Source organism: Limanda limanda, chromosome 5 (genome assembly GCF_963576545.1).
Source record: "Limanda limanda chromosome 5, fLimLim1.1, whole genome shotgun sequence".
In the NCBI taxonomy this organism is placed as follows: domain Eukaryota; kingdom Metazoa; phylum Chordata; class Actinopteri; order Pleuronectiformes; family Pleuronectidae; genus Limanda; species Limanda limanda.
The window spans coordinates 23,834,490-23,906,578 of record NC_083640.1 but is presented as its reverse complement, the minus strand read 5'-3'; the positions used below and the strand labels follow the sequence as shown (position 1 = coordinate 23,906,578).

General features: G+C 43.8%; 1 protein-coding gene across 1 annotated transcript; it reads left to right on the top strand.

Annotated features, from left to right (window-relative positions):
* Nucleotides 1–22,601: 22,601 nt before the first annotated feature.
* Nucleotides 22,602–65,406, top strand: rtn4r (reticulon 4 receptor). Its single transcript, XM_061072087.1, has 2 exons — nt 22,602–22,664; nt 63,628–65,406. The coding sequence occupies exons 1-2, from the start codon at nt 22,643–22,645 to the stop codon at nt 65,007–65,009; spliced, it is 1,404 nt and encodes a 467-aa protein (XP_060928070.1). The 5' UTR covers nt 22,602–22,642; the 3' UTR covers nt 65,010–65,406.
* Nucleotides 65,407–72,089: the final 6,683 nt, after the last annotated feature.

Here is a 72,089-nt window from a genome sequence, read left to right as displayed (position 1 = left end):
GAGGAGCGGGGGGGGGGGGGGGGGGAGGTGGTTGTTGGTTGATTACACATGTAGTCTGTGTACAACACAGTCCCTGAACACGTATGCAGCGTGTTCTCATGTGACCTCTGACTGACAGGCACACCCGGAGAGGCCGGTACAGAGACACATGCAGGGCCGGAGCGATATCGATTTCTTTCAACAGTCCACTAGGCCAATGATGCAGTGGTCCACGTTTGTCCTGGTTGGCCACAGCTACACTGGGTGTGCGACTCCATAAGAACAGCCACAGGCAGGGAAATGGCGTCCTCTGCAAAACAGATTTCCTTTTCTCTAGTAGTTCTTTGACAAAGTGGGTATATGGTGAACATCTGCGTATTCTCAGGCCTTGTCTACACTACTGCAGGTATTCTTTGGAATAGATATTATCCCCTTTTGTTTTAAAGAAAATCTCCATCCACACGACCTTCCTATTTCAAAATATGTCCAAACAACAAAGCAAACACGCACACGAACTCTCGTACAGACATACCCAGCCGATAGGTGGCGATACAGTTCGACATCACCGATCCAGCAAATACTAGAAAAGAACACAGACGCCTGTGACTTGACCAAGCAGCGCTACACAAATGTAAATAAACCAGCACCATTGTTGTTGTGGTTTTCAGCTTCACACACCAAAGTAAGTTTTTTGCAGATCTGCACTTGGGAAGGTTTTGTAAAATTCCGTTTCTTCAGGACACCTTCATGACAAGATGAAACAGGTTTTTGTTCCTGCGTCCTGAGAGGATCCTGTCTGTTCATTCTACCGTCTCTCTCACTCTATTGTTATTTCACGCCCTCCATCCCTCCTCGCCACCACTCCCCCCCCCCCCCCCCCCCCACACAAATCCCTGTGGATTCTCTCACAAACACTAGATAGGCTCTCACTCATCCCGGCGTTGCTGCTTCTTCAAAATGTCTTTGCGCCGTGGACTTTGAACTGTGGACGCCCCAGGCAGCCAGCAGAGACCTGAGAGGGCCTGCGGTTTGGCCTCCACTCCATCATATCTGGCCTGCAGCTATGGAGAGAGAGGCTCCCTCCGTCCAGTTGGATTCGCTGCACACTAACACACATCACATGTATCGATCCCTTCAAGGGGCCGGTGAAGCCCGGTGCTTCTCAGGTTGCTGTCACATGCTTCACCGTGGGGACAGAAAAGACGATGTGACACCGCTTCAGAAGAAATCGTTGTTTGGCCACATAGCAAATATGAAGCAGCATTTATCAATTATGGAAATTGATTATGGAGGCTGAATTGCCAAGGGTAGAATCTTAGCATTAATAAATAAAGCATGTAGGCTACCGTCAACATTAGGTGACATTTAACACATTAACTAGATCGTTTCATGAAGCCATACATGTGTTTTTTAGGTTGTTTCCAAGTTCATGAATAAATAAACCATAACCACACTCAAATATGTGTTTTTTTAAATACCAGATTCACACGATACAACCTCATATATGAACAAACCATTGAATTATTCCCTGGTTTGAGATGTTTGAGGCATATTTGCTAACACAGAGGTGGAACTCAACTTAACTTGTTTATCTCTTACAGCCTCCCACAATGACACAGCTCTCTTTCTGCACTGCAGGAAAACAAAGAGCCTTATCGAAACTGAATCCTTCCTGTTGTAAACTTTGCTCTTGGCAGAATCCCAGTTCTCCCTGAGCGATGCCAAGTCGACCAGTTTGCTCTCAATTGAATTAAAGTCTCTTTTCGGGGTCTGAAAACAAGTTTTCTCCTCCAGAACAGAACCCATTTTTATAAATGGTTTCTCAGACCTCCATTAGTATCTGCATGTGTGATTTATCGAGCTCGTCCAGACTTCCGCTGTAACAACTGGACAGTCGAGGCCGTATTTAGCTCCGATATAATGGATAACAGCAGTCAGGGATCTGCTGAGCACCCACAGATTAAAATGCTAAAGAAGAAGACGGCGTCCTTCAAGAGAAATAGCTTATTCATGTCAAGTTGTTTGTACGCTGTGCTGCAGGATGTACAACTCTTTTCATCTACCGGTCAATAATAGATAGCTATATCCAGGTGTAAAGTTTGTAGGTTTAAGTGTCACCTTGATATTTTGTGCCCCAATCTATCACATGCTAATGAACTTAATGCTCCAGATTTAAGCCTGAGTGACCGTCGGAGCTGCCTTTACCGCAAACTCCCACAACTCTGCACTCCTCCACTGATCATCCATTCCGGAGGCAGTGCTGGGCGTTTGAACATCAACTGCCCATAAACCTTCCTGACAGCAGAATGAAGACATATTTCCCTCGTCTGTCCGCGGATCCCCGGCGATTGTCTGGGAGGATGAGACCATCATCAATAACGTAACGTTAGAAAGCGGGTGGGAGGGTGGGTGGCTGTCGCAACGGCTACACGAGCCTCCCACTGACACCTCCGCTGGATGCAGTAAAATTAAATCGAATCAAAAGGAATAACTTTGCCTTGATGCTGATGCACAGTCTCTCTCCGTCTATCACACACACACAGACACACACAGATTGTAGAACGACAATGTTTACACACACACAATCTGCTCATTTCCACCTGCTCGTTTTCCGAAAAAAAAGACAGAAACTGAGAAGCCTCCTCCGATTTCTGAATTCATTAGCGCACAATCCATCTGTTTCCAGTCTCCGTACATGGCTAAGTGTACGTTTACCTTTTTCAAGGCATCCTCCGAGTCAATGCCGGCAAATTACAAAGAAAGAGAGCCACGGCAAGTGAAGGCTCCATTAATTTCCCAGGAGAAAGTGTGCACTCTGCTTTGAGGGCCGGACTGACCTTTCCCTGACAAGACGGCAGCGGCACAGACAGGAGCGGTGGACAAATTAGATATTAGAATACAGCAGCTAGAGGGGATGGGTGAGAGTACCGACAGCTGGGGATGGATACATCATCACTGTAAGCATGTTTTTAACGCCTCTTACATTTCCAAAAAGAATATTAATAAGCACTAATGTGTCGTGGTTTGGTGACGTTGGTTCTATTTCTCACTATTGATTTGTCATTTCATCAGATGCCGTATTTTGCTCGACGTCACGAACCCGGTGGTCTTGCGTAACCAGACTTCTCTGCACAGCGGTGGAGAACGGCGAGGAACAGTCTGGCTGTGCTCATTATCATTCTGCTATAGGGGGGGAAACACTCTGCATGGTTTGTGTTCCCTTAAACAAATCACAATCTTCCCGGGTGGCACAAAGTCCAGGATGCAGAGACAGGGCCCCTGCAGAATGATGTAAAGGGTTTAATAGTGTTGCCTGTACAGAAAATGCCACGTACATAGCAGAGGATGTTGACTGCTTTATACATTAATCAAACTAGTGTTGCATTCAGTGAGAATCCCCTTAAAACCAATCGAGCTGCACCAAATTACACATATAGATATCAGTCCCCTCAATATGCCAGATTGTTTTTTTATCAAGATCCATGAGTTACATCCTGGGAAATTGGTGAAAACGTCAAACATAATGCAATGTTAAAGAGAGTGATTTAAAAGTAAATGCATCCGTCTCATTGTCTGCATCTCTCCATGGACTTAGCTGTCAATCATGATGTTCCCATACCACTTGATGCATATTTTCTCCCATCAACTAACATGGAGGAAACATGACCTGTAGTGATTAAGATGCTCTGGCTTCGCTATTGGAAAGCCATCATGTCGTCCATCTTCTCGTTCAGTTTGTGTTTGTAAGCATGTGGGCGTTGTGTTGTTTCCAGAAGTGAAGGGAATTCAGGAAACAGTTACCAGGCAGGAAGTGGAAGAGGAAGGAGGAAACGACGTGAGACACACGAGCGACAGCAGGTTTATATCCAGAGTCGACATCTGGTGAGTCCACGACCCGTCCTCCTCCTCCTCCTGCTTGTTGCAGGTGTATTTTTCATTATTTTCTGTTGTCTGCATGTGTGAGGTTGTGTTTTGTGTGTCTGCTTGTTTCTCTTCCCTCTTTGCCCTCTGTCAATCTCTCTCTCTTTCGCTCTATACACCTGCCCATCACCAGGAATCAGCTGCCTGTCATCGAGCCATCACTGCACCTCCCAACCCGAGTTCTGCAGTGGCAGCACGTCTCCACCGGATGGTTGAGCTCACCACGGTTTGTCGATGTGCTTCCGGCTCTTACACCAGTAAATCTACCAGGCTTTTCCGTCTGGTAGTTTGTTTGCCCGCCTGCCGACTTTACCTTACACCGGTTCTCCTTGTCTTTGCCAAGCCCGCCAACCAGCTCCCATTCCCTGGACCCCTCCCCCTGGTTTTCTCCTGGTCACGTCCAGCCCTCGCCTCGTCATCCCTGACTGAGCTGTAATAAAGAACTCACCCCACCGGCGTCTGTCTGCATGTGGATTCAGCTTTGATTCACCACAGAGTAAATATTAGCGAGCAGAGAAATTGCCCTTGATGCTCGTCTTTCACTCATCAACATTTAATTGAGAATAGAGTACTTTTCTCTCCGTAAAAATCAAATAACAATCCAGCGCTATTTTTTGTTGTCTGCATCCCGGCTCATATCACATATCAATCATAGAGACTTTACTGTACCATTCAAATTAGCAGCACATTGAGTGTGTGTTTGCTTTTTTGTGAGTTATTTACACTTTCTGATTGGTGCTGAGATGGAAACTTGAAAATACATCTTCTACTGTCACGCAGCACGATTCAGATGATGTTGATAAAACTGTTATTTACGTAGATGAGGAATCTAAATCAAGGAATAAAGATCAAACCTTTATGAAATGAAATAAATTAAACCGAGGCTTGATATTTTGCGGCTTCACTATAAACCTAATAATAGATACCTATTAATTCAAATAAAAGACTAATGCAAACAAATACATAAACCTGAATTAGGCTCACAATACATGTTGCGTTACATGTCTCAATAGTTCTTCGTTACCTCGACATACTTTCTTCTTCCCATCATGCAACATCATCAATTCATTATGGGTGTGTAGTGCTCTGTGCAGTTCTCCTGAGTACAGTAACTGGTTTAAGTTTAGTTTCAGGAATTGTATAACCATCCGTACTGAGCAGTAGAGATGAGGACTCAATATCAGAGTGTGGATTCCTGACCCGGGCCCATCAGCAGCCAGGGCCAGGTTCGTATATATATATTGAAATTATGTTCTGTCCAAAATTTCCTTTGACTGTAGTATCTGCTCTTCAGAGGATGGAAAGTTATTCTCCAACTTCCAGAGTTTGTCCCATTGAAACTGAGACTGACTGTTGAGTTCTCCCCGAGAAATCGTGACTGGTTCGTCACCATCCCGGTCAACTCGGCTCCAATTTAGCTTTTTTACCCAGATCTCCAGCTATGTGGAGTATTGAACTTTTATTCATGTGCACAAAAACAAGGTAAAATAGAATATAAAAAAAAGTTCACATTATGCAGGGAAGATAAAAAAAACAACCTGAGGGGAGTTATAAAAATTCTACACCTCAAAATAAACAAATACACCCACAAGTGAAAAAAAAATGAAAAAAAGTATGATGATAAATAAAAAATATAGCGAGGGAGTGAAACGCCTGTATGGCTCAAGTTTGAAAAATCATCAAAGTCAAGGCAGTGGAGCTGCATGACTGGAATGTTTCTCAGACCATTAAGCAGTTTTATGACCGCGTGGCACACGTGTCACTTTGATGGACAAGGTCACCCTGAGCAGGATGTGAGTCTGTTGCCTTTTCAGCTCTCTCATGCCGAGCTCTCCTGTGAAATGTATTTGTATTGTTTGTTTTGAGACCGCACTTACCAGGCAGGGCTGCAGCTGAGGAAAAGTAATAAAGAGGTGGGAGCCATTGTGAAAGTTATAACCGAGAGGCAGCTGTAGCTCCAGAGTCGGGGCTCAGAGGTGGTTTCTAAGAAAGCCTGATAACATTTGGACATTTCTTGATCTCGATAGATTTTATAAAACAGGGTCCTGTGCTCACAGTAAAAAAAAGCAACTGCAGTTTTAATACGTTACAGGTCTGCGGTGAGGGATCACAAGTCAGACGTGGTGTTGTTTATAAGGGTCACAAGTCGAAAAGGTTGGTAACTCACAGAACGAGATGTTCTTCAACAGTCTGTCGGGGTGTTTGACACCTTCTGCTCACTGTCTGGTCTGGTTTTTATGTAAATCCATGTTCTCAAAACTCTGAAAACTTTGGTGAAAATATTTTCCTTCAAAAGATAAGTCCAACATAGTCATGATGTAGGATTGTGGTTGGTGACAGAGCAGCCGTCTTGGTCCTTCCAGCTAAATTCTTGGATTTCTTCGATTGGAAAACCAGGTTGAGTTAAATAATAATGAATAGGGAAATATTAGAATCTTTAAGTGAAGATTTTGGAGATTCTGGTTTCCTCAATCTCATTTGTTGCCCGGTCAACTCCAACGCCATTCTTGCATCACAACTTTATTAGTCGTCTGTAAACAGTGTCGAACAGAAGATGGACTCTCGGCCCGGATGTCCTCAGTGTACATTGAGAAACCAAGAAGCAAGTTGTGCTCCGAGATTGATGCCGCCCGGACCAGAGCATCTCTTCTGTTACACCGCATTAGACATCGAGGTCCACTATATTTCTTTTAAGACAGCCAATTACAAACCTTCAGGAGGCTAATCAAAAAAATCAACATGATAAAGAATCTTGTACATTAGAGAGATTTAATGGACTGAAAATCAGCAAACCTGCTCTCCTGTATTAATTTAACTGCGAGGATCGGCTCAGTAGTCTCATAATATACATCCCGACCCACACGGAGAGAAAATCAACAGCCGCCCCAGCAGTGACTAATGACTCACACCCACATGCTTGGTCTGAAGAACACAGGAGCCACTTCAGCTCAGTGAATAAGGTGCACTAATGCACATTGCGATGTAGTGCGTTGGGAATGTGCACTGGGAAATAATCCAGAGGGCACTTAGGCCAGAAAGTCTTTTAATAGAAAATACAGGCATCAATTGAAAAGCAAAAAATAACAAAACAGACAAAACCAGAGTGGGATTACCTTTTTTGGGCAAACAGGTGCAGGAGCTGGTTGTTAACTGGGACCTAACCACTCACTCTGTTTTTTTACCATTACATTGATTTTATTTGGCCGGTGTTTTGACCAAAGCACAAACACAAGCACTGGGAGCGTTCCGGTGTTCATTGCCAAGTGGACCCTTGAACATGTACACTGCCCTAAGCCAGGGAATCGAACCCCTGACCTCGTTGAATGATATAATCTGACCGGCTCCATCTGAGCCACAGTGTTTAAAACGCACATCATTTGTAGTTTTTAATAGTACAAAGTAAAAAATACCTCTTATAACTTCCATATGGGTAGTTTTTAGTAGATTGTTTATTGATAGTTTTGCTGACATTCATGGTCATGGCCATGTTGTTCCACATACATCATTACTGACATGATCTGTCTCATGGGAGGAGAATTAACAAAAGACCCAGTTATTGGACATTTAAACCTCAGGATGCCTCCTCCTGCAGAACCTCAATACTTCCCATGCATTCTTTGCCCATGTGAGGGAAGAAACACAATATGATGCCTCAGGAGTTATGAGTCTTTGTGGAATCCCATCGATGGAGAGCAATGAACTCTGAGCATTTCTGTGTTGATTTCTTCTGGAATGCGCATTGACAATAACAAGTCTCTCAGCTGAGATTCATTGTTTCCTGTGTCTGAAGTCAACCTTCCTCATGGAAAAGAACCTCCTCCACATTCCAAGAAATAACTCAGACCATCAGTGTTAGCGTTTCCTTTGTGAGGCTTGGTTTGAATCCTGGACCAGTCATTCCTTGTGATCTACCCTCCATTAATTTAGTCATTACCATCACCAAGGTCCACTGGATCCTGACCCTCGACCTCTGACTACTGCACTGTAGCACTGGGCACGGACCAGTAGCTCAGACTGGGTCTTCAGTATTGTGTTGTGTTTTGTTGTGTCCAGATGTGAACATGAGAAACTAATTGGGATCAAGACGTTTCTGCGGAACAAAGCCCAGCTGCCACTGAGGCTGCTCTGAATAAATACATGTTTTAAAGAAGAGGCCTCTACAAAGTGAAAATCGGCTTCATTCCCTCGACTTGCTTTTCATGGAACAAAAGAAAGATGAGAAAACATTTAAAGAGTACAGTGGCTGCCCTGAGAAACTGGAACCACATTATTCAAATATGAAAAAAGTTTGCTGTGTGCCTCGTGAATTCAAATGTTTAACATCAGCCCTGCAACTCTGAAGATCTAAGAATCTATAGCTCTCATGAATATTTTGTTAATTGGATTTATCGCGAGCAGCGCTGCGGATTCTCTTCGATGGAAACTAACCAACTGTTTCTGATGCTTTTTGAAAAGGTTTCCAAGGTTAGAGCAAAAATATTTTAATAGGTAACTGCCTATGGGGAAAGTCTGGAATGAAGCACCTGAAAACTCCCGATACCAGGTGAGCTTTCAGACTGAGGCTGGGGTCCAGACTCGCCCTTTGTTGCACGTCTTCCACTCTCTCTCCTTTCTTTATGCTTAGATTCTGTAAATAAAAGCCAAAGAGCCCAAAAATCTCTTCAAAGTAACAAACAAACATCAGAAACATGAGGAATAAACCAGAGTATATCAATATCATCATTAGCATCCATAATTTGACGAGATTTTTCAGTGAATTGTCCCCATTAATAACAGTGACTTAAATGAGATGATGTATTTTGTCATATATTCACCAGAATGCCCATTCAAATGACTTATAGATGCAAGAAACACTTCATTGCATCGTAGCTCCTGAGGCCAAAGAGTTTTTTTCCGTTACAATTTATGATTTAATAATTTCAGAGAATATTCCTTTTTCCGTTTTTAATTTACCACATTATTCTTACAAAATATAAAACCTTAATGTCGGAAATTCAGAGCTTTTTATGGATGTATCACCCCCCCTCCCTCCGGCTCTGTATTAATTTGGATTTATTGTTTCGTACCTACCATGGGCTTAATACCAGGTTGTAAATTACACTGTTCACTGTGTTCAGGAAGGAGCCTCTAATTGGGTCTGAGTGTATTGACCACTGCCTGCGTTGTGATCGCTCGATACACCGTGGGTGGTGGTCAAAAGGCGAGACGACCCGCCCCCCCCCCCCCGCCTTCATCCTCGGTTTCATGTTCCTGCTCTCGGGTCAGAGGTGAGTCCGTTCATCTCCAGCAGAGGAGTGGAGTGAGTTTCTTTGTGGAGTGAGACGTGTTCCAGGTGAGCAGGTGGTTTACCAGACGTTCGGTCACGTTAAGCTGTGACCCGGCGATCCACTTACATGTGAGGGTGAGAGAACAAGATGCATTTGCTCGTCTGACCCGGTGTTAAATGGCAAAAACCAGTTGGATCCAACATACGACTGGAAACCGAGTAAACCAATTTATTCTTTCATTTTGAATTTAACCGTTTCAGTACAACAGTATCTAGTAAAAGGTTAATCAATGAGAAAAGTAAAGTAACGTTATCCATCTGCTGTGTCTTTTGAGGCGGAGACAAGCGTTCCAATTAAAACTACTTAAACAAATGTGCATTCATTACTTACGATTGATTAATTACAAGATACAAACCTCTATTTCAAGAACAGAACTCAATTTAAATGAGGTGTGGGAGGGGTTTTGGATGTATCGGTAGTACGATGTAGCCCGATATTACCATCCCCTAGTTTCAATATGCCAGATTCATTACTGTTCCGTGGGGAAATTAGTGAAAATATCAACATGAAACATGAAAAGACGTGAAAAACCTGGATATGCCCCCTTATCTGGAACCAAACCAAAATGTAACAGGTTCTTTCTGGACTCATCCTACCAAGTTTTTGTGGAAATCAGTCGTGTAGTTTTTGCGTAATCCTGCAGACAAACGGAGGGGTGAAAACACGATGGCGGAGGTAATTCCCTGTTGATTTATGTTGCACAAATTAAACTCTATCACAGACGTGTGATTCTCAATGATTGTTATTTCCTGCGTGCAGACATTAAACATGCTTTAGACGTCCTGTAGGCTACCTGGGTTCATCTCAGCGTGTGTTAACATTCAATGCAAATAGATCACAAAGCAAAGCCTGCCGTTGACGAGCCATAACAACACGGAAATTATGTTCAAAGGTGGCGTGAGAAGCCAGTTTGCACAGTATTGCTTACACGAATATCAAGTAAACACTATAAAAGATCTATGCAGTTACAGGCTCTCCCGTATGACATCTGAAATGCACCAAACCATCAGGAAGATGACAGGACGACCGTGACGTGCAGTGAGTAGTTGCCATGTCAGTCTGTTTCGGTGCTTTCCACACAAGCATCGGTGTTATGTCATTTTTAAGTGTGGTCACATCTAAGTCGTATATTTCTTTTGTTAAGCCGGAGTGAATCACGGCTGAAATAACCCGTTCCCAGCTTAATTGCAGTCAGCAGCATAGCATGATTAATCAAAGTGTTTTTCCGAACCGGCTGGAATTGCCTCTCTCTCTCTCGCTCTCTCTCTCATTTAGAGGAGCACATCCAATCATGACATCACAGACACATCACAACAAATTAGACGGGGCGGTTTCCATCTAATGATGTTTATCGCCTGATGTGTAGATATAGGGACTTAATCACATTTCCTTCACTTGGTGTGAAGCTAAGTGTTTATCCTTGAGCCAGGCGAGCACATTTGTGTTTAGCGATGCTATAAGTGCATCATGACTGGAAAGTTATCTGCAGAGGACGTTCAATTACGTCCTGACAAGAAGGGAGGGTTTTCAAAATGCTTTTCCCCTTTAAGCTAATTAAGGGCTTTTGATGAAAACACTTCTTTCATTATTCATCATAAAGCGTGTCGGCCTTGTCAGGCAGGACTGCTCTCGCCCTGATCCAAGATCTGTTAAACACAACACCACTGTGAATAGTGAAACTTGTCAGAAACACAATAGCTCCATTCGCTCCGGGTGTTTGCCGGTCTACACCCGCCTCTGCCGAGGATTTAGTCCTGTGAAGAACGGCCGGCTGACGGTAATTAAACTCCACATTTCCATTGATCTCCCTCATCCCTTCCTACATCCTCCCTGCCTCTGCCCTCATTCCCGTTCCCGTCCTGGGGAGAAATCTTGAATAAATAATGCAGGTTTCCGAGTGTGGACGCGTTAATTGGCCTGTCTTTATAAGACTATCGGGCTCGCGCTGACCTTTTGCGGAGGTAGCCGGTAGCCTGGGGCCGAACACGTGCAGGAGGACAGAGTGAGAATCGTTCAGCGGCGATTTCTCTCTGAGGTCAATGAAGCCCGGCCTCATAATGGAGATGTTCTGATAAATGAAAAAACAAAATGTGTGACTCCTACAGCTGTGGTTTTTACTGAGAGTTGTCGTTTTTCCCTTCTTATCAAAACATTCCACTCTCATATTCTTCTTTTTAAGCTGGTGTGGCGAGTGAAGCCGTTCCCCTCTGTCAGTGTTTGCACGGAGCATTAGAATCTGTCACTGAACTGTTTGGTTCAGTAAAATACAACCACCGGTCACAGGAGGCCATCTTGGCTCAGCTTCACCCCCGAGTAGAAAAACAACTTCCAGCCAATCGTATTGAGGCCAAGCTTGACCGAGCTCAACATTGAACGGTCAATTCATCACTAAAAATAACACCAAGTGATGGCTGTTGGGTTCTGGCTTCTCACTAATCAAATCACGATCATGATCATGAGGAAAACCGCCTGCACTGATCTCCAACCAGCGAGCCAATGACACGCAGCAGCAGCCTGCCAGCTGGCGGTTAGCGAGTTATTCAAATGGAGGCAGATGGGGACCTCGAGTTTCTCATAAAATATGACTTTGCTGATTTTGCTTTTGAGCTGCAACCGAGGATCAGACAGAACAGCACAACCTGCACCGCAGCCGGACCCGAGTCAGAAGGGAGTCAGCTGAGAAACACAAAGCTAAACTGGCTTTTCACTCTTCTTTCTGGTTGGACTGGTCAAGCAGGTCCAGGGCAAACACATCCATACACTCTTTATTTTGGAGAGAAATGAGGCGCTGGATCAAACAGCTGCAATAACCCGACATATAGAACCAACAGTTGGGATTCTAGCAATTCTGAAGAGAATGATTGAACTTCATGGCTCTTGTGGAAGCCTTTGATGCTTACAAACATGAAGACTGGAGCATCAGCTGCTGCATGTTAGGGAAACGTCACAGCACGTTTGGGTTCTTCTATATCCACATTTGCTTTTTCCAGTGTACACACTGTTAAGTATATGGCAGAATGCAGATCCCCTCTAAGTATCTGCATGACGCACTAAACAAATGATGGACTCATCGTGGCTACGGATTTATGGAAGGGACCTCTGACACATTTTCAAATTCATGAAAATGGCTGCAGAGGAACGGACTTACAACAGAACATCAGGTGAACAAAGTAGAAAGCAGATGTGGGTGAAAGTCCCACGTTTGACATCACAATCCTTCCCTGCTGTGATTCACACACACTACACCAGTGAGTCTACTGTGAACATAGTGTTACATATTAGTCTAAATGGCTGAGTTTTTAATTAGAACCTGTATTTTTACAAGTAATTGCTTCTCAACAACCTCGAAACCACCGATGATTAATTAGATGACATCCATCCTATACATTCCCAACAGGGGGGGCTCTGCAGCTGAGCCTGTGGACCCCTGAGTAGCTTCATGGTTTTTTAAGGTCACAGCTATATACGAGTTGTAAGACAGATGCTTTACGGCCACTGGGAAAGACATTAACGCCGCCTGTTGTGAGATGCAAACTAAAGTCACCAACATTAGTAAGCTCCTACTTTAAACTGAAATCTGAAAAAAGAGAAAAGGACCATGGATTTGCCATCGTGCTGTTTCTTGGATATCTAAGTAGAGATTCCTTTGGCTAAGCCCCTTGTGATTTTCCATCAATTTCATAGTTAGAGTGAGCAGATGCACTCAGGCTCAGGGCGGTGCAGCATCCTCTCTCCTCCTCCTGCTCATGGCCACTTCCAAGCCCCTGATCACACGGGCAAGTTCCCTGAATCAGATGGACTGCCTTGTTTGGGCAGAGTACCTGTGAAATGGATTTGGAATATTTACACCGTTTTTCTAGGAAAAATTTAATTATTTATGAGTTCCACGAAGGGAGCTTTGGGGTTTTTTGGGCCGGCAGAGAATATTTCCAAAGGAAATGAGTATTGTGCAAGCGGGTCTAGCAGATTACCCACAATCTGAGAAATATATCTTGTTCTTTTTCCGTTGTTAATCGTGGTGCGAGGGTCATTCTTCTAGGGGCCAAGGGGCGGCAATCTTGATGCCGGCGTCTTATCGTCTTTTGTGAGCTTAGAGGAAATAGATTTAGATTGTATGTAAGATTGATAACACGTTCACACAATCGCAATATCTAACAGGAAGCCATGTTCATTCTGAAAGATTTAACACCAGACGTGTTTAAATTTGAACATGGCTGTGTCATCAGACCGTATGAATCTGGGTCTGGCGCTTTGTGTCCCGCACATTACTGATGTTCAGTATGATACCATCTATATATCGAGGGAGGACGAAGATCTCATTATATGATTTCACATCATAAACTCAGTCACTACGGCCAGGGTTTGCATTTGAATTTTAATATTGAACTCCAGCGGATTGAAAGATGAGCAAGCGATACGGCTCTGAAATAAGTTTGTGGCGTCTCCAGCAACATTCACTGTAAAGAAATTATTTTAAATGATAATTATCATGAGGATACAACAAATCTGGAAACAAGCATTGCATCATTCCACTGTTTATGATGCTTTTTCGCAAGAATAATACAATGGGAGAAAAATAGACTAAGCCCATAATCCAATCTGATTTAAAACGACAATGAGATCTGGCTTCACTCAGCTTGTGAACAACAGAAGTCCCCGAAACAGCCTGGATTCTGCTGGTAAAGCTTAGTTTACCCTGAACAAGTCGATGGGAGGAGCTCAGACAAAGGGTTGTGTTGTGTTTTAAACGTTTTGCATTTATAGTGACTTCTTTAAAAGAGAGAAGCTTCTCACACACGCAGCATTTCCCCAAACTGTCAGGTTTCAGGTTGAGAAACAGGAGAAACAGATCGAGTCAAGTGAGGCAGCAGGTGAAGTGAGGTTGGTGCTGGAGATTACACTGAATGAAGTGAGGCAAATTACCTAATTCCATTTAGAGATGGTGTGTAATCGGCTTTATCTACTGCGGCGATGGTATTAGACTCCTAAATAATCTGGAATGAGAGGGACTTAAGAAATAAGGAACCAGGAGAGCGGTGTCTCAGCCGGCGCTTCGACCCGCATCGACCTGGATTCAGAGCGAGTCCGATATGGCCTCTTTCTGTTAGACTCCATTGTTCTGAGTAGTTACTTTGTTCAGGGCAAATTAGGACAATTTTTCCTGAAGTATGGCTCCCACACATTACCGCAAAGTAGTCCACATGGAAGACGAGGGGATGAGTTGGCTCTTTTAAAAATTCAATACCCCTAAATAAAAAACAATAAATCTTTGTCCTTGATGAATAAATAAGGAGCCTTTCTAGTGACACAGTTCTCAGATGGAGGCAGACAGAGATACGTGCAAAGTAGAAGAGTCAGGAGCTGTGGCCCTTAGAAGACGGTGTCTGTCCTGAAACACAAGGGGACGGATGATTACTAAGAATGTATAACACGTCTCAGTCGGTTTAAGATCAAGACAACTCTGGTTTGGACACCATGGGATGTTCCTTCAAGGGATGTCATAGATCTACATTTCAAAACGTATGCTAGAGTAGGTGCTAAATGGTCCAGTCTTCATTATAGCACAAAAATAAAGTGGATATGTTTGTACAGACATTCATGGTCCTTATATGATCCTGACTTTTCATCGAGTGCCACCGTTGTTGAGACCTGTGGTTTTGACTCAAATTTTTCTGATGAATTGTTATGAAAATTAGTAGATATTTATAATCCCCAGAGGATGAACTTTGATCTCTTTAACTCCATTTAAAAATGGTATGTCAATATGTTTCCAATACTTCCAGATTGTATCTTGACAGGATTGTTTGTTACATCTCCCTCATGTATAAAGTCAACGAGAAACAACAACAGTAACTATAGTAGAAGAAGAAGACCAGATGTTGATGGGGCCATCCACATGTGTCTCAGCCTAACTTAATGTTAAGAGCCAATTAGCAAATGTTAACGCTAAACAAAGATGATTAACACGTTAAACATTATTTTAGCTACACATCATTAGCATGTTAGAGCTCCTCGAATGGCTATTGACTCGTATGGCTTGTCCCAGATTCCTTCTACGTATTAATAATGCAGTATATCGTACATACTGATAATCACAGTACATTCTTTAAGAAGATGTTATGTAAAAAAGTAAATAGAGAAAGATTCCATGGCCTCCTTTTATGTTTAAGTTCCTCTGATTCGTCTGGAGACGTCTCACCACAACACACAATTTAATAAAAGCTTTTACCAGTTTTGAGCATCTCTCCCGGTTCTTTTGTGCAATACATTGTGGGAGCATAATGCACATACAACAGATAAAAAAAAAGCTATCATCATTAGAATTCATACAGCTTATTCTGAGTACTCTTCATTTTGTCACTTTTCCAGTGTGAACACACTCAACACGTAGCTGGAACTCAGTTTGTCATGCAGCTCGCATCCAGGACACACCATTAGTCTTGTTCAATTACACGTCCAAGATCTTGTCATGCAACTTACCGAGCACGTCCGTGCCCCCGAGGGAACAAACTCGGGGGTCTTAATGACCCAAATGCCCCGCCCCCCTCCCTCTCCGCTGGAAACCTCCGGAAAGAAATACCATTTATGTAGCTCCAGGGCAAAGCAAGTAAGAATTGTTAAATTACGAGAGTGTTGCTCCGACCTCCCAGTGCTTTCTCGTGGGCTGTAAAGAATAATGCATCCTGTGGGAGCTGCTGTTTTTAATCTAATAAAAAATGTGAAGGTGTGGGTTTACTCAGCAACAAGTTCACATGAATACCAAAAAGTTATATTCAGGAACACAAATAGTCCTTATTTATCGTACTTATTAAAATGTTAAAGCCCCACCAGAGACAGAAACACATCAGAATATAATGGAGGGAGACAAAGGGGCAAATCAAGAATGCTTTTTATCACTTTCTTTGAATTATGCAATATTTTGGGACATTTTCACTATCTGTCAAGGGACAAATCCAGGGCCTTCACTTATATCTATGTGATTTATGTGGTTAAATGGCATTTGTGGTCTAGAGAGTGACATTTATGTCCATAACTGATTTATCGGAGATTTGATTTCAAATGTAAAGTTGGTGTCCTGTTACTTTCTTAAGATGTAGCTATGCTATATTTGGGTTCAAAAGATTGTCTCCCAGATGTTTGGGATTAAGAAATATGATTAAAAGTCCAAGTTTGTCCAAAGTTGTAATTTGTTGAACAATGTGTGTGTGTGTTTTTATCCGATTATTTGATTACCATTGGGAATTTTTGGTGTGGGTCATGAGTTGTCGTATCAGGTGAGGTTGAGATAATTTCCCCTAAATAAAATGATCACATGTTCATGAACTGAGTTGGGTGTTCCCTCTTGTTTCATTTTCGATAATTATAATAATTTTATGAGGGTAAATTATGTATAATTACACTGATTTGGACTGAAAAGGCTCGGCTGACACGTGCCCCCCCCCTATCGCACAGTAAATACGATTAAAATCAAACGCACATGAGACGGATGCACAAAGCCTGTGTTCATCCGAGCATCTCTGTCTCTCCATGTTTTCCCTCTCTGCCTCTCACTTGAAAAGAAAAGAGGAGAGAAAGAAAAATCAAGGTCAGGTCAAGCACATAAAGTTGCAGAGTAAATTTCCACATGCAGTGTGTCCTCTATGACCCCCCCGACAGTCTGAGGGAATGTACCCTTGTCAAGCCAGGTAATACATGTCTAGTGAAGACGTATGGCTTGTTTGCATGTGGAGCTCCATCACCATCAACCTTCCTTCCCCCCTCACCCCTCCCCAGCCCACCCTCCCTCTCACACACAATACTCATATCCATACAGGAAGTGATGGATGGGCCGTGGCTGAATTCATGAGTCAAAATCCAGTCCACGTCGTCAGCGTTTAGGAAAGAAAGGAATCTCATTAAAAGAGCAAATGGACAGAGAGGGAAGAGGGAGTGAATCAGCATAATTACATCTTAATGCAAACAACAGTGACTTTATTCCAATGAGTTAATGAGGTTACAGACTGGGGGGGGGGGGGGGGGCAATTCCATCACTGTTGTTGTCTTCCACAGGCCACCAAGGAAAATGAGCTGTCACCAGATCTTAATGGCAACAGGTTTTTCACCCGGGCCCGAATTAATATCTGACTCCCCGGCCTAATGAGGAGGAGCTGGGCGAGTGGAGCGGAGACTCCTTTGTCCTGCACCGTTTTTTTCCTGAAAAAGAAAGAGGGAAGCAAACAAAAGAGAGAGAAAAGAAATACAGCCTTGATAAATAAATGGAATGAAGGGAAGAATCGGATGGTGCAGAGAGTTGTGGCTCGCACGAGGGAATCCATCTCTCTGACGGGATTCTGCTCCTCAAGGGCGATTGGGATTGAAAGTCGATGTATCAGCGTGACAATCCTTCTTTCTTTTACTTAACACTGCGAAATTATACACACGGACATAATTAGGGAGTGTTAGTAATAAAGCTGAAGGTCCCCGGCGCCTACACCTGCTGTCCTACAGCCAGGGTGTGATATACTGAATCTCCTAATCTCATTTTCACTGTGAAGCTATCCATGCAGGCTGGTATGTGCGTGTATCAAAGCTGTGGATGGATGGGAAGCAATGGAAAAACGTTGTGTACTCACATGATCCATTGCATATGGGTTTTTAAGTGGTGTCGTTAGACAGCTGCTGAGTGCATAGAGCAGCTGGTAGTGTATATATATCTGTAAATATGTATGTACAAACTCGTCTCCTCCATTTCATGTGTTAACTGTATATATTTAACAACCACTATATTTTTATCAGGCTGGAGAAAATACAAACATCGCTGGTTTTCAATGCGTCTTAACGTTTGTTTTCTCTTTACTTTACATAGTTGTTTTCCACTCTGATAATTTAATGATAATTGCAAATAAAGACAGTTATCAAACTCGCTACATGTTTCACAAGCCAGATGCAGAAGTGATTATGGTTTATTATTCGTAATTATTTACCTGTGAGCCTGTGGTTTGTTGACAGTAGCTTTTACACAGCTCATTGGGAGATCTTTATTTTATCTTTTATTATTAGTTATAAAAGAAAAAGAAAACTCTCTAGGATCTAACTGACCCCCACAGATATGTAATGTCATTATATAAGATAACATACTGGACATCTTTTGACCTCTTAGCTTAAAAAACATATATACGGAGAAATGTTCATGCATAGCCTGAATAAAAATGTGTCACCTTCATTAAATGCAGGTGACACAGAGCTGGAAGAATCAATGAGTCCAAAAGGATAAAAGATCTCCACCCACTTAGATCAGTGCAGTGTTTCCACTGTTCACCGAGCAAAGACATCGCACAGATCCAAGAGTGCAGAGATCTCTTTTATCATTTTGGTCACCTTCATCCGCTGTGACAGGCCAGTTGGTGCCAAAACAAAACGATAATCACTCGACCATCTCGTTGCAATTAGCTTCTAATAAGGACATAATGAGAGGAAGAGGAAAAAGTGCTCACTCCTCTAGCAATGGGTTCTGTTTTTTATTTTATTTTTTATTATTTTATTATTTTGTGTGTGTGTGTTTAATGTTACCTATAGGAACAATTCACCAATTCCATTTTGCAGTTACAAAACCAATAAACCGACTCTTATTCCAGCGATTAGTGTCAAAAACATAAAATGTTTGCACTGAACTGGTTTTACGTTGATATCACTCAGCAGGGATCCACTTCCTCTCTCTTTCCATTACACTATTTGTTTATTCGTTTATTTATGTTTATCCTAACCACCCAATACTGCAATATTGGCATATTGTCCATGTGATAAATGTGCTACTCTGGCTCAGTAATAAACAATAAATACAGATGACAATGACTTCTCATGAGGACAAATTGATATCACACAGGTGTGGGCCACTTCAGGGAATGATGCAGCAGTTCTGGCTCCTTGTGGCCTGAGCAAAATGGATGTGAGCCGGCAGTTGCCACTTGCTAAATATTAAAGGAAGCCCATATATGGCAAACAGGAGCAGACCACCCAGGATCATCCTTCCACTCGGTATGTAGGCCGGAAATAAGATGTGTGACAGTGTCGGCCGCATCTAGGCTAAGACAGTTTTGCTATGTTTCTGACGTGATGAACTCCCTTTAGACGAGTGTCCCAAAAGAACCCCACTGACCTTTTGAAACACGTATTACATAACGTTTATGCATATTCTCTGATTGACGGTGGTCTTGCTGCAGCTTCTGTGGTGGAGGGACACCTAACTTCCCCATTACCAAAGGAAGTCATTTTGTGCCCCCATTCTCGTCGCGTCTCGGGATGAAAAGAAGAGCAGAGCCTCAGCCCAGGGATCCGGCTCCTTTGAGACTCAACAGCTTGACTCATTTCATTACGGTCATGAATTAAAGATCCCCCGATCTCCTGGTTTCTTTTTCTCCCCCCCCCCCCCCCCCCGTTCGCATAGCAATGATCTGCTCTCAGTTAATTTACAGTTGCTCGTTGTGCGAGGCCGCCAGCCTCAAAGCTCCCTCGACAATTTACCTGTGTCCTTTTCACTCGCTGGCGCATATCATTGTGATATACAATAATGGAAGGAGCCGAGGACTCAGGAGTGAGTAGGCATGTTGTATAATGAGGTGGTGGGAGGGGGGGTAATAAGCTACAGAGCACCCTTCATTCCCTGGCACCGGAAGACGTCCAAACCACTGAGCCAAATTAGTGCTTTTCGAGCTGGAGATAAATCTAGAGCGAGTTATACAGTGGGAAATGTTTTTTTGTGTGTGTGATTATGTCACTTAACCAAGATCATTTTTTACATGCAACTAATGTCCTTGTCTGTTTTAGGAGGAGACGGTCTCTGCAGAACTGGGTTACTTCATTTTATATACTCTTTAGTGTATAATTCTCCATGGCAGTTCCTAAATGTACATGTATGTGTTGTATGTCTGTTGCCATCCTCCCCTGTTAATAGAGGTGATAACTGTTGAAAGGACCAGAATTCTGCTCTAGTAGAATGTTGCTTTGCCCGTTTCAGTGCACTCCAGGTCACACACGTTCTAAACACCACACAAAGCCAACAACAGCATCAACACATGTGTGATGGGTTCAGATGAAACACGACAGACAGAGACTACACTGCGAGAGGTGACAGCGTTTCCTTTTCTCCCGGGATGACCTTGTTCCTGGCGGGTTGCTGCGGCGGCTTTGGACCGTGCCTCCACCGGCCATCTGGCCACGCCGGCCTGTCGTGTATATATAAAAGCCGAGTGGCTCACCGACATATTCTGATTATGTGATTCTGTACTGGTGGTAGTTGTAAGCTCGGGATTAGCCTGCTGCACATACCTCCACTGCACTCAGCTCCATGCACCACCCACCTGGCTGCGGTTTACACATTCACCTGCTCCCGGTGATAATCTCTTGTCTTCTTGTTCCCTTCTGTCGTCAGTGAATGTACTGTAATGTAATTAACGCACGCATTTGATCGTGTGCCAGTTGCCCCCCCTCACACAAGCTGGAAGAGGAAGCTGCTTTTATTCCTATCGTGAAAGATTTACTGTGTGATTTGGAAACTTTCCCACATTTCATTATGGATGTGCAGGCCAGCAGATGGAAATATACCAGGTCTCCTTATAGGGGATGTGATAAAGTCAATGATTTATCTACAGCAGAAACACACAGTGAGATTTCCTCTTGTCTCTCAGGGAATCGTCTTATACACGAGGTGTCTCTGTCCATGGTGCTGAAAGCCGTCCATGTTCACCGGTAGGGGGCGTGTGATACCTAAAGATAAATCCACGCTGCTGTGAACCCGGTCAGCTTCGGCAGAACCAGCACATCTGCGGTGGGTTCGATGCCCACATCACCACAGTGTGTTCTTACTGCTCACTGGTCCCATCAGCAACTGGTAACACGTCAGATGCATTTAAAAAAGAATGTGTTAGGTTGGAGAACACGCTGTGCTCGCAGGCACTTTGTTTTCTCATGTGGACAAAATACATCAATAGTATAAATAATATAAAAAAGTTATTTCAAGATAATCCAATAATTTATAGTGCGGAAATCAGAACATATTTGACCAGCTGACACCATGAGAACCTTTTAGTAGCAGTCTCAGGTTATTATGTCAGTTTAATAACCAAGCAGAGGCGTGCGTGTGTGTGTGTGTGTGTGTGTGTGTGTGTCCCTTTGCGTGTGTGTGCGTGTGTGTGTTGTTTGTTTTCTCTCTGTCGGTTTTTAACAACTCCTCCTTTGCACATCGGAGCAGCCAAATCGTCCACTCCCCTGGAGGAAGCTCGCATCCCACCAGCAGGCACGGGAGGGAGGGTGGGGGGGGGGGGTAGGGGGGGTGTTTTCGTATGCATGTGCGTGCCTGGCCGTGTCCGATCCAAATAGATTCGCCTCACGTCACCTTCCTACCCACCCACCATCACCAGCACCATCAACCCACCACCCCGTGCACATAAAACATTCATCAGAGTGCAGCCCCTGCGCTGCAAGAAATGTCTGAGTGGATGAATCACCGGGTCTCTGCTCCATGCCTCCAGATCCCGAAAGTCCATCAGTTATGTAAAAACTGCGCATCTTCCAAGATGTGTGTGTGTGTGTGTGTGTGTGTGTGTGTGTGTGTGTGTGTGTTCACCCGCGTCAGGGATCGTCTGGAAACAACAGCAGGTATCTGAGGAAATTAATTAATCACATCTCCTTCGACTGGGAAGATTTCAAATTCCACTTTGAGAGTTAAAAGAAATATCTTTTGCAGCGTGATACAGATCAATAAAACATTCATCTTTGAGTTCTCTCTCTATCTCTCCCTCCCTCTCCCTCTCTCTATCTCTCCCTCTCTCTCTCTCCCTCTCTCTCCCCCTCTCTCACCTCGCTGCCCCGCCCTCCCTTCCCCACCTCCCTGTGGTAAACGCACACTAACGCGCACCAGTGCGCATCCACTGAACACTTTTCTCTGTGTACTTGGGAAATATACCACGGGGCAAGTGATCGGACTGGATTTGCTGCTGCGATTTGAAAAGATGGATCAAATTGTGCGTCTTCGCCTGCGCCGCTGATTCTCCACTTCTCCTCCTCCTCCTCTCCTCTCCTCACTTCCAGCTCCTCTTCTCCGGGAGCTGTTTGCGCGTCCTATATCTTTTTTTTTGGGGAGGTGTCGACTGGTGCGATTCCAATTTGGATGTTTATTGCTGACTATCCTGTTTGTGAACCCCTCGCCCAAATGACTGAGCTCGGGTGCAGCCGGAGCCGCGTCCCCCCACTCGGGAAGACCTACGGGTAAAGTTTGAAGGGTTCCGGGTGCTTCAGCCTGTCCGTCTCCCGCCGTGCACTGGATCTGCAATCACCAACAACATTGCAATAAACGTCGGATACCCTTTCGGTCCCTGCGCACGCTGGGATTCACTCGCCTTGGATTTTACAGCTTCTGGATTTTCACCCCCATCTTAATCATGAAGACCGTTATTATTGATGGTGAGTACGGCTGCCCATTGGACAATAGGTTCACCTTTCTGTAAAGTTTGAAGCAGACAAAGATAAATCCGCACTGATGGAACCACCTCGGGCAGCGGGAGATAAATCACATGTCCTAATTGGAGTTACTCTCCTGCTCCTCCAGGGTTTGGTTGAACTGGTGCATCACTGAGAATGTGCGCAATATGAGAAACACACACACACACATGAAAACACACACACACACCTAATCTGCACAGTAACAAGTGCACCTTGTGTGTTTTGCTGCGGACTAACAGTCGATGACTGTTCTGGATGTTGCGGCTGTAAACGACCTTGACTCAGTGGCTCTTAATTGAGTCATAATTCAGGGCAGATTTTGTGCGCGTCCCTTTATTCCTCCTCCTCCTCTTTCTCCTCCTCCTCCTCCTCCTCCTCCTCCTCCTCCTCCTCCGCCTCCGCCCTCCTCCCTCCTCTTGTGCCATGCGCGTGCCCGTGCGCGACAGTGGTGGTCACTATGCTGTGCGTGATATAGCAACTTAACCCGGGGTGTCCGCTCCAGCCCCCGTGGAAGCTGCAGCCTGAGCTTTGTGTAGAAGAAGAAGAAGTCTGCAGATGGTGCGCTTGGCGGCTCAGTGATAACCAACCAGCTTCTTCTTGGCTCAGAACTGTTGTTGTTCGTGGCATCGTCCCACTCAGGGTGAGTGAGAGGAAGCCGGGCCTCCACTGCTTCCACCGACCGGACCTGAGTCTCTCATCATCACAGGCTCGTCCTCAGCCCCCGCCGGAAATGGCTGAGAACTTCATTTCTTGGCAGCAGCGGATGCTTTAGGGCTGTGTGCGCGCATGCGAAGGGCAGAGGGAGGAAGAAGCACCTGGCGTGTCAGCCCGTGTGTTCCTGCAGGCCTGGTTGTGTTACCGTGTCTAATGCAGTGGGGGGGGTAGGGGGAGGACAATGATATGTGGCGTGTGTTGTTTGGAAAAAACCCATGCACCGTGATGAGATAAGTGCGTGTGCGCAACATCCAATTTGTTCCATCACGAGTTGGTGGAAAACCTTCATCTCCACCCTGCCCCACCCCTGCAGGCACTGCCTCACAACACACACACACACACACACACACACACACAGACACACTCACACACAGACACTTTGCAAAGCTATCCTTATTAGGACACTGTCTTCCAGTGGACAGTTCAATTCTTAACTCAACCCCTGATCTTAACCAGTGTCCATCTCACAAATGACACTTTGCCTCATTAGTCCCAGTGAGGAAAACTGCTCCAGACAAGGTCAGCGGCTTCACTGGAAGAGGTCCCCTCCCTAAGAGCCAACTAAATGCATACACACACACACACACACACACACACACACACACACACACACACACACACACACAGACACACACACACACATACACACACAGTCACACACATAAACACACACAACCCTTACGCAACACGCTGTGCACACTCCCTCTTCCTCACATTGTTCATTACTCGGCTAAAACCGTGGGATTATGGTCAAACTGCTCCAGATTACGAGCCTGCCGAGTAACTTTGATTTTTCCCAGTCGTGAGATGCGAAGAGGCTCATCCACTCGTGCATTCTCTTTGATATGTCAGGGGGGGGGTGATGCAAATTCAAGTGCACACCCCTCCATTGGTACAGAAAGGCTCTGGGTCCCACAGACCCTTCAGGAAAGGTTTTCATCATCCAACTGCTGGTGTGATTTAGCACCGAGCACCTGACTTACACCTACAGTATGTCTGATCCCCCCCCCCCCCCCCCCGTTGGAATTATAATTGGGATCCATCTCTCAGGCTCCTGATTTGGCGGGAGAAAATATGGCCTGTCGTGTCTTGTGTTTAAAGTGTCAGATAGAGGTGGGACTTTAATTTACACTGTTTTTCAGCCAGTCAGCATATGATCAAATGCCTCTGTGGGAAAGCTGTTGCTCGGGGGGGGGCTGTTGCTCCCCCGTCTGCTGCCAAGCAAAGCCAATGAAGCCCAAATGAATGGATAAAACCATTATGGTGGAACTGAAAGCTTTCTCCTCGGATGTTTTAAACCACTACATAACGAGGGCGGGTTTTTCTTTTTTTTGGTCAATTAGTTAACTTTGTCATTGTTTTGCCAAAGAACTCTGCCCCATTTTTCAAAAAATAGGGCACAAGACGCGGCATCTGAAGACGTGAGATAATGTTTTGGAACGTGTAAAGCCATGAATATAAAGTTGGCATGCAATAACATGATAACAATGGCAGAATTACTGATACATCAGGGTGAAATTGATCCATCTGTGTGTTTGTTTGGCTGCACAGTGTGTGTGAGGGATAACGTGTGTGTGGTGGTTCTGTGAGTGTGTATGTGGAGGTCTGAGGGAAAGGAGAGGCAGTGAAGGGAAAAGGAAGACGTTAAGAAAGGAAGAAGGAACGCATGCAAAATTCAGGAGTGCGAAGGTTATGCAATTTTTTTCGCGCCTGCCATGCATCTGACTCGCCACCGTGCGTCTTCCCCTCAGCGTGTTTCATCTCGACAACAGGGAAACTGCATGGGAGCTGCGGAAATGTGGAGAGAGAAGAAGTAGCAGCTCCGGAAATTCAGCCAGTGAGGAAATTAGTTTTCATTCTTGTGATCTCCAGTAGAGGTTTCTTTTATCTTAATTGACTAAAAATAGTGATTTGAATAGAAGCACAACTTGAATGTACTATTTCTAAATTCCCCCTTTTATGTAAAGGACTATCATCTGTAGCTGGGAACACTCTTGATCAATACTCACTGATTACTCCACCGGGCAAACACATTTCTGGTTCTCGGCCTGAATTTTAAAGACCCTTCCCTGTCTCTCGGGTCTCATTTATTCAAGTCTTTAACAATCGAGGATGTATGAGCAAGACCTTTCAACTATGAAGACTAATAAGCCTCATTACCTTTGCCGCTCCAAGGAGAGGACGTAATAAATCCCGCTAATGTTCTCGCCTTTCGTGCTGGTCACCGGCACAGAGGCTTGGGACTCGAGTCAAGTCGTTTGGCTCAAGTCTCAAACTGAAGGACTTTAGAGTTCCCTGAATGAAGTTGATGAAATACTTGAGTTGACCTTAACTTGGTATTCACAACTTTCTGCTCGACCTGAGACATCGTGTTTTTCTCTTTTTGTTCTTCTTTTGATTAGCAGAGATGCAGTATTGGCTTTAATATGATAAGGAGGAGTCAGAGGACACAGCTTTCTAACAAAATACTGCAAAGCTGAGCTCATCGGGACCCTCAAACACGAACTAACACACCTGTAGCATGTGTGTACCTCTGAGTATAGCAGCAGTATAAAGCAGGTGCTGTTTGCTCAAACACTCGACAAGGACTGAATTAACTAAACCCACGCAGGTCCCCCACAAGGCCACCGTACTCAAAATGGACTGCTAATGAATTCAACTGAAGCCAGCATTTGTTATTTGCTATTATAAACTAAACCGTCCATTTCAAGAAGTGGTGAGGACTAGGGTTGCAAAATTCAGGGAATATTCAAAGTTGGAAACTTTCCATGGGAATTAACGGGAATTAACGGGAATTAACGGGAATTAACGGGAATTAACTGGAATAAACTGGAAATGTTGTGGGTAATTTATACTAACTGTATTTACCTTGTCATATACAGACATAATTATAAACATTTTGATGTGTCATATGCTGATTTGAGCCCTGAGGAAACTTTGGGCACTTGACTATATGCTTCTGAGAGATATAAATAGTTAGCCAAACAATTGGAATCGTCTGTAAAAATATTTTATAATTGATGGATAAATGAATGGAAATAGGCTAGATGAACAGATGGACAATCCTCAATCAGCATGCTAATATATTTTCCCCAGTAATATCATTGAAACTTACCTGACTAGTCCTGCACACTACAGCAGGCCTCAATAGCCCTGCTGTAGAGTGAAGGATGCTGGGAATTATCTGTGCATGTGATGGAAGAATGCACAGTGGAGGGTTGAAATTCAACGTGCAGTGTGTGCTGCATTCCATACATCTTTAAAATAGTGTTTTGAATGATGTTTTCATTGCTCAGGGTTTAATTTTTTTAATTTTTCAAAATTCCCCAAATTCCCGAGCTTAATATTCCCGTGGAAACTTTCCACCCCTTTGCAACCCTAGTGAGGACATGTTCCCAGCCTCCAGGGACATGACACCTGTGTGTGACATCTGTGTCTTTTTGACAAAGCTATTGGCTGCTCATAGCTTTCCATCGTGCAGAGTCATGCCTCTAATTCACTGAGCCCTGCCTCCATTGCTACATCTTTTACACGTAGGCTAGCATTATTGCTAGAGGAGGGCGAGTTAGCAGAGGAGAGTGATAGGGAGAGAGAGAGAGAGGGAGGAAAGCTGCTAAGCTTAAGCAACTAGCAGATCTGAATAGCGTGCAAACAACTGTGGGATTAGTAAGAACAGAGAGCTACGAGCGAGTCTGTCATGAAAACAGCAGCAATGATAGAGATAGCGATTAAGAATAGTTTACGTGTGTGTGTAAACAAGTTTGAAAACAGGTTTAAATCCTCATTTACTCATGAACAGGGGTCAATCGGCAGCATATTGAATAACTTCCCTGCTTGATCGTCACTCACCAACTTAACTTGAAGGTTAAGATGTAAGACTTGGAGGAGTCTGGGGCTCAGGAGATACATCACTGCGACCTCTGAGCCGACGGTTCGATCCCCGTCTCCTCCATTCCACATGCCTTAGTGTCCTTGGGCAAGATACTGGATCCCACACTGACCCTGAGGGCTGAGCCAGTAGTGTATGGATGTGCGTGTGTGAATGGTAAATGGCAAAACCTTGAGTGTTCATCAAGACTAAAGGCACAATATGTAAATACAGAGCATTTACCTGCTTGTGGCATGTCTCACCTCTGCCACTAGAGGTGGATGAGGGTCACAGGGTCATTGGGGGTTATGTCCCAGCTGAGATGAAGTTGTGGTTTGTCTTCAACACGGTTTGAATGCGACCTGAGAACACGTCACATGGAGGTGAACCCATTCATGCACACCAGCATCATCCTTGTGGTTAAACACTGTCGGCGGCTCGGTGCACTTCAGACCTTCAGCCTCGGCTCCACTCGTCTTTGTGTTATCTGCTCGACACTGAATTCCTTGTTCCCGAACACCAGCATCTGTTTGTTTATCTCGCGAGTCGATGACATCCCCCATCCAATTACACGTTTACGTGTTCGCTCAGATTGATAATCAAAGCTTCTTAGCCACAGATCGTAACTCTTTGATAACAGTGTTTAAAACTTTGCAAAAATAGACTTTCAATCTTCGGAAATGGATCCACAGCGTTGTGCACAACCGGAGGACTGATAATCATTGGGTTTGTGCATGGCAGCTTAGGTACACTGTACATTATCAATGCCAAATAACACAGTGGTTTACATGTTATTACAGTTTTATGACCCATTTTATGGACTTTGGTTTGTACTTTGAATGGAATGTTATTCTGTAACGCTGCTTGGAATAAGTGTGTGTTACAGTGGATCAGATAGAGTGTATGTGTGTGTGTGTTTGTCGTGTTGTGTTCTGCTGTGAGCTGATTGACTGCTCAAAGTCTAAAGCATGAAGATGTCAGTACTTTATGGCACAAAGCTGAGCTGGTGTTAATGCGTTAGTTACAGTGACAGACTGCAGGAGGCTATCTGAGAGTGGATCTGCTGTGTTCTCTGCATCCTGATGAGCGCGCTCCTTCGGGGGGGCTTCTTTTAATTGGCCGCGCCCCTCAAGCAGCAACTGCATTTGTTTATACGGTGCATGCAAAGACATCCTTGCCTACACACCCACACACACACACACACACACACACACACAGAGCGATCCCCACTGATACCCACAGAGGCGTGCTGGCCTCAGATATCCTTGGAACCATCCGCTGTAGGTTATCCCGCTCTCCCAGCCCTTCACTGCTAATCAGCAGGACAGAGGGACTAAGTGGATAAACGAGTCAAATTCTATTTGTTTATACAGAGGAAGCTAAGGGGGAGAGGAAATGGAATACACCATTCCCCCAGATTACCAGTCTTTAATCCTCTTTGTGGGTTATTATTATTGTGCTGTCAGAATATTCGGAGGGACAACGAAGCAGAAGAGCACCCCCTGTCCTCTTAAAGAAGAATATAAGATGTCAGTAAGAGTTGGTTCTTAAGGAGGTCGTGGGAGAGGAGGCGAGGCCGGATGAATTGTTGTTACGCAACGTTCTGGCAGTGAAGTGGGTGGAGTCTTTATTGGGGCGGAGGGATTTATTCATGTCTTTTTTACCCAAATCCCCTGTCAGCGTATCCTAATCGTGATGCCCACACATGCCACAGCAGAGGAAGCGGAGGCCCAGCCTCTTCCATCAGGGCTGCGTTCACACCAGAGTCGTGACACACAGCGACCGGCTGAGCCAGCCCGGATGCCCCCCCCCCCCAGGGGAGGTCAATATTCATCTGTTGATTCCTGTGACACGGCAATAACATTATCCGGCTGCATGCACAAACAGAGCCCGGCTAATTTGTCCCTAAAAAACAAAAACATGGCTCCTCTCGCTCCACCACGGTGTCGTCTCTCGATCGGGGGGGTTTCACGGTTCTTCTCTTGGAAACTCGCCCGCTCGCCCTCTCCTTCTCCGACCCGGCGCCCATGAAAGTTGCATGCTCGCTCTAATCCCACCGCGGACGTGAGAGAGTGTGTGCGCCCGGTTGTGCCTGAGCGATGAAGACGCTGATTATACCACAATGGGGAGGTTGACTGATGGCCCAGTAAATTATTAATTAGCCAGAGCAGAAGCCGCTCTTAAATTAGACGCATGGATGGAGTCGTTGTCGTCCTTATAAGTCTGGGGACCCGCTCGCCGCTCCTCTCCTCCGCCGGCTGCCGGGCGCCTCAGGTGGATGAAGTGACCGACCGATCTGAGACGTGAGCACGGACGAGTCAACAATCACATTGTTACCAGGAGGTAGCAGATTACCGATAGATAGATAGATAGATAGATAGATAGATAGATAGATAGATAGATAGATAGATAGATAGATAGATAGATAGATAGATAGATAGATGATAGATAGATAGATAGATAGATAGATAGATAGATAGATAGATAGATAGATAGATAGATAGATAGATAGATAGATAGATAGATAGATAGATAGATAGATAGATAGATAGATAGATAGATAGATAGATAGATAGATGAGAGATAGAGAGATAGATAGATAGATAGATAGATAGATAGATAGATAGATAGATAGATAGATAGATAGATAGATAGATAGATAGATAGATAGATAGATAGATAGATAGATAGATAGATAGATAGATAGATAGAGAGATAGATAGATAGATAGATAGACTCATCTGCTTCCATCTGCAGGCCTGTGAAATCCTCATCGGAATTTCTTATTTTTTTAGGAGGGAGGATATCCTGAGGAGGAAGCTCAGATTTTTTTATTTATTTACTCTTTGCTTCCCCCCATGGATGGATAAATATTCTCTGGTATTTTTTGCCATGTTGATCTCATTAGCGTTAGTGATGCAAAATGGACTCCCCACCAATTCTTCTGATCATCCTGTGTGAGTCTGCCTGATTAGTTTGCAAACTCGACAGCTGGGAGTCGGTGTTTTTTGATGCTGCGTCAAAACCCTGGCAACACATCACGGAGGCTCTTAAGCCACTAGGGGGGGGTGGGTGGTGGTGGGTGGGTAGGGGGGGGGGCACACCTTTCTATACCGTATGAATTGTTGGATGCTATAGTCTTCTCATTATTTATTTCCGCTAATGGCCACATTCTAATGAACCACTTCACAGGGACTCTGCATAAATAGCTGCTTATATCGTTGTTTTTTTTCCCCGTGTGAAGGACAAATCCAGTGGGCTGAAGTCACACGGTGCATATTTCAGCGAGCCTTCAAAGGAGAGCTGCACAGTGCCGGGGTGAAAGGAAAAGAGGCACCTTGAGATGATGGAGTAAGGATCCCGTTTAATGACAGGGAGGGCGGCTCACTCAGAACGAGAGGCTAGACAAACCATAAATTAGATGGATAGAAAGCTGAATTGCGATTGTATCTATCCATCTCTTACCGGCACCGGGACTCCACACTATCACATCCTCACATCTACTTAAACAATAAATAAGTTAAAAGAAATAAAAAGAAACATAAAAGTCCATATAGGGAGGTTTCAATTGACGGATTGTCCCCGACACAAATCACGTCGTCTGAGTTTTTCCTCGTTCGTTCCGATCTTCGACCTTCGATGTGCAGAGCGATGGGACGTTTATCTGCTCGGGTCGTCTCCGCACGCACAGCGAAGTTGTGACTCACAGTTTTTGGAGGACGATCACGATCTCACACGAGCGTGATGTGGAAACCTGAAAGCTCCGGCGTGTGTCCACCGAGAACAGACCTGCCCATCAAAGTGGGAAACATCTATTATCCAGCGGGAACAGATGTGATTTTTTCAGAATATCTAATGAGATAATTGAAGATTTGTCGAGGAAAAGAAACATTTCAGACAAATTATTATTCCGAGCAGCGTTTTTTTTTTTTTTTTATATGTAAAACGTCAACTGGAATTATCTGATTTCTTTGGCAGGAGGTGAATTTGTGAAATACGTGAGATTTGAGTCAATATTAGTCATTAGATGGATCTTTTCTGCAGCATATCAGAAATAGCCATTAGTTAAGACAGACAGAATCCTGAATTTTACATTTTGCCATACTCCCATTAAAGTTTGAGGAGGAACTGAGCCTCTCAGACGAGTTGCAGTACATCCACAAGAGCAGTATGTCTCTCTCTCGGGCGCCAGTTCAGCTGAGATATCTACGGGAGTGTGTGTGTGTGTGTGTGTGTGGGGGGGGGCTCCTTCAAAGGGAAACTGGCAGTCACTCGCCGGCTCAGGGGGAAATTGATCCCTTAGATGTGAAAGGCTCGTTCCATAGGTGCTAAACATATATAACACCTAAACTGTTTCCGCTGGTCTTTTACACAAGAATCGCACACATTTCAGGTGGCAGATAGAACTTCCTTTCATACACAAATCAATGTCCTCGATGGCGGGCGGGAGTAAAACGATTTGTCGAGCGGGGGGGCAAACGCATAATCCTGCCACCGCTGCAGGAGCAAAGTGAGACTTTCTGCAGACGCTCGTGGAGTCGATGGTGGATCCCACGAGCGTCTGCAGCAGCACGAGCCGATCACCTGCACTCTGGAAGAGCAACACTATTGTTTATCTGCAAGTAACTGAATAGGGCAACAATACAGTGTGAAGGAGAAGGCATCTCTCTCTCTCTCTCTTTCTCTCTCTCTCTCTCCATGATGTTGTTAACGTCCGTGTGAATCAGGCCCCCCCCCCCCCCGTCATCTCAGGGGCCCCAAAGTAGGTTATTCTTATTAAAATGCAAATCTGTCAAGTGTGTTTCGCTGCTTCTCTTCTTTTGTTTGTGCACATTCCCTCTGATTCTTTACAATCCTTCCTTTCACTTTTTACTTTCTCTCGCTCCCCTTGCATTGTGTCGGCCACTAATTCTGTTACTGTCTCTCTCACACACACACACACACACACACACACACACACACACACACACACACACACACACACACACACACACACACACACACACACACACACAACTGTCGCTCATCTCTCTGTCTTCACTCTCAGGTGTAAATGCTGATTATCTTGTGTAGATATCAGACCCCGGCAAATTAAATGTGACCACAGCCAGCCTGCCAGGACGTCCATTATAATGATATCTGTAATCTGCTGGCTCAGGGGAAGTGGTGAGGATGGGGGGGGGGAGATACAGGGATGGTGATGGAGGGTGATTCGTCGTGGCCAGCGGGAGACAAGCGGACGTGGATTTTCCTCCCACTGATGAGGTTCTCATGGACAGCTGGACCATATGTCGCCCGTGGATTTAAATCCCACGAACCAGAAAACCATCCGAGGCCGTAATCGTACCCTGAGCTCAGGTCATGAACCTTTGTAGGTTAAACAAAATGAACAGTGTGTTGTTGTTGGTTTTTAACTAAGTCAGTTCCAGTGTGAAGTGTACAATAATCTTTTAGGGGCAAACCACAGGGGAAACAAGTCTTTTTATCACAACAGTCAGGTTGTAATCTAGAAGAAGTCCTGATACTGTGAGAAAAAAGTTGGAATATTACAAAAATAATGTCGTAATAATAAAATAATTTAATATTTTAGGCTATGTTTAATGTTAAAGTGGGACTATAAGAGGATCAGCATCTTCCCTCAATATAATTAATTATTCTCATTAAAAATAACTTCTCCTGATAACCAGGTTATTCTTGTAATATTGTGACTATCTCTCTTGAAATCTATGAATATTTTTATCTTGAAATGAGCACACTCGTGAAAAAAAACAATCATGACAACCTCCTGTTATTTTATTCCCATCAATGAGGCTAGAATCACAACAAGCATCACTTCCTGTACGAATCCTACAGTTAAAAGCAGAAAATATAGATTCCTTTCTTCCCCCTCGTCTGATTTGTTACAACAACAGAGTCTCAGAATGGAAATGTATCCGTTTGAAAAATATCGCCCATGGTTATTTGAAGGAACTGTGCAGGATCGAAGCAGGAGAATTCAGATCCTGCGGTGCAGCTCTAAGCGCATTAGAGTCGATGGAAGACGTAGACTCATCCGATGAGCGTGACGATCGTCCTCTGGATCCGTCGCCGTCGCACAGACACACATCGACTTGGCTCGGTTTCCACAACCTCTGATCAGAACTGGTGCTTGTTTCTCACGTGTCTGTACGTGCTCCCGCCAAAGCCGATCATCACAGCAATTATTCCAGGGAGGGAGACGAGCGCTGCCAACGCTCCATCTCCGAGCTGTAAACAAATTACGCTGAGGGGATCTCGATGATGTCTGTGTGAGAAATGAAAGAGTCTGATCCCAATCCTGATGGTGCCGCTGTGCTGCCGTTTAGCTCCTCAGCCGGCAGACACCCACGGGGGAGGGGGGGGGGGGGGTGAGTGTGGCGCCACCGGGACGGAGCTGGCTGCGGCGGTGGTCCCTTCCAGGTGTGTTGCAGAGTGTAGCCGTGTTGATTTTTGATACTTACTCATAGTTACTCATTTTGCATCTCTCAACCATGCAGACGCCTCATGAGTATTTTGGGAAAATGAGTGTTGACAGATCAAGCCTTTGAATCAAAGGACACATCCACGCTACTAAACTTAGTATAAAACCTCTTTTCTGCCTTGTTTACGCCGGCCGACCACACGAGTTCCCAAGCACTTAAAAGAGACATTTTCAAACTCTGTTGTTCAAGTGGCACCCATTGATTTTTGAGCTGCTGTTTTGAGGCCTTGAGATTGTCTAGTGCCATTTAAAAAAGAAAATCAGAAGTAGCCATATTTGGAAATCTGCCCACCTACACCTGCAGCGGTTGGATGTCAATCAAAGCTGTCAATCATATGGTATCCACGCCTGCATTGCAAATTCCACGTTAAATGTATATTTGACCCTAAACGGACCATAGTTTACAAAATGAACATCATGCTGTGTTGGAGAAGACTTGAACCTAAAGTTTAGGAAAATAAACTCTAATCATGTTTACTGATGTTTTAAATGTTTTAAAAGGAAACTTACATCTTTACACAACCACTGGAGTCGCCCTCTCCTGGCCATACAAGAGAATACAGCCTTCAGGCACATCTGCGTTGGCTTCACTTTCCAGACCTGAAATCTACGTCCATTTTTATGTACAGTCGTTTGTCTGTTGTCCTACGGACGAGCAAAAACTGCGATGTTTGGAAACAAAGACGCAATCTCACACGTTGGCTTCCATCTTATCAGTTACGACTTGATGACTTGACTGAAACGTTTGTGTGGACGGAGGTTCATATCGTTTTGAAAGTAAAAATAAAAAACAGTTATAGTCATTGCATTAGATAACACAATGGAATTCTGAATCCAACATGATTCAGAATTTAAAATGCTGTTTCAAAACTAAAATGTATGGATTTAGTCAAAGTCCACCCTGGACTCTCAGGGAGTAATTAAATAATCTACAGCCTCATGTGCTTCTCAGTGTAATTCCACTTGATGCTATTGAGTCTGAGGAGGTTAATTCTACCAACATGATTTTGTAATTAGTCAAACCAAATGGCGGCCTGTGTTTTGATCTATCGTATGTTTAAGCCCGTTTGTCAAGTGGAAATTTCTCGCGGGTTTTCAATAAATCTTTCAGTGGTTTTGCTGCAGGTAATTGACAGGTTATGTTTTCTCCCCCTCCATCGCTCCCTTGGAGGGCATTAGCATGTTGAGTTTCGTGCCCGACTGTGAAGCGATTCCCACCATGCCTTTAAAAGGCATCGCATGAATAGGCGGCACATTACACGGCGGAGGAATATGAGACGGAGAGAGAGAGAGAGAGAGAGAAAGCAGAGATTTTTATTTTGTGCATAAACACACACACACACTGGCTGATAGGACCCCCCACTGTTCGCCGACTCGCACAATGTTTAAGATGTGGACTTGGTTTCCAGTCGGGGCGAGTACATGTTTCATTCCCGTCTCCCATTGTTAACTCAGGAGAGAGATAAAGGTTTTTTGCCTCCGAGTTAAAGAAGTCGAACCCTCCCGTGGTTTTTCTCTCGTGTGTTGTTGACTTGCTCCGGACTGATGGTGAAATTAGAGCAAGAAACTCTTCACACCGAAAGACTCGGACCACGGGGAACACAGAGAAATGTTCCCTCTATGAGTTGATGCAGGAGGAACCTTACATTTCAGGGTTTTCACTCATATACATTAATGCCAGAATGAAGGAAAGGAAATGCAGCTCCAGTGATCAAATGTCTTCTTCCACATTAATCTACTTCATCAGAGACGTTGCAGTGTATATTCCACAGTGGCTGCTTTTAAAACCAATTACACCACAGAGCAATCAAACATATAAAAATAGAGAGTAAAGAGCTCGGGATAAAGGCCTCAAACATCCAGAAGTCAACATTACGGCTATTTTAGGAACCAGCTGAGAGAATCACAACACAAAGAGTATTAAATATAAAAACACGGATGAATACATTTCAGAAAATAATAAGAGAATTGAAGGAGGCAATCACAGTCAAGATCACAAACCCAATATGAAATGTATGAATATAAGTCCTTGCTTTAGATAAATAAAAAAATCACTATAAAATGTACAGTGCGGGTAATATTTTGACGTTTGCATTCAAGCTGCAGAGTCAAGGTTGGAATCTCTCGCTGCTGAGAAGTTCTTTGTCCTTCACAAAACACAGAGGGGAAAGGAATGTTATTCTCAGGGCTCAAAGAATCCAGCACTTGTAGCTGAAAAGAAACTTGTCCTTCACAGAAAAAAATAATATAAAAGGTCCTTGTTACTCAGGTTACCAAGCGTGATTCAAAAACCTCACGTTTTAATCCACAGAATTATTCCTATATTTATCTTTGTCCTTGAAAAAGTTGTGAATTTTGGTTGTAGATTTTCTTCGCAGAGTTTGTAATCTGTAAATAGCTCCGTGTCCTCACAGCGTGAAGGTTCCTGGTTCAAATCCCAGTTCAGCCTGGTTGGAGTTTGCATGTTCTCCCCCATGTGTCAGTGTGGCTCTTCTCTGGGTGCTACAGTGTTCTCTCCTCAGACGACATCAACACCCTTGAAAAGGAATTTGTCCATGGATGTCCTGCTATATGGGAATTGTCACAGATCCTTCAGATAATAGTTAATTTCCTACACATGAAAGCAGTCGTAACATTGTAAATTGCAGCTTTTAACTGCAAATACAGCTGTTAGCAAAGACAACAGGGTCAGTTGTGATTGATGCCTGTTGTTTTCTTCTGGAATGAGGTCATGTGACATCTAGACTAAAATGCTGTGGCGAATCAATAGCAGAGTTGATACGTTTTCAAACAAAACGTTGATGGACGTAGACTCAGTCCACAGACATGGACATTAAGGCCATAGGTGTGACAGTGAGCTGGAGACCTGTCGTGGGTTTATCTCTCGTCAGCTGGGGTTGGCTCCTCCCCCTTTTGCAGACCATTGAAGAATAAGTGGTCTTGATAATGAATGGATGGAGTTTGTAATCTGTGTTTTCAAGTAGTCCATGTTATATGTTTCAGCAGCTTTTATAGATCCTCTTAGTTCCTGTTCTGATGGTTGATTTGGGAGTTTTCGGGGGAAGAGGACAAGCTGATCAGGATTCCTGTTTGTTGCTTCTTAAAGAATTCACTTCGATCCGTGAGCAGATCTTCTGGTCAGCCAGACTTAATGTACAAGCTGGGCTCCATTAAGAACCCTTAAGACGTAAACATTCGGACACTCAGGGAGGTCACTTGCGGGATCACAGTATTTCCCGTCAACGGAGTCGATCTACAGACAACGTCGAAATCCAGAGGCCTGTTGTTTCAAAAGGCCATAGCACGGTGCATTAGAAACCATAAACAGCCTCCAGTGTGAGAGCACTGCACCTCACCACCGGCCCCGGCCCCAACAGTACTCAGCAAATGGAGCGGCTGGAGACTGGAAACTTTATTGCAGACGAGCGGAAGGAAGCAGATATGGTTTACTGACATTGACTTTATGGGCCTTCCTCAAAGCAGCCTCATTTACTGAATCTGCAAGGTTTTTATTATCATTATTGGAGAAGCGATTATTGGGCAAACATCGGGATCGAAAGCTGAAATAACAGAGATGCGTTTGTGTGGGAATCGTCTTTTATTCTCGTGAGGCTGCAGAAAAACAGCCTTAGTCGTTTCCCTTTTGTTATTTTTTTACTCTAATTTTGCAGGAGCCATTTTTCTTTCCACTCATCCCAAGGACATGTTTACTTTATTATGACAGGAAATTGACTCCCCCTCCACACGCAGACAATAGACCCTGTTGACGTCTCATCCGCTCCAGTGGAAACTTTCCTTGAACATTACGCAACTGACATTGAAACAACTCATCTAGAAAGATTCCTGCGTCGGTACGGCAGCTCTCTAATTATCTTCTTTTCATATCAGAGCAGTGAGCGAGTGCTGCCTCTGGAATATGTGATTGCTTCTTTATTACAGAATGGGAGTGTGCAGCCCTCCCTCTGCCTTCGCTGTGCAAACTATCCCTCACCGCCCCTCCTTCTCAATGAGATAGCCGTGCATATTGGGACTGTATTACAGTATTGAATCCTCATCCACTTAACAGGAGAATCAGCTCCGTTTACGACTAATTAAAGCCATTACAGGGGGCACACGCTAATGCATTTTTGCACAGATAACAGAAACACGTGCGGCAGCGGCAGCCCGTCTCATTTTACCGTCAGGTCAAGATGATAGTAATTAACTTGGTATTAAAGTCGCAGCGTGCCGCGTTTGCCAGTTCTGAGACAAAATGGAGGCTAGGGTGCGGCGCGCTGAGACAGATGTGATCAAAAACTCAGATTTCACTTTTTAGTTCAAAGCTCTTTTTGAGGAAAAGATAAATAATGTCAGCAATGAAACAAGAGGTGCAGAAGATGTGCTGGTGTTAATATAACATGAGAAGAGCTCCATTGTTTAACTTAAGCGCTGAATTGACTTCTAAGCACCTGCATGAATGCAAATGCTAATAACTTTTATTTTGTTTACAGACCCCAGATGATAAGGAAATGTTTGGATATAAGTACAGAACTCGGGAAAGGTTGAAAAACTTGTATGCATTTCGCAGAAGTCAAGAGAAAGGCTGTTTAGAAGATGCAGCTGGAGACTCATTTTTATTTCACTGTTTGATGAAACGCGTTGGAGCTTTTCTCAAGGGTAACTCTGGGGAGAAATTATAGGTTACATCATCAGAATTTACATAAGAGTGTCTGGCAATTAACTGAGTTTTGCGCCAGCAATGTACCAGGTTGTTTCTACTTTATAACATTTTCATTATCTGAAATTCTAATGGAGGATTAAGCAGGTTAAATGCATGAAGGACTTCCATAATGGCTGCGACTGCGCACACGTAACCGTTATTACGGTGCAGACATTATTTCGGAAACAGTTGATGACCACAGCCAGGAGAGCAGAACCTGTTTTTCTTCCCCTGTCGTTGATAAACACACATTCCCATTGAACACACTGTGGTGGTGAAGTCCAGCCAGGTGCAGTGCGTCTCCCTCTGCAGTGACACACACGGGAAGAAGCAGAAATCACATGGATAAATATTCAGTGTCCAGATGTAGATTTGAAAATACAGACTAAACAAAACCTAGATTCTGTCACAAGGAGCAAGATGAAAGCAGCAGGTTTTAAGAGCGGCTCCACCTCAGGTAAGCGGCTGCTGAGCTGAGGCTGCAGATCTCGTCTCTTATCCACTGGGCTGGATAACGGAAGGAAAACAACAGGCCAGGCATTCTGTTGCCAGATTGACTCCATCTTCAAAGAGATATTAACATAGCAGCAGTTTCCCTTTTATCTCGCTTTAATTTCAAGGATGCCAGCCCGAATTAAAACGCGACGCAACCGAGGTGAACCTAAGATATCAGAAACACAATGTAAGGAGAGTGAAAAAAAAGAGGAAGACGCTGATCGGCACGAAAAACAACATCTCTCTCATCCACTGCACCTGCTTTTCTATTCTGGTCCTCGCCACGTTTTATTAGATCAATCCAAATCATGTGATACCTTAATAAAAACCCAAATTCTAATAGACTCATGTAAATTATAACTGGTTGTAGATAAAATAAAAGATTAGTTAGAGGTTTAACGATACAATCCTGGTCCTGTCAGGTTTGTTAACGTTCAGCTCGAATGAGATGAGACGTGGAACCTCATCTCAAATGGAACCCGTTGAGCCGTTGAGGTTATTTTCCTGCTTGTTGAGAGAAATTATTATTTGAATGTTTGTTGGTACCAACAGATAGAAAAAAAACTAATAACACTAATAATTCTAAATCTCAATATTTACCGGGTAGAGGTGGTTTTGTGAATTTGCAGGATTCCCAGGTGGCCAATGCAAATTCACCGGTTCGCAGAATAGTCTCGGCAAACACTGCGAACACACTTTAATGAATGTTTTCCACGTCAACAACAAAAAACTCACGACTTGCAGCTGTTCCCCCAACTCCGGTTGTTTTCTTTTAAAAAAAAGAAATGATCCTCTGATGAGTCGAAGCCGGCTCCCAAATGCGACGTGGAAATTAAAACTGAAAGAATCCAAGTGCAGCTTGTTCTGAATACCAATATAGTTTTTAAACAAAGCCCATATAAGTCAGAGCTGGCTTCTTTTAAGGCTTTTTTTTAGATCAGCAGAGAAATGCAGAGACTCTGGATAGACTTCCACCGCACAACATAAACAACACACGGGTTGTCTGTTGTTTCTTTGTGTCACCCAAGCTCCGTATACATTTCAACGGCCTTGCGCTGCTTTGAAACTTTCTCTGCCGTCTGTGTTTGTGTCTCGAAACTTGTCACACATTTGACTCGTGTCCCCTCGGCAGGAGAGCACGTACCACCACCTCCTCTTCCTCCTCCTCCTCGCCGGAGCCAGAGCGGTGTTAGAGAATCAGTGTCACAACATCTTCTTAGCTTCTCAAGAGCAGATTTCAGCCGCCGCCATCTTCGTGTTTAAGATAAAACGGGGGAATAAACGATCTTGGAGGATGATGTTGCAGGGCTGGCGATGGAACAGAAGATCAGACTGCAGCGGAGAACTCCAGGATCTGAGAACGTCTGAGGAGGCGAGCGGGAAGCGTGCATACTAATGCTGTCCTTTGCAATCCTTGTTTGCCTCTCGCTACTTTACATAAGGGTCTTTATCCCGACTTTAGAATCCTCAATCTCCATGGAATAAGGCCTCCTGCACAATCCGCCTGTTTCCCTGTGAGGGGAGCGCTCGCCAGGCAACACACTGATTCTGTGCCGTTAATCCATGACTCCTGTCCGACTCCATTCACCTCCATGTTAACCTGATGGACGTATGTGGAATGCATGGAAGTATTGACGGCACAGTGAGGGTGATAACCAACGGCATATCGACCGGGCTAATTGACTTAGAAACGAGGGAATTATGAAGATAAATGTGAAGTCTGTGGTATATCTGTGTCAGTAGCTGCACATTGTGGCGGTGGTGAGACGGGTTATCTGTCTGGCAAAAGGTGATGAAAACAGATGAAAGTGACTGATTCAGACAGGTCTCTCAGCGTGAGGGGGAGGAGATGGATAAGTTGGTGGGTTTTCACTGACCCACACAGCTGGACGCGGCCTCGGTGATGTGTCGAGATACGCTGCAAAGAGGAAAAAATGTTCATTTCAAGAAGCTCAGGCCGTCAATCTTGTCTTTTTTATTAACGCGGCTCTCACCAAGTTAAGTCCTGAGTTCTTGGAAAAAGAAGCAAGACACACGAGCAGTCTGAGTTACACAAAGTGAGGCCGAGAGGAAAAATTGATCCTTCCAGGAATCCATCGTGTCTGTGGCCCAACTGGTTCGACCTCGACCTGCTGTTCAAACCCTGGTTTGCATCCACACATTACTCTGCTGTGCATTGAGGGATTATTATTATGAACATGTCCAGTTTGCAACTTTGTCCGACTGAGCCAATGAATTAATTGCTTAATTTTTTTTGTCTTGGTGAGTCATACAAACAATATTTGAAAGAAACATCCCCAATATATTAGCAATTCTTTTCTTTTCTTCTAAATAGAACACCATTCAAAAAGTTTACAATAATATAATACTAAGAAAATGATAAAATACTTTAAAAAGTGAAGCTAGAATCATCATGTTAGGTTTTGTTGCTGATGCAGTGTTCGTTCTACACCTGTTTTTTTGGTCTGTGGAGATGCTGGTTGTAGTTTTCTGTCTGAAACTGTCAAAGTGACTTGCAATAATTGAGCGTTAGCGAGTGAAGACCTGGGGCAGGACTCAGGCTGCAGAACCCTGAGGCTGCACCACCGCTGCTGCACAAAGTGCCGTTCCTACTGTTTATCAAAGTTCAGTGAAGCTGTACGCAGAACCCTGAACTGCAGAATCAGTTTTCCTTGCTGTTCCGCGCTAGTCACCTGTTTATTCAATGTTCGTACAAAATTTGACTCTGAACTTCCTCAGGCCTTTAACAATACACCTGCCACGCGTGGAGCTGATGAGATGAACAGTTTTTGAGATATACAAGTCACATTAGTAGATAAATGAACCCTGATGATGCAACTATGACAACACCAGATATATTTTTCCTTCAGAGCCACAGATTATTCATTATTTCACCATTTCACAGACTGAATATTATCATGAAGGCAGATAACTCTTCTAATTAACAAGAGCAGCACAGGCGAGAAAAGTTTACTTTTGACTGACGAGAAGAATCCAACTGAGTGAAGACCAATGTTCACATTTAGTGAGTTTTTGTCCTCCTCTGAAAACCCTCTGGTGTGTTTTAAACCGGAGAGAACGCGGCACAAAACGATGATATTTGAATGTGAATGTGTAATGTGAAAAGATTGGACTTGACCGCCGCAAAATGCCAAACGGCTGCGTGTAACTGCAGGGCTCACTGTTGGACAGCCAATGTCAAAACACGGCTCCGAGAGGGAAAGTGGGTCAGAAGTCAGCGTGGGACTTCTGTCTAAACACATTCACACCACCACCAACAAAGTGCCTCCAAACAAGTTCCATGATTCCCCAGGAACGTGACGGCAGCGTGGCTCACAGACACGTGTTTGTATCTCGGGCGACATCCACAGTAAACAGTCGCCGGGACACAACAGCTGCTGCTGCTGTTCCTGGCCTGTTCCAAGCCGCCCTGGGGAGCCCGGTGCCAGAACGGGTTTGGGCTCATCACACACCTCGTTCTGCATTTCAGCAAAGTTTGTTATGGCAGAAATGGGACGTGACAATGAAAAGGCGGGAGAGGAAGTGGAAGTTGCCTCGGGATGAGGCGTCTTTAAAGGGCTCTTTTAATCTCTTCCTTTTTCTAAAGTTAGAAACCTACATGGCTTTTTCTTTTTCTGAAGGTACACGGGCAAAGAGAAATTGCCTCAGAAAAAATTGAGCTTGACTTCATGAAACGAATTCGGAAAAAGACTGCAGACTCATTTTGGAATTCAGAGAGCGTTTGGTTCTCATTCGACACAGAAGTGAAAAAACCTAAAAAGTTCTTGAGGGATAATGACCTCTTGACCTGTCTCCAAATAAGAAGGATGGAGACGGTCTCCAGTTGGCTTCTCGGCGCCGTTTTAAAGAGCTGCCACTCCGCGCTCCCTATTTTATCCGAGCTGTGGAGTGGCTATCGGGTCCGCATGATTGATGGGGTCTCATCTCTCCGGCTGTCACGCTCTCCTGATGAGCAGATACTTTATTGACTGCGTTTTGGGGAGTGTGTCTTGTCTCGCTGCTCCCAGGGAAGTAGAAGCTCTTTTGGGGGAATAGACTCTAAGCGGCGACCTGAGCCCTGATCTTCAAACTGTCGATTCAAGTGTAAGGTCCCATCAGATAAGTTCTTCTGGTCGTTATTAGTCTTGAAGAGCGGCACACTGTCGGTGCCAGATCCTATTGGCAGGGCAGGAAATACTGGAGTTTGAATAATGGCATTAGCTAAGGTGACAACATTAGACATTGATGTTTGCTGTTCATGTTCAGTCATTTTTTTCCCCCATGCACTCGGACTATTTGCTCCATTCTGCTGCCAATAACGTGGAGCTGGTCAGGTTGCAGCGAACATCAATAATTCAAGTTTCTCATGGAAATAAATCCCTTTGACTATGAACACACGTGGAAATGCCCCCAAAAAAATAATATTTCAAACAGAAACAGGACGGATAAGACGTTGGAAAAGTCCAAGCGGATTCCCTGCTGTTGTTTGCTTATCCCCGTTTTGTCCTGTGATATTCATTTTAGGAGAAATATAGAAGAAGAAAGAAAACTATAATCCATAAAGTCTGTCTTTCTGTGCAATAAAGTGATGGCTTTGCGTTTTCACTCCTGAGCTCTGCCGGCGGTATCAGAGGGCAGCCTTCACAAAGAGGAGATTGTACAACACTCAGTTAACAGGCTGCTTAACTAATAGAGGGCAGGTGCTTATCTTGTACATAGAGGATCCTCTGGTCATACTGAACCAGAGCAGAGACATTAGGTCGTAACCTCTGTGTCCAGATGTGTAGTGACCGACCGACTCGAGTGTGGGAACAAGCTCTCGGATGAGGAGCCAGAGGAAATTCACTGAATATGAGACTCGTCCCTTTGTGAGAAACATGCGTGACCCTTTCACCTTCTGTATCTTGCACTGTATAAAGGAGCTTTGTGCAAAACAACCACTTCATTCCACTGAGGGAAGTGGAAATGCTTAGATAACTGGTCCGAAGATCAGAGGGTTGTCGGGGTTGGTGTTAAATCATAACGAGAAGAGGAGACCGGACACAAAACAGCTTAAAGAGTGAGATAGAAATGGTTCCAGGACTTCTGATGGGAAAGATGGTATTGTCCAATACTTCCAGTGAGACCAATGCTGTTTGACCGTGCTCATTGAACACAAAACCCTGACTGGGAGCCAGAGAGGTCGACTCTCTGGGCTTCCATTGTTTCGGTTCCCAGAATGCAAAACGTCGGAAACAAGAAATTAAACGCGGTGATAGCGCTGCAGCATCCAGGCTCGTATGCATATGTCCACAATGACAAACAGAAGCCTGGGCAGAGTGGTTTCAAGATTTATTCAGTACTTTTCTTATTAATACATTGGAGTCAATGTGATTTTGAAAAATGTTGCACGATTATTTTTATGATTTATAAATGAGCTGATGAATCATGCAAGGCTATAGCACACGGCCGACACAATGCACAGACGCATTTATATTACATGAAGCCTGCAGCAGCCATGATGGAGAGCGTCCTTCCCGCAGACGTCCGGGACGGAATGAACTAAACACCAGATGATGCAGTGACGACAGAACACGCCGCCGTTCACGGCCGCTGCATCAGAAATCCTGCGCTAGTTCGACTTTGAACGATGGGAGGAAGGACTTTGCCTGAAAGGTCAGAAGAAGAAGGCCGAGGTTAAGAAGCCGCAGGATGTTTTTCACTTCAGTCATATGGCTCTGTGGCATATTTAATGTTTTTCTATGAAAACTCCTTTAGGCTACGTATTTTGCTGTACATTACGTCGATAAAATACCTAAAATAGAAATAACTTAACATATCAAACACATATAATAGTGATATAAGCTGCGTGGGTGCAGGCTGCCTCGGGGCGTGTGCACCATCTGCATGCATCAGGAGGGATCTGTGGTTGTTTGTGTTTGATATGATTAATATAATAAAACAATAGACAAATGCATTTATTTCAAGCTAAATTGAGTTTTTTCACATGCCCCGTTTATCACTTTACCAAACATGCAGGTTCCCTCTATCGATCAGGCGTGATTCTCAAATCAGTATATAAAGTGGATTTCTTAGTGTTTTTTAAGACATGACATCTTGGAGGATGTGATTTATCAAGTACAAAGATTATTGAAATGGTTCATGCACTTTGGTCCATTTCGATCCGCGTCCTTCCACAAATAAAATCCATGCCATCTTATCATAGCAGTGCTACTGTTTCGGGTCACCATTTTGTTTACGAATGGATTATTGATCAGGGTTTGGTTCCTCACCGGAGGATAAATCCTGTCGTGAGAACGTTTTGATTATTGGAATCTACTTTAATTAGGACTATTGACAGCGTTCACTAATATCTAAAAAAAAACAAAAACACCAGTGATAACCACGTTAAGCCGATAGCTAAGCTGCTTCTGTCACTTTGCCATGATTTGCCTTTTCTACCATCGACTAGAGGGATTTGAGCTGTCAGACGCTAAAGCTTATCTCAAAACAAAGTGATGCAAGAGACAAAAACAGTTAGGAGCGTCTCTCTGGTGAATACTGTGCGGACACAGGGATAACGTTTCTCATGAATATGCCACACTCACACACTCACACACACACACACACACACACAGACACACACACACAGGCAGATATTGCCTGCGTGTGCAGCTGGAAAATGTTAACAAAACATAAATGAGCTGCATGGAGACGAAGAGCACTGCAGACATTTCTCCGCAGGGTTTTGCTCAGTGGAAATGACAACTCGACCACACTGATATGTTGCAGCGGGCAAACGAGAACTATGTAGTCATGGTAACGATGATTGACGTTTGGTTAAAGGGTCGAGGGTTTAGGCACAAAACTTCTTGCTCAGGTTTAGGGGAAGATGATGGTTCTGATGCCATGATATCAATTTGTTCGTTAAAACTTTTGTACGTTTCAATAAACTGTCCAGCTTGTTTGCATAAACTGATTAATCATGTAAATTGAATCATGGAGGCTTAACTGCCCAGTGTCTCCATCCAGTTCCACTTCATGTCCTTTCCTCGGCTCGAGCACGTTGGACATAAACGTCTCTGTGTGTTTTCTTCCTTTTGAATGCCTGGCTCTGGCGTGTCTCTGTTGAATCACCGTTCATTATTTAATCAAATCTGCTGCTGGCAATACAAAATGGAGAATTTCCAGAGCCCAAGTGGAAAAGGGTTTTTGTTAATAGATCGCATCCTTTTTTATCTTTCTGTTAATGTGGTGCTGACTTTGATCCACAGGCACATGAACCATTAGCCATGAAGATGTCGACCTATTATTTTACTCATTGTAGGACATTGTTTTTTTGAATGGCCTTTGTTGCAGGACATTATTTATTCATCAACATACTTGTTACATATTAATCATATAGATATGGATTCAAGCATTTATCTATCTATCTCCTGTAAGTACCCTTTACCAGGAATCTTATCAATTTACAATTATTATCATGTATAATATACATTGAAGTATAGTGAAACCATTAATATATTAATCTTAATAGTGACATTGATGGATTTCAATGCAAACTTGCTTTAGTGCATCACTATCTAGAAACTAGAGTAGAAAAGGCAGACACCTGCACTGAGACATACATATTTCAATAGCACAAGCTGAAAATAGGTCACAAACTCATATCCCCATATTTGTGGACTTTCCTGGGCTTGTGTTATGAAAATCTGAGTTTACGATGTAATAACAGACTCAATGCCTTGTTAAGATGGAGACGTCTTTGCACTCGGCTGCTCCTCTGCCATCAGGGACTGGGATGAACACTAGGGGGCAAGCTTAAGCCTTCCTCTCATGTCCATAGCATATTTGGACAATTAGATCTCTCCCCTCTTCCATCCTCCTCTTTAGACTGTGTGGACGTGTTTGCTCTGCAGTGGCACACGTTGCTCATATTTGTCTTGGTGTGGGCTTGCATGTGCTGAGCCACCCACATTAATCTTAATCCAAAAATAACATTCATCGGGGCTACTTAGCATTCTGATTGAGGCGAGCGGTGTAGACGTCTGGCATCTCGGATTAAAAATGGATTGCATCCCCAAATCTTTCACGCTCTCTCTCTCTCCCCTCCCGCTCACCGTGCCCCCTGCCCCCCCCCCCCCTGTCAAGTCTCTGATGGTGCACGCTGTCTCTTTCGATACGCCCGCTCTCTCTCACCCCATATTCCCCCCTCGCTTGTATCCTCCATGTTGTGGCCCCCTCAGTGTGTGGTGGCCACATTCTCTCTCTCTCTCTCTCTCTCTCTCTCTCTCTCTCTCTGCTCTCGCCCCAGCCCATCATCTCCCTTTATCCCGCCCGCTTTGCCATCGACTCTCTCTTATTGCGCGGCGGCTCCTTTGCAGTGTCTGCCTCAATTTGCATCATTCCTGGGAGCGTGGTGTCAGCTCAGGCCTCCTGATCAAATCCCAGCAGCTGATGACTGCTTTCATCCCGCATTTAGCTGCCTTGCATCCGTGTAACTGCCTCCCGGTTTTTTCCCACAATGCTTTGCTGGTGCGGGAGTGGTACCCGCCTGTGTCTGCTGGTCTGTCTGCTGCGTTTGTCTGTGTGTTGTTGTTGCCGGGGATCAGGGAACAGATGGTGTGCTACGCTTCTCCCTGCAGAGGGTGAGTGCTACAAAGTGCCGCATCATGCAGGATGGGTTTTACTGCAGAACCGACTACCACAGTAGATCCTCTCCGCTGTGTGAGTCTTATCAGCGCTTGTAAATGCCACTATATCATGCTCCACGCTGCTTTATACCGACTCTATGCCTCCCTGCATTCTGTAGCCTTCCATGTTGTTTCTTTAAAAGATTTCTCCTTGCACGCCTTTTTTTAAATATTTAGTCAAGGACCCTCATGATGCCTCGCTAAAAGTTTTTTTTACACCAAATTAAAGCAGCAAGACTGAAAGGATTGTCCTTGACTGTTTCCAATGAATAACTGGTGAAATATTAAAGGCCTTGTTAGGGGACACTTTGTACTACAGTTGCCTGAGATGCACAGTCGTTTGACAGTTCTGTAGAGATTACCAGGTTCAGCAAAACTCCCTAGGCAATGCTGCCGTAGCAAGAAATGTATTTGTAGGAAACCAGCATCAGCGCAAGCATGTAGGCAGCACGGTCCCCAGGGAGGATGAGTGGGCTTGCTATGGATGAAAACTCCCAAGAGGCCTCTCTTTCTGAAATATTAACAAGGTGGATGAATTCATTTCACTTAAAAGACTTAATTCAATTTATGAGCCAATGACGGTTTCTGCTGATATATTGGAAGCACGTGTATGGCAAAGATCGGTTTGTTTGACATAAACATCGCAGCCGCCATAACTCTGCGATGAATTGTGCAGCAGGATCTTTAACTGCTAATGAATCAGTCGTGTTTGGGCCAACGCCAGGCGCTCAGAAGCCAGGATTAAAACTCCGCTCTTGCTGATCATGACAAAAGCCACGGGATTAGTCATTGGAGATAAAGTCAAGGTCCTTGCTCACGCAGCTAATTGAGCCCTTATCTCGGGCCAGCCGGTGATGCCATTAATCATAAATGTCATGTCATGTTCACGCGGAAGTGTGCCGGCTCCGTGAGCATGACGCTACGGCACAGGGCTTTGTTTTCCAAAGCTTTGTGGATAGCGTTTTAAGATGAGCCTATTAGAGGCTTCTGTTAGTTAACGTGGACAAAGGTAATGCAGACACATGCTGATTTATTGCTTTTCTTTCCAAATCTGTGTTCAATTCATTACGATACACAAGCCTCTTGTCTTATTTCTCTGCTGGCTGTATGGTGAGACTAATGAAAATCTGCGGGAGCGTGGTTTTGTTGCTTTCAGCCCGACACAGACCTGCTATTTTCTTGTTTACTCGACTTTACCAGAGGCGCTTCACCATAGATGCAGCCAACAAAAGTGGGAGAGCACACATAATCTATTGTTAACCACTGTTGTTGCTGCACAGCTGCTATTTCTAGATGCCCTGTAGAAATGCACGGGTGTACCTGTGAAGCTGCAGTGACTCTCCCTGCTCTTTGTGTTATCTGCCTCGGAGCTATTTTCCTCTTCGGAAAACCTGTGTGTATAACCGAGCACATGTTGTCTCATGACCTGCGAATGAACGGATTTTCCCCCTGGAGAGCGGCACAAGTTATTTATTGTCTGTAATGCTCCGGCTTCATATCATGCGTAACTTAAATTGCCGGCCCATGATGGCTCCTGAGCTCTGGAGTGTGAGCGCCTGCGTCAGTGTGCACCAGTAAATTAGCATGACGGTGGTGGCCGACTGCGCTGGGAGGAGGTGGTGGAGAGGAGGGTTACAAGCTCAGCAGAGTGATTGAAATCCCTGCTGTCAGGTGATGGCTGCTCAGGTGATGCGGCACAATGCTGGCGTCTGTGTAAGCAGAAAGCAGAGGCCTTCAGATGTTTTCCTACGCGAGGGGATCAAGAGGGATTTGCTTCTGTGCTGTCCGTTTCTTTCTTGTGTTCTCGTGTCGCACGCAGCATAAAATAAATCCTGTTCGCATAATGTGAAAAGGCACATGTGCAAACCAAGAGGAGAGCGGAACATCCGGTCATATATATGAGAACACAACTAAATCAAAAGGATGTTACACTGAAAAGAAGATTCATTTGAAAGACCTTTACATACATGCCAAGTCAGCAATATGTTATTAGCACTGAGTGGAATTTGAGGGTGATTGAGATAACAGGGACCGAGAAGCCTTGACAAAGAGGAAATTGATAAAGGAACCAGAAGAAAGAGTAGAAATATTTCTCCTCCCATTCACTTAAGCATCACTATCTTCTATTCAGGCAGTTAATGATATCATTCTTCGCTGGGTGAAAGCAGATAAGTACATTTAATACATTATAATACATAAAGGGCTTTTTCCATTTCTCATTTACATCTTATTCTCCTTTACATTTTAGAAAGACTCCTTTAGAGAGCTGCAGTTTAGTTGTTAGTTACTATTAGTGACTAGTTAATACTAGTAGCTCCACTTTAACCCCATCAGTAATATGCATAAGTAAGAAAAATGCGAGATGCACGTTTAAATAAATTGGTACAAAAACAGTTTCAACTGTCGTGGTTTGGATTTGACCCGCTCCTTTGTTGAGGATCTTCTCCATTTCACCCCGTCACTATGACATTAATAAAGTTATAAGTGACAACGTATACAAAATGTTGTAACTTTTTTTTGCCGTAGGAATAAAATTTCAGCAGATATTTTTGGGGATACATGCAAATTCACATGTTACAAAGAAAACAAGACAAATCAGGAGACTTAAAGTTAATCAGCTCATCAGTACTATCACCTTCAGGATTTAAGACATGTAAGTAACACCAGGATCTTAACAATGTGCTTCTGCTACTTGAGCACATCTGCCAGCTAATCTCCCTTTTCACTTACCTGCTTCTTGATTGTAATATGCATCAGTACATTCTTGTCCAAGTCTCCTTCGCTCCTGGGATCGGAACCCTTGATGGGACAGATGGTTTCTCACACTCCAGTAAAACTAATTCCTTCCCCCTTTCTCTCGGTGTTAAAACTCCTGGTTAGTTTCTTAACAGGCGTAGAATTTGTGTTTTTTGATGCATGGTGCAGAACATTAAGTCTTAATCAGCCAGCCATGTGTGGACCAGGAGTACCGTTAAAAGCCCTGTAATGCTTTTGTATTATTCAGACATATCAGGCCCATTAGCACAAGCACTAGAAATGGCATTCATATTACAATCCACCACAAGCTCACGAGCCGGAGCTCCAGGGAGAAGGAACAGCTGAAGGATGCAGTTTAAAAATACCAGATTGTTTTTCTCCAGGGCTGGAATGACTCATTACCCAGGCAGCAAAGCAGGAAGTCTTGTCAGTTGGGTCGTCCCACAGTATAGTGACACGCAAATTGCGCTAGCGCATCACTTACAGCGCCACGGTCGTTCTGGGACCAGGGAGCACAACAGCGATACACACATGCATTTGTACACGGCTTTGCATACACACGCACACCTGCGCTGGATTCCAAGGGCATGTTTTTTATTCTTCCCTTTTAGTTTCTGCGACGTAAAGGGGAAAGTCTCAGGTGGCTTCCATATGCTGACGTGTTTATCCCGCCCTCTCATCTCGTGGCTCACTTGTTCGGAAGTAAAGGTGGTCGGGAGATATCCGGACCAACCCACTGCTCAGATACTGCCGTGTGCCACCGTGACGACTTGCCACTACTGGATCTTTACTCCAGGCTTATCTGATGGCTGCTTTGCCATGAAGCCGGCGCTCATACGTCACCAGCTCTCTCTCTCTCTGGATGCAACCCAAGGTGGTGCGAGGGAGATGTTTAAGGGGGTGGGAGGGCATATTGGGGGCGGCCTGGCATGCCACTCAGCCTCGGATCATGCCTCACCTGGGAGATAAAGAGCAGGAATGATGACTTCCCAGCACGAAGTGAGCTCTGGGCCAGCGCTCGACCTTTGCAGTGAAAAAGGTGACTGATCCGTGGAGGCCTCTGATGTAAAGAAGTGCCCTTATCAGGCCAATGGGGAGCGGGAGCAGCAGATAGCAGGCAGGCTGCTGCAAAGACATTTAACTGATTCCGGGCTCGGCTGGATGGCGACGTTACTAATATCTCTCTGTATTCATCCCCTCATGTTCTGTTTTCTGTCCTTTCCTCCTTCCATCCTTCTTATCGGAGCTGCTCTGCAGAAAAATCCATTTTCCTGCAGTAGCCCACTTTGTCTGCTCAGGGTGCGGCAGTACTGAGGCGCGTGGTAAATAATGCACAAGTCATTCTCCTTTCATTCTTCCAAAGGAGGGAGTGCTCACTATAAGATCCTCTTCTAAAGTGAGCTTATTAAACAACCAGGCCGCAGATGCTTCTCTCCCTTCAGAAAAGATAGTGAGTACGTCCCTACCAAAAAGCTGTCTCCCGCAAGCGTCCATTACTCCGTTGCCTCTAACCCTCAGCCATGAAAGTAAAAGACGAAAACCAAACCCCCCCCCCCACACACCACTAAGTGTGCCTCTGCTGTAGTGCGGAGATCCTGCTCCGCAGAGATAATGCAGTCGGGTCATGTCTGATCCCTTGCGGAAAGATAAGATGGCTGACTTGCCTCGTGGATTCTCAAAGTACGTTTTTTACCTTGAAAGTTTTATGGTATTTTACAACAGAAAATATCATAATAAGGGGTCATTTTAGCTTTGTACAGGATTCAAGGTTGATGGAATCCAAGTTGGAAGTTGCGCTTTAGTCATTTTCTACAGTCCTCCGGCTCTCATCTTTTATTTTACTTTATTTATTATTTTACTTATTTAACTTCTGGCCCAGTATGTCCATTTGCAAGAAAAAGATTTCTCTTATTTACCTCCCGTTTGCAACTAAATTTGCTGCGCTGTTTCATTTCCAGTCAAACTGCTGCAAGGCTGTCATTTCTCTTTAAAGCACGGCGGAGAACAGAGACCTTGTAGTGGGCTTGAAGGTCTGTATCCTCCTCTGTGCTTTAGAATATACAGTAAATACGGTTTGAGTCAACAGGCGCTGGCTAAATTCAGTTTCCAAGCTGCGGTTCTCACATGCTTTGGGTGTAAGTGGAAGGTCTAGGGTAGAGAATGAATCAGATGTGTGCGGAGGCGGCTGGAAGATATGAGATCCTATACCTTACTGATGTCAGAAATCCACCTACATGTGCTCCCGGAGAGGACTGCTGCATGCCCCCACAAATGTTTACCGGGTTTTCATTGCACAACAAATCCCAACGTATCCCTCTGACAACACTAATTCTGGAAAAGAGGCCTCTTATAAAATATATATAAAGTTATCTCCAACGTGCTGAGAACACAGCTCTCGTTACAGGGCAGAACAGCAGAAGTAGGCCTCGGTTTATTGGCTCTAATTCATTTGCTTGCAGGGACTGACTCAAAAGATGAAAGGGAGGGAGAGGTTTGTCTTTTTCAGGTCAACATGCCTCCAGGGCTGCCTACACATCCAAAATAGATGGATCTACAAGAAAGCTGGCCAGAAGTAGTTAACGCTTGCACAATGAGCCGCCCGACTTAATTATTTATTTTGTTCTTTTCATTTTCTGCCAGTCTCAGGATGTCCTTCTTTCCTTCTCGTCCTCCTTCCTCCGGCGACTTTCTTTCGCATCCTTGTGGGCACATTTAATCTCTGTCCTCCACCGTGTGTCTCGGTGAGTCATGCACAGGGACCGAAGAAGAGGACTACACAGTGATTGCTTGATGTAATGGATAAGTAATGGCCACCTTGTGAGATGGCACTTTGCAGCATATGAGTTCCGCGAGATGAGGTTATTGAATCTGCCGTAAATATGAGTTGAGAGATTAAACACGCCGCCGTGCTGATTTGATGAGACAGGCCATGTAAATAACAACCACACAACAGCCAGTCACTCACTGCAACCTGCAAACTGGACCCCGCCTCTTTCCCAGTTTATCTCCACCGTTCATCTTCTCCCACGTGAGATCCCATGTTCTTCTGTGTCTCAGACGGCGATCCAGTGGTTCCCTGTCACTCACATGTCATTAAAATGCCCGGCTCTTTCAGGGCCGCACGTCCCACGTGATTCCTCTTTTTTCATCTCCTCCAAATGAGTATTGTGCCATATGTCACGCTGCAGCTGAAACGCTCTGCGGCGAGCAGCACAGATAACAGCTTGCTGAGCACCGTGTTGCATGACATGTCATCTCCTGAGCTCCATCATCCTGTGTGTGAGGATTTATACCATGAAATAAAACCGCAGGGCCTACTTATATAAACAGAAGTGTCCCTATTTGTTCAAAGCACTTCCGGTGATTTACAGGTTATTTACATTAAAGTAATTCTTTTTTTATTGCAGGTTTTATGAAATATTATGTTTAATGTGCAAAAGAGGCATTTTTCTATTATTGTTGTGCTCATTTGGTTTGATTGATATATTTAAACTAGAATGGTGCAGCCCTCTGTAATTCAAAATCCGCCCAGATTGTTTTTGTGTAATTCTTCTTACTAATAGACAAAGGAATGCAGATACAAACATAACCTCCTTAGTGAAGGAGGTAATAAACCCTTTATTGTGTCTATATATTTTCTTTCCATTAGAAGACATTATAAGCGCCCCAAATCCCAAAATGCATGTGCATGGAAAAAGACTAAAATGCTTTTGCATATAGTGTCTCACCTCAAACGTTGTTGTGTTTCTCACTCACAAAAAAAAGAGCGATTAAAATCTAAGTACATATTAAAACCTTCTAAATGTTTAAAAAAAATTAAAACCATTATTTTTTATAAAGTGCAGAATAGATCTGGTTTTCCTGTTCAAAGTAACGCTGCATTAACTGAGAATTATGCATGGCCACTTGCACATGTCAACTCTGAGGTAGGAGAACCATCTGCATACGTGTGTGTTCTCATGACTTAACATACAGGCTTAGTATGCACTGTACCACTTCAGTCAGGACGAGATCAGTGAAGTTTGTCTTTGATATTCTTGCCTGGTCTCACTCTGGCCTCCTGGTTTTTAAGGGGATTGCAGCCAGTCAGTGCTATAGGGGTGGAGGACACGTTACGACAGTAAGAGGCGTCAAGAAGGGTTTGTCTTGTTTGAAGTATTCTCATGCTCATCCGCCCTCAGGCTGCGGATCTACCTGCATCGTTCACTGTATTTTCACATGAATGAGAACAACTGCCCACTCTAAATAACCTGGCTGTGCTGTACAGTGCATTCACCTAAGCACAACCTTGGAATGACTAATGTGTGCGCTGGCAGTTGCTTCTATCCTGAGCACAAAGGCTTTGCAAAGTTAAGTCGAGCCTCCATGTCAAGAACAAAGCAGCAGAGGTGCGGGCGGGGTAGAAATTCTTTGTGGTTTCTCCTGCCACAGCTTCTCTTTCCTACACACACAACTCGACGGTGGCCGGAAAGAGCTCAACCAGTGCAAGTTAAAAAGTTCAACGCTTTGTGAAGTTCAATCACAACTGATTATAAGCAGACTTCAATAACATCACAAAGCATTGAACTACAGCAGGTTCAGCACTTTTTTGGGTCCCCTGGAAACATTTCCCTTGTTGTGTTTTGCAATTTGCAACGCGTTCCTGTATTTGAATGCGTCTGCAAATTGATGAATTTGTTTTTTTAATTTGCAATCTAATTTTCTCTAATCCAACTAAATTAATTACGCACAGGATGAGTAGAATTTGACGTTATTTCTCTCACAGCTCACACAATCACATTCCATCCGGAGCTATAGCTGCTCTACAAGTACCAGTCTGAGAGAGGCCGCTGCAGCACATGTGAATTTTCCTGGTAATGAAGTTATCAGAGTGGATAATGTTTGTATGGACTCTGCTTCCAGGTGTAGAAAAACAGAAGAACCTATTCTGTGTGAGCTCAACTAAGCTCTACAGGACTGACAGGCTGCAGTGACATCAAAACCAGGAACAAACTGTGAAAACAGCCATTACAGCCTGTTCTCTGCTCCGGCCACCTCGCCGTGTGCTCTCATCTCCACGTGCCCAGATATACGAGAGCTGCCTGTGGGCGCCGGCGCCGCTCTCTCCCTCTCCAGCTGACACTTCACATGAGGAGGTGTTAGCATTATCTGAAGCTATCATCCAATATTCACTGGGGCTGTCATCCTTTTTAGATAATACCGCCGTGATTCATTATGCCTCATTTGCCTTCATGCCAGTGCAATTTCACATTGTTGATGTGAGAGCCCCGGAACTGCATGAGAGACCATGACTCAATTTTGGGAGTGGTGAATCATGTTTTTGTTTTTTTAACACCTGAAATGGAAGAATCTCATTCAAAATACACAACACGCTGGGCCTTTGGTGAACATATTCAAATAGGGAGGTGCGCACATGATACACAAAATCCTTTTACTTTTTCCATTGATACCAATTTCACAATTAACATCTGTAAAAAAGATCACAATATTTCCCTAATGTTGACCAAGGGAATCTGAGCATGTACATAGAAAGAGTTTAGTCACGACAAATCATCTGAACATTTGATTGATATGTTCACCATCAAACATTGGTAATTAAAAATTGCAAATTAGTTTAATTCTGGGAGACAGAGTTGCTCAAAATTAACTTAATTTATTCACTGATTAGAGTGAAAACAAGAAATGCGAGTAACTAATGCCGACCTCCAGGTTGGAAGAATATCTGAATATTAGCAAGAAACAAAACAAGGCTCAGGTTTAACCAACAGAGTGGGATTCTGATATAGTTCCTGCTATTTTCTTACTCAAAGGGGGATGGGGACTATGATGATAAACCTCAAACGATATTTTCCCTGGTTCTTCAAAAGAAGTGATTGTTGGACATTATTAGTATTTAGCAGTATTATAGAGTAGTATTCATAAATAAAATATCTTCATATTGTTATATTCCCTCGGACTCTGAACATATATTGATTCATATAAAATTCATTAGATAGATACAGATAACAATACCACAAATTTGAAATTATTAAAACATCAGTTTAACCATTGATATTCACTAGTAGCCAAACCTTTCCTGTATTTACCATAAGACATGTGACTACACTGTAAGCCTGTGTAATTAAAAAAGAAAGAAAAATTGTTTCTTACTCACTTAAACCAGTGAGTATGGATATTTGATATCTGATACTTTGATCTTTTGCTGCATAAATTTCCACACAATCTTCTGAAGCGAACGATGCTATTTATAATAAAAAAGGATATCTTTCTAAAGCGCTGTTAACGCCTTAGCTTAAGTCTGCCTGGAAGCTGAGCTCACACTTGGACACATGAGGCATGTACCTGCAGCGGCTACCATCATTTATCTGCTCTCCAGCCACGAGGAGACAAGATATAAACGTATACACTCTGTTGAACAAAAAAAAAAAAACACCCGGCTGCACCACTGGCAGCCCGGCACTGCACAAAAGCCAAAGTAGGGCATTCAAAATGTTCGCTCTTCTGTGGCTTAAAGAAAACATCTGGACCCCCCCCCCCCCCCCCCCCACACACACACACACACACACACACACACACACACACACACTTGTGCCTGGTGGTGGATGCCTGCATTATTTCAACTGCTTGAATTAAACCTTAATACGTGGTTTCACATGTGGAAATTGCCCATGTCTGTGACACAGGGAGTCTGGAACAAAGCTGGATTTCAGCCATCCTGCAAAAAAACCTCATGGGTAGACTTGACTCCCGACGCCTTCCGGGGAACATTTCACAGTGAGCTGAGCAGCACTGAGGGTGGCTTGGTCCGCTGCCAACTACGCAATCGAATTGTGACGAATGTGCCATTTCTGCCCCTAATCCACTGGCATTATGCCACCGCACCACGATTAATCCACTGCGCTGGCATCTAAGCACACCTAACTCTATTTCAGCCATCTTTAAATTCAACTTACGAGAAAAGAAGCACGTAATTTACAGCGGGGTTGATAGATGGTCACAGGAATCCTGCCCATATACACAGTCACCAGTGTTAGAAGCATCCATCCTATACTTAAAGGGTTGTATATGTCAGAGGGGATTTTACAGTCGTGAGGGGTCCTAAACAGTTAGATAATATTTCCTGAGGCTCTGGAGGAGCTTTGTCACATCTGAAAAATCGCAACCTTGGCTTGTAGTCGACAAATCTGTAACGGGAAACCTGTAGCACAAACTGGCACCGGGTTTGAAAGATATCAATACTCGCGACTGATAGGGTCCTGTTATTGATATTATTGATTTGGAGGAGCAGCATCATTTGTATGTGGAGCGTGGGACCAGTCAGATTATCGACTCTGGCTACTCTCAATGTAAAACATGTCATTTTAAGTGTGAGTACACATGATTCCCACTTATAAAGTATTAATAAGATAAAGTTTGAAAAGTGCAGTCTCCATTTTACAGGCAGAACGTCAGTGTTTAAGAAATCGTTACTGGAAACTTAATGGGGAAACAGCATGTTGCAGCCATTAAAGATTAATTTGAACTATTAGCGTTAATCTCTGCTATTACGTGATTTAAATATCTCACAATCTATTATGTTCTATATAAGCTAATGATCGAGTTCGGAAGTATAGGGAGCTGTCAAAGTGGAGAATAAAGAACTGAATGTGAAGTTGCATAAATTGACTGTGTGAGTACTTCAAAAACTGTAGTTATTGCTGATTATTGGAGATAATCTACTTTGCCAAGTGGCTTTTCACCGCTGAAAGCAGCAAAGATGTTGACGAGCGCCACACGAATCGAAGCCTTCGGGAGTCCAGGGCGTCCGTCGAGGGTCGATGGTAATTTGATGGCAGTTGTTGCAAAGGAGAAACTCTTCACTTCCACTTTCTCCTCCAATCGTTGGCCAGCTGAATGGGGATTCGATCCGACAGCCCTCTGATTGAAAGCTCATTCCCTCACTGTCAGGCTATTGCCACCTCTTGGCCTATTGTTACCGCTGTCACTTCTCAGTAGGGCAGCCAGGCAGCCTATCTGCCTACCGCTGCTACGCAGAGTCAGGTGTATTTACAGGTATTGATCAAATTTCTCTCTGGGACAAAGAGAGACTTCAGTGCATTTAGCCCTCCGTACATGGTCCTTCCCCACACAGCCTGTGTTTTTTCCTTCTGCCAGTCGACTGCTGGTTCCGACAGTTATTCATGAGCCATCTGCTTGGAGTGGTGCTGTGTCAGATGCTCGTGAAACACAACCTCATCTGTCCCCCTGTTCGTCTTCTAATTGTGTCTTCGTCTACACACTGAAGCCGACGCCCCTGCATCTCTCCGTGGTTACAGCCGAGGGATTCCAGCTTGACTCGCCGGTCCATCATGTCCTAAATATCCTGTTTGATCTGATGTGTGCATCTTTATTTAAGACCATAGCATCTGGTTCATCAATGTTGTAAGGACGAGCAAGAATCTGCCTTCTCCCGCTCGTCTATGTGTGTGTGTGTCTGTGTGTGTATGTGTTTGGTTTGCTTGTGTGTGTGAGCCTTATTCATGGCGTTCTTGGAAGTGGGTTGAAAATATGGCACAGAAATATATTTACAATAATAAACCTTAAATCCACTTATGGTAGATTAGTATTTATTCATTACAAACAGAATCGCATCATATAGCTGAGACAGTAATAGGAAATTACTTCAATGTCGGAAAAGTACTTGAACGAACCAGTGAATAAACTTACTTGACCCAGAAGTAAGAATATTTGCACTGAAAACCAAGTAAAGGGAGGAGGGTACCTCTTTTCAACTCTTTGCTCTTTGTGTCAGGGTAAATAATGTTTCTATAAAAGGTCCAATGTGGCTTTTTGATCACAACCTTTCCCGTGTGAATATTCCCCACCGACCAATTCCATCTGCAATTCAATGACTGCTCTTGAAAGTGAAGACCATTTCCTCTTCACAATAAAACTTTCTCCCCAGGCTCAGAAGGGGAAAGAGGTTCAAAGTAAACTTAAATGGAATATTCTCCCGGTCGGCCACGACAAGGTAACCGATACTCCGCGGTTCTCATACACTCGACACAAGTGAAAGTACTGATTTTAGGAAGTACTCCAAAAAGTTAAAGCACAGGGAAAGAGATTCATCAAGACTAACATGAGTAGATGTAATTAGTTGCTTACATCCAGGAGAGTGCGGCATTAAAATCCATCAAAGCCAAAAGTGAAGGCTCGATGAATCACTCGGGATTTGAGGATATCAACTTAATGTCCATTTTCCCTTTTGTTTAAACTTTGTAGCTCTCGACTGTGTCTGTTAGTTTAAGTTGATAAAGTCTCAGGATACATTTTTAATATGTTAAGAAATGATTTGGTAAAGAAATAGTCAGGATTATGTTTTCACCTCGAAACACGGTGGATCCGTTCTGATGCGGATCCGGGTCTGGGAGATCATCCAGGAAATTTGATTTCTTTCTTTCGTCAACATTATGAGATAGGGAGTTTTTCAACATTGAAAGTGCAGATTCAAATAAAAATCAGAACGTAGTGCATTATAATGATGTTTTAAAAGAGGACTGTTGTGCCTCAACTTCGTGCCTTTCTAGTTTGTCAATTCTAATCACCAACCTGGGGCCTGAGCGAAACTATTCTGGTTGAGTGTGATTGAGGAGCGTTTAACTGAGCCACTACCTGCCTGTTTAGGCATTTCACTGGTAGCCGGTAGCTCGGTAGCCATATTGACCACATGTCATATTTGTTTTTTAGTGGGAAATGGTGATGTGCACCAGATGGGAGAGCAGACGGTAGCAGGATAGCCCGGAATTGATGATAGGCTTGAGAGAGGAAACCAATAAACAAAGTCAACATGGACAAAAAACGGCAATATAATGCACTAACCAGCCTGTCCAGCAAAGGTACACAGCAACTACCACGTTATTGTCAAAATGGACTAATTGCCCACTATTGCTCCCAGCATGCAACGTCATTTAAAGCTGAATAAGCTGAAATTCACGGATTCATACCACTGTCACGTCCTGGAAAGTTTGTCTAAGTTATTCATTTCAACATGATATAAAAACAATTTACGTATGCATGGATGGATTCACAGCAGAGACACGACCTTACAGAGAGGGGATCATGGCAATATTAAATGCAGGCCCGCCTCTGAGCAGCACAATAATGCATGATTTCAGAAAGGGGCCAGGAGGTCCCTCTGGAGACCCACCGTGATTCATCTGTGACAGAGACATCACTACCACTCTGGGCCGAGGGGATGAGACTGTCATGTTAGCCGTCCCCGCCCGATCCCCAGCCCTTCAAAGTAAAGCCACCGTGATGAATCGGTGGTCCTCAGAATGTGCTGTCCTGACTTGCCCTCTGTGTTCACTGTGGCTTTCAGTGCACGAGGAATGGTTTAAATGCACGTTGAGTCTTCACAAAAGTTTTGTTTTGAAGTCCAAACAAGCACAGAGGCAGGTCAAGTGATGAGCTGAAAAATAAACGGAACAAAGTGATGCGCACCCACTCATAAAACTCTTTAGTTTGTGCATCTGTGTCCTGCAGCTATTACAAAACGTACCGATACCAATATTTCTGGACATAAGCTGCAGTTGGCTGATATCAGTTATCTTCCACACGGACAGCTTTCAGGCCCAAACAGGTTTCTCTCTTTTTTTTAATTTTCCTTTTTTGACCACGGGACAAAACTTTCCTGAAATCCCCTTGTAATGAAATTCCTTTCTGTGGAGTGTTAAACCGGTTTCACAGCAGGTCTTGCAGATTGTCAAGCCTGAAGCTGGATGAATAAAAATCATATCCTCACCTTCATGGCACCAGCAAGGGACACCAAGAGGCCAATATCCAATTTTTGGTTGAGTACCAATATAACGCCCAATTTAATGCCCTAACCAGACTGTCCGCAGCTATATCATACGAGTTCGGAGGATTTGTTTTGACAGCCAATTTAATTACACAAGCAACGACGCTACATCACCAAAGAATATTGGTCGTATGCAATTCTCCCAGCTGCAGTATTGCATTTTGTCAGCCTCTCAATGTAAATATAAGGGCTTGTCTTGGAGGAGAGGGAGGGGGTTAAATGATGTGCTGTACTCAAAGCTGAAGGGGCCACAGTGTCAGTCAGGAGGAAACAAAGAGGCTTGTCTGCTCTTAAACAGAGCGATGATTGCTATTGTACAATAATATAGCTCTCAAAGGAGAGGCCACTGGCAGGGTCTGACACAGGAAGGCAGTGCTCGGAGCCATGTTTTGACACAGCAGATAGCGGAAGATTAAGTGTTGAAACCAAAGCTGGCAGAAGACGATAAGGAACGGATTTCTTTTTTTCCCCCTCCCGCCTCACAACCTTGTTGTATTTTAAGATATTAAAGTTTCTGTCAACAGCTATTAGGACAAACGGCCAAACATGAGTTGCTTTTGGTGTAATCTTTGCTATATGATTTAGATCTGAAGCAAAGACAACAAAGTAGCGCTGAAAATAAAAGTGCACGACCCAGCATTGTTGGCTGCCAAATCGATAGCGTGAACACAATTCTCACGTCAGCTGTATATGCTGTAGATACAGGACAAGTCTCCAGAGTGGAAGGTGAGAGGTCTCACTGTGGAGCCAAGCAGAGGTTACTCAGAAATGTGAGAATGACAGAGTGGAATCGTAGAGAGATTCCAGATTGATGTTTTCAACGCACTGTATGGTAATGCAATCAGCCCAGTGCAGATGTGAAGGCTGCTGTTAGAGAGCAAAAAATAATTGGGATAGAGATGATGACATTGTGGGTCTCGTGGTGTCATTCAGCAGATGCTAACAAAGACAAGACCTATTATGCCGAGAGCTGAGAAAACCAGGCTTTGACATGCAACGCGTGGATGGAAATAGCCCGTTAATGAATAGACAGCAGAGGAGGGGGAGAATGAAGATGGCAGAGGAGATACGCCAAGCGTGCTGTGCGATAAAATATTGCTATTGTTAGGCAGTGCTGAGGGAAAAGTGCTACGATGCAGAAAGAGGGGAAAGTCTTGACAGCTTTCCGGTGGCAGTCTGACGGCTGAGCAGGGAGATTGGAGGGAAAGTGCAGCAGAGGGCTGCTGTCAGGCCACACCAGTGCTCCGTTTAACAAGGTCCAGAGATGAGCTGCACCGAAACATATTGCAGGGGAATGAGAGGAGGGAGAGTGGGGATGGAGGACGGGCTGAGTAAGGCTCATGCATTTTTCCAGACACTCACTGTACCTGTCATGACCGCGAGTCTGGGATTCCTCACATGTGCATGAGAGCAGAGATTGGAAATCCTCAGTAAGAACAAGAGCTGCAGAGGATTTGGAGATTTGGAGGTGAACCTGCAGTTATATGCTGATACCAGACATTCCTGTGACACTGACACTTGCATCTCTATGTGAAGGAAGGAGCCCCAGTCGATGCTCTTCATTCAGCTGCACCCACAGCAGTGTAATGTCAGAAGTGATAATTCACATGTAGCGATCCAGCCCATTTCACTTGTGATGTGGTGCAGAAAGCTGATATGAGCCACGGGCAGAGGACAGGGAGAAATAATTAATGCGAGCAAATGCGGAATACGCCTTATTTTAAACATGGACGCCTTGAGGGCAAGAATCCTACATGCCTCTCTCTGAGTGCTACCACACCTCTTGTATATCTCATCTTCATGCTGCACTTAGGAAAAAATGCTTCAGTCTTAACTGTGCAGTGGAAACTCTAGCAGGGCCTCGGTAACCCTCTTTCCACCCCGGCCCCAGGCATCAATCTCTTAGCCTGGCATGAAAGCTTATCTCCCAGCGCCAGGCTAAATGTCAAACTCAGGAACGCTGAAACACCATTAGTTATGTTCGCCCTATTAGTGCAAGCTAATTCCACATAAAAGCCACCCACCCAATTTTAATTGAGTCTGGATCTACAGGGCTCTCTTTGGCTGTTTGGGATTTCTTGTCAGCAGAGAACGCTGGGGGAGGAAATACATCCCCAAATCCCCCCCAAAAAACATCTCTGTTAAAATACATGCTGAATCACTGTGAAGATACTATTTTGTAATGCGCTTAAATTTACACTTGATGTAAGGGAATGTTACCATATGTGCAGTGTCAATTTGGATAGCTGTACCCACCTGCTTTATATCAGGCTAATTATTGTGTTTGTACCTATTATTACACGTTTGTGTGTAAAAAGTATTAAAATTGTAACTCAGCATTCACCAACTTACCAACTACTCTTGTTTTCTGTCTCTTCAGGGGGGAGACTTCTGTTCCTGGTGATGTGGCTGCACCTTGTGCCTCAAACTGACAGCTGCCCTGCCAAGTGTGTATGCTACAGTGAGCCCAAGCCCACAGTGGCATGCCAGCAACAAGGACTGTTTTCCATCCCCACTGAGATCCCTGTGCGGAGCCAGCGGATATTCCTCCAGACCAACAAGCTAACGGTGGTGCGATCCACCAGCTTCAGCTCTTGCCACAATCTCACTGTCCTCTGGATGTACTCCAACAACATCAGCTACATTGAGGCTGGGGCCTTCTTTGGCCTGGAAAAACTGGAGGAACTGGACATAGGAGACAACAGCAACCTACGCACGATCAGCCCTACGGCCTTTCGGGGCTTAACTAAGCTGCACACCCTCCACCTGCACAGGTGTGGCCTGTCAGAACTCCCTATTGGGGTTTTCCGAGGAATGTTTTCCCTACAGTACCTTTACCTGCAGGATAATAACATTCTTACCCTGCATGATGACACTTTTCTGGACCTTGCCAACCTCACTTATCTCTACCTGCACAATAACAAGATCAAGATAGTAACGGACAACATGTTACGAGGCTTACTCAATCTGGATAGGCTACTGCTACATGCGAATCGGGTTATCTTTGTACAACCCAGGGCTTTTACTGATCTTGGAAAGCTGAAATCCCTGTTTTTGTTTTTTAACAATCTTACCATCCTGTCAGGGGAGACCATGGACCCGCTGGTGTCCCTCCAGTATTTGCGTTTAAATGGTAACCAGTGGATCTGCGACTGCCGGGCGAGGACCTTGTGGGAGTGGTTCAAGCGTTTCAAAGGTTCCAGCTCTGAGTTGGAGTGCAACGTTCCCGATTTCCTGGCAGGAAAAGACTTGGCACGTCTGAAAAGTGAGGACTTGGAGGGGTGTGTGGAAATGCCTCAAATCCAGACCAGTCTCTTCAGCTCCAAGGCACAGTCTGGGAAATTTCCCTCCACTGAAAATCCTCTGGGAGAAACCATTCCCAGGTGTTGTCTCGGAGATAATGACAAGTCCTCTATCCTGTCTGGCAAGAGCCGCCAAATCACTAACAACCCCCTGAAGGAAAAGGAGAACATGTCCAAGACTAAATATAAAGAGCCAGAACGAACAAAAAATGAGACCCAGAACAAGCAGAATGATGGTCCGCTGGGAACCTTGTCCAACACCCTGGACGAGTCCTTGGAAAATCTCAACCCAGAGCTCATAGACAATACGGAATCATCTACAGCGTCAAACAAAAAGAAAAAGAAGTGTTCCAAAAAGCCAAAGTCAGACACCCTCTGCATCAAGGGCCGGGGCGCCACTCTACAAGTTCTTCACTTTCTCTTCATTCCCGCGATCTGGATATCTCTAGCCATGTCTTAGGACTCCCGGTCTCACTCTGAATACAGGACTCAAGATTGTTGATGCTCATGACAATGATACGAAAGATGCAGTGACATCTACAACAGGCAGTGACTGAAAAGCAAGGAGTCTTGATGGCCCGTCGCGGATGAGGACAAACGAATAACAAAGACGCTAGAGTACATTTAACAAAATGGATGCCTTTACAGAACTCTACAGATCCAATGTATATAATGAATTGGTGCCCAAAATTGTTTGTTCTCTATGTACTTTACTGTTCTGTGTCTAAGCTACACTTTTTCGGAGACTCCTCCCTTTCTCCCTCCCAAAAGCTTTTGCTGCTTAGACAGAACACCGGACGACTAAAAGAGGAAACAAAAGAAAAAGACGAAAACAAAAAAAATACAAGTATAGGAAAACAGAGCGCACACAAAGAATGTTGGGTCGGTTTAATGAACATAAACGATCCCCCCCCCCCCCCCCCCATTATTTATTCAAAGTGATGCATTTGTTGGGTAATGTTATGTTTTTTATGTTTATAAAAACAAATGTTTTACCTCCCCCAAGTTTCAGTTCTATTTTCATGACAGAAAGGGTATATGGGGAGCATTTACTGAATTAAATGCTGTTGGTTTGTTTATGGAGATTGCAAAGGAACCATAGATATGCATTTTATTTTACTTGTGTACAAGTATGAATATATTATGAATAAAAGTTCTTATTTCGTAGATCATGTTGATTTTGTGTGGTATTTCGGAGGAAGACGTGGACTTAACAGCTTCTCAGTTGGGAATTTTTGCAGCAGATTTAACGGTTGGGGTTATACAGGATATCGCTTTTTCAGTTTTTCTTTCCTCTTGGGAGTTATAGGTTTCATTTCGGGAATGTAAAAAGTCCCAAGTGGGCCGTGTTTTATCGGAAGGGGGGGGCTAAAACCAAGTGTTTCAGACAGAGGCTGAAAAGAGGAGCAGCAGCGATGGACAGACAGTAGGAGGAAAGCTGCGAGCATGTAAACCTTTTCCAGTCATAACACAAAATATTAGAATTACAAACCTGAAGAGACGTAAAGATATTGTATTACTTGTGTCAGACCTACGAATATCAGCTAGTATCACATTACTGATTAATGAAAATAATAATTGGTTGCTGCCTAAGAACCTCACGAAAACTACACCTTTGAGTTAGTTCTACTAATATTTGCAGCTCATCAGAATCCATCCTTTGCTGGTGTACCGTTTTTAATGAGGTGAGGAAAAACTGCATTTGAGGGACACTTTTAATTTTAAAACCGTGAAATTGCTCTAAATAATTACCAACATGCACCTGAATTTAATTATATTTTGTCCCTCTCACCACATAAAGGGACAAATAACATTCCTCCTCCTAAGCAGCTGGTGGACCCACTGTGCCATGCTCATTGTTTTTCGGGGATCGTTGGGAGAGTGATGACCGACTGTTTTGTAAAATCTGGCCTCTGTCCAAACCTCAGGCTTTCAGGCTTCGTTTGTTTTCTTCACGCAGCCTCTTCAAGACGTTGGCATGGCAAAGCTCGAGACACTGCAGAGAAAACCTGCGTGAGCTCAGAGGGAGTGAAAGAAGGAGCAGAGAGAAAATTAACCTTCCATCGATACACATTTTTGAACTTCTCACCTCCGACTTTTCAACAGTTGCAGCCACCTGTTCCGACTTTGATGTTAAACTGGTCAGGAAACCGTCGGGTTTAAGAAGAACTCACATGGGAATTAAATTAACCGGCCTCTGTTTTATCATCAGCAGTTACAGCCTCTATTTTCCCTGTACAACCTCCTCAGGCTTTTTGAAAGATCAAACAAAATCAATGAGTATGTGATAATATGCAATTTAAAACAAGGTTAACATCAACAGCCAGCCACGCAGTTTATATTTATTTTTTCATATTAAAGCGACTGTTGCACAGGCAGCATGATGACGTTGAAATGAAATGCCCCAGGCAGCTTCACAACATTCAGCATACCATTAGACCTAGTTATGTATATTACAAACACTGCCACACTCCCTCATCATTTTTGAGTGAATTATTAAACAATGTATGAAAATGCTGGGGGAATATTCAAAAAACTGACTACTTGCATCACAACCTTGACATTGAGAGCTTTAAAAAGACCCTCAAGGCATCATATTAAGCACTGTTTTGCTTTCTCCGCATGAAAAATGCAGTTTAAACCACTTGGATTTAAAATAATTGGAACCTTAAAGTGTCACCTTGTCATCGGGAGAGATGTCTGAGTTAGGTCCATGCAGCGCCATGTCCACGGGCCGGGATAATAATAATATTCTGCAGCAAATTAAGTCCAGATCTTGTCAGCAGCCCCTCACTTTATCTTGCACAAAGTGAAAGGATTAGAAGTCGGGGTCTCCAAATCCTCGGAGCTTTGCATCGTCATCGATTAACCCTGGAAAGTAAGAGGACAGAAAAGGACCTGAGGAGATATTGATCTTGGTTGGGAATCAACAAGATCCCGCCCCACACACACACAACCGAGTCCTCTTACACAAGCCACTGGGAGCTGAGAGGATGCCAGTGAATGTGTTTGATTCAGAAAATCCTCTTCAGTAGATCTACCTGGGCATCCTGAGATAGCACAGTTCCATGCAGATGTTATAACACTGTGGATACGGGCCTGTGATGTGAAGGAGAAAACAGCACGTCTGTTTAAATTGAGATAAAAAATAGCTTCACTACAGATCCGTTAGTCTTCATTTTTATTTAATACACATTTCTTTAGACACCAATAGACTTGCAGAAAGATTACAACCATTACTGCCATCACAAGTTTGTATGTAGTTAGTTTTCTATTTCTATGCTACTCCTTGACCCCAATTTTTTAATCAATCAAACTTTATTCATCTAGCACCTTTGAGACAAATCAATTGCAGTTAAAGTGCTTTACAAGCCATTGACAAAATGTTATAAAAGAGTTAGTCAGTTCAGAGGCTAATGCACGAATACATTAAAATATTACAAAGTAAATGGTAATTAAAAAGTAAAACAAGACAAAATAAATACTAGTATGATAGTAAAATGTATCTATAATATGAATAATAATTTATGATAATAGATAAAACAATTGTAAATTCTAAAAATGCCATAAAATTATAAAACAATAAATGAAAGCCAGACTAAAATGTCCCAGATGAGATATCCATTATGCCTTTAAAAGTCAAAACCACCGTCAAAGGCTTGTAATGGAACCTTGAGTGAGTCTTTTATTCTCTAGACATGCAGCTATATAAAACATTTATTAATAGGGGAATGTAGGAAAATAATGGTTGTGGTCATAATTGCTGCTTTAGAGTTCAGTTTGCTTTGTTTCCGCAATTCAGCTCTAAATATAAAAGTATGTATTGGTGGAAGGTTGTGTCCTTGGAAAACAACACACACATTTTGTCGTGCCACGTGACATTCATCCTTGCCATCTACGTTTCTTTCTTTATTTTGAATGAATCACTGCTGCTTTGTTTGAATGGAAATCACAGTTTATAGCTGCTGCAAACGTAAAACCCAATCAAGTGCACTGGAAGGATTTACCATTGCTGTGTGATACAAGTCGTTATCTTGGATTTCTACTTAAAAGGCATCTCCCCCGATGAAAATATTATGAAGTGTCTTGACTTCACGAGAAGCACAATTTTAAATTAGCTTGATCATATTTAGCACTTCCACGGCGGCAAAACACGAGGCCGGCGGAGCTGAGACTTTGAAGAAGAGACTCACGCTGAGAGGAAGCTGCAGTTCCTCCTAGCATGAATACAATTTGGAGCATTTGGCAAAGAAACAGGGATCCACCTTCACGAGTACATCACAACTCATTCACACATTGGAGTACATACTTTCACTACATTCGCACATGATAATTTGATTTCATGGTCCCTCTCCAGCGTCCTCTTATCTCTTCACTCTCGGCAGATTCCTGGTTTTCAAGGGCAGCTCTCTGCGGATATTCCTGTGTGATTGCTTTTAGCAGTGCTTTATATCTTTGGTAATACGCCAGAAACCTGGCTCTGTGAGGTAGAGCTCCGATTCAAATGTGCAAATCATGGCTATGTGTAATATATGTACATGTATGAATGTGTATGTCCCAAGTGGACAGAAGTACCCACTAACAGGCTTAGAGATAATAGATATTTTAGCGCTCTGGACGCCCTCAAATCAAGACATAACGTTAATTGACATTTCGTGTTGGAGAATTTCAAAAGGAGTGATTGTTGTAAATTGTTCCGATAAAACTGTTTTGCTCTTTTCTACTTAGATCGGATGGTGAGTCCCCCTTTTACTCCTCACCCCTGCCAACTCTACTAAACTACCTTATTAACTCAACCCACTCAGTCGTTTGAAATTTCCTCAAACAGTTGACGAATGTGTGTGAACGCGTCCGCCTACGCAGACACCAGATGCTGTGTGAGTGAAACATGCAGATCCATTGTCTCTGTTCATGTCCCTTCAGGAGGAAACGCAGCCCGTCAGGTTGGTAGATGACCGTGATATGAGTGGACAGCTTGGGACACATTTGTCGGTCTGAACCCATTCTAGCACAACCTGAACCAGACAGCTGTTCTCTTTTTTTTTATGCACGACCCTGACCTGATGCAGTTAATATAAGCTGCACTGAGTTTGTGTTAAATGGTTATTGCTCGTTTTTGTGGACAACAAACAAACGACGACCCGACCCAAACCTGAATATCATTTCTAAATGTTATCTGATCCCTGTAAAGACCTATAAGAAGCAGGTTTTTTGAATGTGGACCTGCCAGCCATAAACTACAAATCAGTGGTAAGGTTGTTTTAAGACTTAACACTGAGCATACTGTCTTGCCATGATAAGGTTATTTTACTGTTTACCGGAAAAGATTGAAAATACAATGATTTTGGCTTTGATAACTACTGCAGCAGATGTTTTGTATTGTAAACCCATAAACCGAAATTTGTAACTTAAATAAGACTTCCCTAAATAACCTGGAACATCTACCAACACTAACTGAAAAAAAAGGAGGTTTATACTATTCTAGCCCAGATCTCTCTCCACTCAACAAACCATCTGGAGCCACCAGTTAACACATCGTTAGCTGGGTCGCTCAAATAAACCAGAAGGAGTTATCGGAGGTATAAACACGTCTTTATTTCCTGACCTTCCGAGTCGCTGAGTGTGTCTTGCTTTCACAAATACTTTTAAACCACGTTTAGTCCCCATGCACACAAAAACACACAACACAGCACAGGATCATTCCAATTTCCTGCAGGCTGGCCGCCCAAGGAGACTGGAAACCCATCAGCCCTGGCCTCTTTACAAGCCCCTTAAGTCAGAGGCGGAGGCTGCGAGGTCTGACAGCAGAGCCATGCCGGGGCCACGGCTCCATTTAGCAGTGCCCAGAAAACATGATGACCCGAGCCTGAGGGCCCCCGCTGGACGTCAAACAACTTTCCTCTCAGATGGAGCAACAACTGAAACCCACCACTCTCTGGCACTCAGTGTATACGTCGGTGGGCTCAGTAACATTTTTCACCTCTTTTTGGACTGAAGCGGAGAATGAAGCTAATTATCGATAATCCGTCTGCAGTGAGGGTCCTGAGGCTACATTTATAAGCCTTGTGGTCTCAGGAAAAGAAAATATTCAGGATGAAAACATTTTTCTGGTGTTTTGTATTTTTTTGGCGTTTCATTGCACTTCAGTGGTGTCAGGGTTACTTCTGAATAGTATGTTTTATCTCTGGGTTCTAATTTTCAAGTTCTCACCAAATTTGTTTTCATCCATCACTGCAATTGTTGTAATTGGTTTGGAAAGAATAATGGACCTCAAGACTTGGTGAAGCTCTCACCGTCAGAGATTTCTGTGAATAATAGAAATCCAAAGCAGTCTTTAAGCAAGGGGTGAGGCTGGTGTTACTCGCTGCCACTACCGAAGGAGAAATACAAAACTAAAAAACTCTAGGGTCTGTGAAGCAGCTAGAGAAGTTGTACACTCGCTACTGTAATTTTCTTCCCATGTGTGAAATGCCCGGCTGCTAAAATTTCAAAATATTAAAAGCCTAAAACATTATGAAACAATCATATTGATAAAGAAATGAGATTCATAAATCGATGAATGAATTACGAAATGACTCAATAAAAGATAAAACCTCAGTTGAAGTGTTATTTATTCAGTATTTCATTAAAACAAGAAAGGCAAACAGACAGTGATGTGCATTTCTCTTATTACTGTGAACTTGCTGATGGCTGCTGACAGGGCGGGGGTGTGGAGATTGGTGAGAATGCCTGAAATGTCACAGAAATAACAAACTCAAATATTTAGGACACATCTCGTATTTACTTGGATGATTTTAGGGGAAACGCTTGGAAAAGACAGAGCGCAGAGGGCAGCAGTCGGATACGTCACCGCGAGCGCTGTATTTCTAAGAATTTTCAGTAAACATGATGAAATAAAGGTCAACTTTGTTTTTACTGGGCGACGTGACTTCACAGTGAGGGAGCCATTTAACTCATCGTCTTTTATTAGCTATATTCAGATTTGAATGTAGCTCTGTTTACCCATGTAAACTTTCTTCAAAGGAAGTGAGCTTAAAAGCAGGAAAAAAACTGACGAGTCTCTGCCCGTTTCTGGATGTCTCTCCATAGAAAAATGACCGCCTTCAACTCTTAATGCAAATTTTAGCAGACGCTCCATGTCTCCTCCAGAAAACACCAACCTTTGATCATAAGTAATGAGGCACCCTTTTTTTTTTAGCTTCAGCGAATGTGACTAAAATATTTGAGTTCATGGCTCGAGGCGAAGGCTTATGAGAGAAAGTTTAGACCGCTCGCTGCAGAGGAGTCCCAGACTTCGACAGAGGGGCTGAAAGGGTTTGCCTTACGTTCTGCATACTAAACGCTCCAATGCTATCTCACTCTTTCTCTATCAAATCTCACTTTAGTCCCCCACCCCCCCTAACTCTCCCTCCCGCTGTCAATCTTTCTGTATTTATTTCTGTCAATCTCTGCTTGGCCCCCATCTTACTCACCTTCTGCCACAGACACATTCATGATTCACGCTCAGAAAGTCTCTTTGAATAAAGGACCAGCCGTTCAA

What these genes read in the sequence shown, in the direction of transcription:
- rtn4r (XM_061072087.1), top strand. Translation starts at nt 22,643, where the DNA reads ATGAAGACCGTTATTATTGATG. An exon ending in GAAGACCGTTATTATTGATG is followed by an intron (nt 22,665 to 63,627) that starts GTGAGTACGGCT and finishes CTGTCTCTTCAG; the next exon opens with GGGGGAGACTTCTGTTCCTG.